The 72,089-nt window shown below is 46.0% G+C and overlaps 1 protein-coding gene across 1 annotated transcript; it reads left to right on the top strand.

Annotated features, from left to right (window-relative positions):
* The first annotated feature begins 19,989 nt into the window (after window positions 1-19,989).
* Window positions 19,990-39,169, top strand: LOC126355329 (polyglutamine-repeat protein pqn-41-like). Its single transcript, XM_050005623.1, has 4 exons — window positions 19,990-20,015; window positions 34,907-37,220; window positions 37,262-37,488; window positions 37,519-39,169. Exons 1-4 carry the CDS (start codon window positions 19,990-19,992, stop codon window positions 39,167-39,169), a joined length of 4,218 nt encoding a protein of 1,405 aa, XP_049861580.1.
* The last annotated feature ends 32,920 nt before the right edge of the window (window positions 39,170-72,089 follow it).

The following is a 72,089-nucleotide window of genomic DNA, read 5'->3' on the forward strand; positions in this document are numbered from 1 at the left end:
ACGTAATGGTGGTAGCTGAAGCAGAGAGAGAAGTGTAGACCACAGAGGTGGTGAGATTGGACATGGTTGAAGAGACTGAAATGACAAAAGACACGAAGGCAAAGATGAAGAGTAACACGAAACGATGACAGTGTCCAGGAGGAGCCCACGTAGGAAGGCTGCTGCTGGGCTGCGATGAAGGGAGGGGCTGGGGCCCCGCCCTGCTGCTGCAGGGGCGGCGGAGGACGGGAGTCAGCTGAGGGCTGGTGGAGGCGGCGACGAATGGCGAAGATGGCGCCCACCAGCCAGAAGGGCGGCTAGCGGGGTGGAGGACCGGATGCTGGAAGGGCTACACCGGCGATAGACGTCGCGCTGCGGAGACGGAGACGGCGACGGCTGTTACTACTGCTGCTGCTGGGACCGTGCCTGCGCTGCCGGAAATGCTGGAGCTGGAACTGGCGCTGAAACCGGAACTTCTGCAACTGCGACAGTAACTGCGATTACGATTGCTGTTACTGCTGCAATGTCTAACGCATCGACAACGAGTTCCGCCGAAGATGAGTTGGCGTCCATTTTTTTCCTTTATTGTGATTCGATTCCCCCTCCCCCCCAGAAGGTTAACTGCTGAGGTCATCAGTCACCTAGAACTGAACTACTTAAACTTAACTAACCTAAGGACATCACACACATCCATGCCTGAGGCAGGACAGAACCTGCAACCATAGCAGTCGCGCGGTTCCAGACTGTAGCGCCTAGAACCGCTTCCCGGTCGGCCCCCAAGAAGGGGGTGGGCTGGCAGCAGCTTAGTACACTGCTTTTCAGCCTACAGAATCTTTTTAAGAAATATCAAGATAATAAATAATAAAAGCAGGCGATAAAATAGGTGACCTAAATGGTAAATTATCGGAAAATTGTAGAACTGAAAACACAAAACAAAGGAATGGCGATGTTAATAAACTCAGCGACAGCATGATTTCTGTTCGCAATACTTTGGAAAAACGCACAACATTGAACACTCACTTGAACACTGCATTAAAAGTTGACACACCACAGTCGAAGGCAGATGGGGGTAACCTGGACAGATGGTGAGAAACAAAAGGGGGGAGAGAGGAAAAACGAAGTTGGGGGGAGGGGGGAAGGAGCTGATGGAGCATGAGGACTGATAAGAGGGGTGAGTGGGCAGAAATGAGAGGAAGTGGAGAAGGCAAAGGAGGGGAATGCAAAAGGACTCGAGGGGGGGGGGGGGGGAAAGGAAGCAGAGAGAGAGTCTAGGTGGGGAAAAAACAGGATGGAAGGGGGAAGAGGGAGCCCGGTGTGGCGATACCTGTAAGACACCGCTAGCCCACGCCTCTCGCGGTGTGCGTTTAACCCCATTTAAATGACGCGCCAAGCGCGCGCCCAGCGGCTGTACGATTAATTAAATAATCGGCGTGCTAATCACAGTTGAAATCTCTGGTCCAGAGGGACGTGAAGAGGCTGTGGTCCAGAGAGAGAGTAGAGTCAGTCGAGTCTTGTTCAGTCTTAAGAGTCAGTCGAGCTAGAAAGTGTCTTGTGAAACGATCATTCTGTGGATAATATTAGTGTGATGATTTCTTTTATATGTGTTGTGTTGTCTTCTTCGATGAGTAAAAAAAAATATAGGTAAAATAAATTTTTGTGATGTCCATTAATAAGTTCATTCCAGTATAAATAGAACCACTTCCCTTCACCTTTATTCACCCTTTTTTCTTTCTTTCCTTACAACAAAACAAAAAACAAAAAATTACCACACTCCCTTTTTTTTTTTAATTCCGGACATGACACTAGCGTCCGTTTACAGAACGTCAATCTTCGTATTTTACTGGAATGAACTTAACAAGGGCAAATTAAAGTAAAATCATACGTGTAGTAATATTTATTGTCTTGTACATTGGCTAAAAAACTGTAATTTTCTCTTTCATGCCCAATATGAAAACGAGAGCTAACGTTGTTTCAAGATTAACAAGATTTCTGCAAGCTTCAACGCAGCGCGGTGAGTAGTGCAAAAGCATTTGTTCTGCTATGCCATTGTCCAGCGTGCGCCTCCCGCCTATGCTAACTTTTATTCCCATTTCCCATGCCTTTCCCTAAACAAGAATCATACCCTTTGTCAATGGAATTTCTATTATTGTAACATTGAAATTCAACAGTAAGATATGCAGAAGTCATTGTTATGAGTCAATCCTGTTTGTTACGTCATGTCACCACTTTCAGATTAGCTACGCGAATACGGTTGCAACCACAATAATAATTCAGACATTTTTGGAAATTCTATCAAGTAATAGTTATTACCGTCTAACTATTTAAATTTTATTTATCTTTTGTACTTTGCAAGCCATCGCCATTCTGGGTGTACTATTTGTATATTTCACGTTTGTTAATTATTGGCAAAAATGGAACAACAGCAACAGCAAACTGATAACGGTGATGCTACTGTATAATCAGCATCCCCTTTCCTAGGCTTTTCCAGCCCAGAATCTATGGAATTTACTGCAGGTGTATCACATCAAATAATACTAAGTAACGAAAGTAATTCATCAGATGACACACCCAATAATCCTGACCCTATGGAAAACGATAGTAGACGTGTCCAACTAGGGATTTCCCACTCCGATCCTAATTTGCACAACTCTAGTGAAAGGAACAATGATCCAAACATTGATCCGAATCAGTACGGAATTTTAATACAACTTCTTACGCGAAGTATGGATAGCATCCTTAATGAAAGGTTTGATAAACTAGACACTAGATTTGATAAACAGGAGCAGAGTACAAAAGAATTAAACAGCAAAATCGATCAATTGTCTTCTGAGGTAACATCTACTCTGGAAAAACAGTCTAACCAAATCTCAGAACTTAATTCAAAAACGACACAATTGACCGAAAGTTTCAACGAATTGTCATGTCGTGTAAACACTCACGAAAATTCCTTTGTTAAATATCAAACAGTGACAAATTCCGAAATGCAGTCATGTAAAACCAAGTTGGATCAGGTCACGAATGCTCAGGCTCAGGTCAATGATCTAGTTCAGAATTTCGTGCAAAATCAAACCACCTCACAAAATAAAATTTCGATGGATATCGAAGGTATTACTCAACAAGTTAGCGTAGTATGCTTACAACAATTAGAAATGAAAGAAAAAATTTCCCATTTGGAGGAAAAAACAGAATCGCTTTCTTTAGAGTGTAACGCAAACATTGCAGAAAAATTAGTGCACGAATGTGGTATTTGCAACAAGCTCATTGAGCAAAGGGTAGAAACCGCTACAAAAGAGATTTTACACCAGGCCATGTCGCAGGTGCAAACCGAGACCTACACTTTAAAAAACCAAATTTCTCAGTTATTAACTCCCGATTCTAACGTAGTTACTGTTCCGCCTACAACCCCACTCACAACGAGTTCACCGCCTACTTTCACCGTGCAGTTTGTTCCACAGTCTAACAGCGAATCACTTGCGAGCGAAAAACATCAAACAGAGCCGCTCTCAGTGATCGCACAAAACAGTAATTCTCAACCGCCCTTGTGCCATGAAGTTTCACCAGGGAACAATAGTTCAGGCCCTATAGTGCCTGCCGGTATTGTTGACGGTAACATGATTAAACATGCCTATTTTCCAACGTTCAGTTCCGATGATACCCAAGCGGTGCACCCGATTGTTTTTATTAGGTCTTTTGACGGAATGTTTCCGCACAACTGGTCAGATGCGGAAAAGATTTTTTTTGTAAGTAATCTGTTGAGGAGGCGAGCATCCAGATGGGGAGCTGAAATAAAAAGGCAAAATTTAACTTTCAAGCAATTTGAAGAGGCTTTTCTGCAGGAATTCTGGTCAGAACATGAGCAAAAACAACTTCGACGTGAAGTTCACAATCCCGAACCATACAACCCTCGTAAAGAAACTTTGCGTCAATATTTTGAAAGATACCTGGACAAAACACTTTATTCGTCAAAACCGGCCGTCCTTGCCGATGTGATTAACACCTTAAAAAGTCATTTACCCCTGCATTACCGGACACAATTAATTGGTGTTCCGGAAACTAACATCAAGAAATTTCTAGATTATTTGAATGAAGTAGACCTTGTGTTTAGAGGAGACTCAGGGAACACTCCACATATTTATAATGCTAATTCCAACTCTCGCCAAAACAATTGCCATAATTTCAATCAAAATAACAACAGCGGCAACATGTGGAATGCAAACCCGCTTCCTCAAAATCAGGGGCAAAAATCACAACAGCCCAACTTCACACAATATTCGCAGCAATCTTGCGATCCCCGATTCCAAAATTCCAACAATTACAACAGTTTTGGTAATGGTCAATTTTACCGAAAAAGTAATAGTAATGGCAACAGACGCAATGGTAGTTTCAACAACAATCAGTAGTCCAGAGGCAACAACAACCGTAACCGAAACAACAACAATCAAAACAGACGTCAGGATGGAAGATACAACCCTGGTTGTTTTGAGAGAAATTCGCCATATCAGCAGAATAATTCAAATTGTCAAAATTCTAGAGTCAGTTATCCACCCCCGCAGTGGGGAAACCCGAACTATACACCACACAACTACAATTATATGTTTCAGAATGCACGACACTTTGTACCAACAAACAATGCTAATGATCAGGACTGCGGTAATCAAACTCCACCGAATACCAAACATGTCCATGAACAAAGGATAAATATTATTGAGGTAAGTGATAACCAAAATGCGTCGCCTAATAACGCGGCGGAAAACATGAGCAGACCGGCGTAAGCGCCCAACCCCCGGTCGAGAACGTGAGCACGGGCGCAAATAATCTTGCAAATTGTTTTTTGAGATTCGAAGACGGACACACTATGGAACATGACCTTCTTGCCGAGAATAATAAGTCTAGTAATAACGACAAAGTAAAGGTAACGGTTCAGGCAACTGCTGTTTTATCGTTAGAGAAATCCATTGTAGAAGTGTTATTCGATACTGGAGCGTCAGCAAGCGTGATTTCTAGTTCCCTGTACTTGGATCTAGATAAAGGTTCTAAACTTCCGACGTTTCCAGTGCAGAACTGCCGAATCATCGGTGCCACTGGAAACAAATCAAAAAATGTCAAATTACAAGCTCTTCTAACTTTTGTTGTTTCCAACGTGCATGTTCGTTATCATTTCCTTGTTGTGGATAATTTAACAGTTCCATGTCTTTTCGGCATCGATTTCTTAAATCAGTATCGAGCAGTGATTGACTTAGGGAATGGTATCTGTCAATTGACGGTTGAAAAGCAAAGAATTTTGATACCTTTATCTAAAACAATTAATAACAGCAATTCTTATCGGGACGTACGTCACTTGAAAGTACAATCTGTGCCCATCACTAATTTTTCTATGACAAACAATTGCAATTCTTCTTACAATGCTGATAGTAAAACTCTGTGGGAAAAGTGTGCCGAAGCCTACCATCTAACTGATTTGCAAAAACAGAATCTGTTTCACCTTCTTCAACAATTTTCAGTAGTCTTTCAAGATAAACCTGGTATCATACGTGGGTATGTGTACAAGATGGATGTCAAACCCCACCTAACATTTTGTCGTACACACTACAATATACCGTGGTCTAAAAAACCAGCGGTTATGCAGGAAATTAACAGAATGCTACTTTGGAAAATCATAGAAAATTCGCACTCGCCGTATTGCAACCCTTTGTTGTCAGTTTCGAAACCCGATGGAAGCGTGCGTCTTGTTCTCGATGCACGCGAAATCAACAAAATTATTATACCGGTAAATACTCGGCCTGTAAATCTGGACGAACAACTCCTGAAATTTCACAACGCCAAATTTCTGACTAATATCGACCTACGATCGTCCTACTACCAGGTTCTTCTACATCCTGAATCACGTAAATATACCGCATTTTGTGCGAAGGACGATCATACCAATTCCGTGTTTTGCCATTCGGGTTATGAATAAGTGCAGGAATCTTTATCGAGGCGCTTGACGACGTCCCCGGGCCAGATTTACTTTCACAAATCACTCCCTATGTGGATGATTTAGTTGTGGCGACTGCCACCTGGGAAGAACATGTCGATCTTCTAAGACAAATTTTGATTAAATTCGCCGATGCAGGCGTGACAATCAATTTGGAAAAAATCAAGGTTCGCCCGACAACAGATTAAGTTCCTTGGCCACATCATCACGCCGGAAGGCATCAGGCCGGACTCTAAAAAGACTGAAACAATTCGCAACTTTCCTGCACCATGAACCAAAAAACAACTTAAACCATTTTTGGGTCTTTCGTCATTTTTCAGAAAGTTCGTGACACAGCAAGCTCTTAACAGCCCACATCTTCTAAATCTTCTAAAGAAAAATTCCCTTTGGCGATGGACTACAGAATGTCAAGCCGATTTTGAAAAAATTAAACAATCATTAATCCACGCACCACTCCTCTGTCATCCGGACGTGTCAAAAGACTTCTGCCTATCGACCGATGCGTCATCTTATGGACTTGGGGCCTTTTTGTTTCAACTGTCTGTTGAACATGATCGAACAACAGTAAAACCTATCAGTTTTGCCAGTTACGAGAGATCGTATTCAGTTACGGAACGCGAGACCCTTGCAATTATTTGGTCTATGCGAAAATTTCAATATTTTCTCTGGGGAAAACATACACGCATCTATACAGACCACCAAGCTTTATCATTTTTACTGTCTTGCAAATTACTTCATTCCCGGCTCACTTGTTGGTGTTTGTCGTTGCAAGAATACGATTTCGAAATTATTTACATCTCCGGCGAAACCAATATTGTTGCGGACGCTCTTTCTCGTCTTCCGCACGATGCGAAAAATCTTTCAGATTTGCATGAGCAAACTTCCGACTTTCAGGTCATGTTAATGTATGACGAATCCTACAACCGCTACTATCACCGAATCTGCAGGGATTTTGCACAGTTACAAGATGCCGATCCTAGGTGGTCTACAGTAAAAACAAAATTATGTCAGAATTCAAATTCTAATCTTCAAAATTACTACAAGATCAACAATGGTGTACTGTTTCATCGTTCCCATCTCGTGTCAGAGCGTTGGTTGGTATGTTTACCGGAAGCTTATGTTGACGACTTCATTTTGTTCACCCACAAAATCTGGGGACATTATGGCATTAATAAATGTGCCGCCAAGATCCTACGCTTCTGCTATTTTCCTAACATGCGACGTAGAGTCCTGCAGGTCATTCGCAAATGTATCATTTGCCAGAAGGCAAAATATTTGAACAAACATACATCAATTGAATTGCATCCCATTCTTCCAAAGCAACCGCTTGATTTGATTTCCGTAGACATTGGCGGACCCTATCCACAATCCCGCGGTGGTGCTAAATACATTTTGGCTATATTGGACGTTTTTACTAAGTATGTGAAATTGTACGCCTTGCGCACAGCCACTGTTGCGGCTATCATTCGACGCTTTTCGGCCGACTACCTAGCCCGCGTCGGAAAACCTGTCGCTGTCCTAACGGACAATGCATCGTACTTTACGAGTGCAAAGTGGAAATCATTTCTGCAAGATTCCGATATTAAACATGTTCTTACTTCCCGATTTCACCCACAGGGTAACCCCGTTGAGCGAATTTTTAAAGAATTTAATCAATTTATGCGCATCCATTCTTCTACAAAACATTCCAAATGGATAGAATACCTCGCTCCGTTCGAGTACATTGTGAACAATTTGCCACATAGTTCAACCGGATTCTCACCTGCCGAGTTATTATCAGACGAACCAGAAAAAAACTCATGGTCGAGTCCCCTGCCTAAGTTGTCTTCGAACGATATTTCTTTGCAGGAAAAGGTAAGGCAAGCTGCCATTACCCCTGGCACACACTGCGGAGCTCCGGAAGAAAAAATTTGATAAACGGGTCAGACCGACACGTGTGTTCGAAATTGATGATTTGGTATTGCTCACAACCCATCCCAAATCTACGAGGCTAAAACGTTTGCTTAAGAAATGGCAATTAGTTTACTCAGGTCCATACCGGATCGTCGATATTCCTCACCCTGGATGTTATTTATTAGCATACCCTACAACACAGAAAGTTAAAGGACTTTACGCCCACCACCACTTAAAGCAGTATGTAAAGTAAGAGAAAGAGAAAGGATGTGCTAGTTACAGCTAAAATGTTAGTGTTAATTGTTAGTCAATGCAAAGAATCATAACGCATTAAACTATAGCAAATCTACGTTAAACATTACATTCAATCCAAGAACTATTTAATCTACGTTATATTTACTATGCTACGAATAATTTGACTACTAGCCAAGGACAACGAAGTTAGCGACCAAACTTACTCCTTAAACAGGCATTTTCTAGAACAGGAAACTATGTACAAGAAAAAAGATTTTATTATGTTAATAACTGTGATGAATTTGAGAGCCACCAGAATGCTATACTATACGCCAGCATGAGTGAATGATTGTGCTGAAATGAGTGTGAAAGAATGAATGTGAATTTTAGTTTATAAGGTAGTTTTTATGATGATGATGAGGATTTCGTTGTGTGTGAGCCAATGATGCCACCACGTAGTATTATTTGATGATTTGCGATTTATATTGAAGCTGTTCTATGAGAAGAAAGGTGAATATTAATTATATGAATCTGTATGAATGAAAACGATACGTGTGTATGAATACTGATAGATGTTAATGAGAAATGATTCGCCGTGTAGGCAATAAAAAAGGAGAAAGAAAAACTTATTTGGTATGTGCCCTATTTAAAAAACCATTATCTCACGCTTGGCATAAAGAGTTTGTGTGCTCTCCATCGTAACAAACGTAAATTTTGTACATAGGTAATTGTGGAGGAAAAATGTTTATCAGCCACAGCGAAATAAATAATCTTCTTACGTAGCGAATAAAAATTGCTGTTGTTATAGAATCTCATTCTTTACACAGGCTAATTGTGTAGTACCATGCATGCAGGCTGCCTTTGTAAGATTCTTATTCTACATTTACGAAGGTCGTGTTTAATGGTTACGAACTTATGAACTCACTAACATTAACACTATTTAAAAAAATGTTTTTATCCTGTGAAGTAATTTAGGTGAAATCTAGCACTCATTACTTGATACTGTGAGGACATGGACATATGTATTTGTGTAAGTGGGATAGTATATAAGTTATGCAATTTTATGTCGTTCTGTCTGGACCAGAGTTAAGAAAATGCGACTCTCATAAAACAATTGCTAGGATACGAAGTCTCCCGGTCTCTGCTCATGTTCTCGACCAGGAAACAAAAACTACACGACTACCGGTACGACGTACAATTCACGATTACAAGAAAACATACTTTAGTGTATGAGATTTTTCTTTCTCTTTCAGCAAAGTGGATAAGTTTTTGAAGATTTGTGTGTGAAGCAGTACGACGCAGCTGTCTTCGTGGACACAGCGATTTTCTTGTCTTTATGGAAACTAAAGCGCATTCATTTTCCTTTACCTACAGGAAATTCATATATTTATTTTACTACGTGATACTCACTAAAGTACACCTCTTATGGAAGGATCCTATAGTCATTTATTAGTACGTTTACTGACCGAATTTTTTTCAGGAATATAAACTACCGTGTCATTAAGCGCGTATTTACCTAAACATGACTCATTCAACGAGTGAATTAAACCATATACGGTACTCACATTGATTCTTGCAAAAATCTTTGACTGATTTACAGGAAGTGATTGACAATGATCATTGAATTTCTTTTTGCTCAAACAGCAATTCGGATCAACTTTAAAGGATGAAACTGAATACAACATGAATTGGCTTAAAGTCAGTGACACTTGCGCAATGGCAAAGTTTATGATGCATACGTTACGCAAACAGATACACTATTCGTCGCACACATGTGTGAAAACACTACTGTATTGATGAAGATTTTGTAAATATGAATATAAACCCAATCCTTCTATCCTGATCCTACTCCCACCTCTTTGCCCACTGCTGGACGATGGATAGTGGGGTAGTGAGGTTTTTGCACTATTCTTTTGTATATTTTGTCCATTCATAATTTGCAGCACTTAGGGTCTCTCGTCGAGTTTTGCAGAATTCTTGATGGCAGATGCCATATATTTCAATATTCTGTAAAGAAGGAGATAGTACTCCGTTAGTGCACATGCACAGCAAGAAATAGATGGCACAACCTGAATTTCGTGTACATAAATATGTCATGTCATGTCTAATTGTAAAATTTTGTAAATGTAAACAACTAGCAATCTCAATATAAATCTGAATTTTGTAAAGTTTCACAGGACACGACTAGCAAAACATGTCTAATTGTAAGTTTTTGAAGATGTAAACAACTAGTATTCTCTATATAAATATGAATTTTGGGAGAGTTTCACAGGTCACGACTAGCAAAGTATTTCAATGGCTATGTAGCAACTTAGCTACGAAGAAGTTCATTTGTATTATGTATATTGAATTTCATGTCTATAGTAGGTAATCATTTTATGTATATGTACATGTCCATTTTTTCTATGTAATTTTGAACTTGCCTATTCAAAACTTAAATGTCCTCTTGTGAAGGCTACACACAAAACAGTCTTACTATGTGCACCTAATATAAAAGGAGAAAAGATGCAAAGTGTAATTTTGCTCAAAAGTGAAGTGTCTGTGAAAATGTGTTCTCAGAAGGAACAGGACGTCGAACCTCCCTTCTGAACAGTGTAAAAAAAAATCAAATAGTGTTGATAAAGAGAAATCAACCAGTCAAGAGTAAAAATATGATAGAAAAGTGTTTTCCGTACAAAGTGATAAATTTAATCTCAAATTCTACGATAAAGTGCAATGATGCGTATCACAGTGATCCCTACCTTGGAAAGTGCTTGGAAGTCTGCGTTGTGCGGTCTTCGGATGCGGCTACCAGTACTGTCGCGTCCGTCGTAAGGGGTGGCGCCGCCAGACGTGTCACCGCCTATTATACCTCAACAGCGGACCCGAGCGCGAGGCTGTACGCAGTGCCGCGGTGCGTGGTGGATGGACCACTTTATCAAAATTACTGCACTCGTGCACGCACAGCCACTCTTAAGCACCAACAATACTGACATGAACTTTGTTGTCATCGACAACTTAAAACCAAATTGTATGACCTTTTGTGTTCTTTTGTCGTAAGCAGATTCATTACCTATTGTCCTGATGTGCAAACTGTAAAGTAAACAAAGTTGTGGTGCTGTGACTTTTACTGTGCTTCGCACGACGCACCACACTGAACTGAGGCAAAGCATAGTGCTCACTGGTCGACACAATAAGAACTGTGAATACAGGGTAGCAGCTATTGTTTTAATAACAGGACTGCCAACGGTGCAGGCATCTCTCTAAAAAAAAATGAATCATCCATTGATCAATTTCAAAGTGGCTATTTTGTAATATGCAACAATTTATGTATATTTACTTAAACTTTGTACTTTAGGCTATAATTCTTTATATATGTATGTACTTGTCATATGTTTGAAAATGTTGTATAATGCTGGTGCAAACACTGCACAACCTTGTTCGTCAACTCAAATCTGGTACTGCCGCGAAGTTTGAAAAACTTACGCACCAGTAGAGGGGGCCGTGTGGCGATACCTGTAAGACACCGCTAGCCCACGCCTCTCGCCGTGTGCGTTTAACCCCATTTAAATGACGCGCCAAGCGCGCGCCCAGCGGCTGTACGATTAATTAAATAATCGGCGTGCTAATCACAGTTGAAATCTCTGGTCCAGAGGGACGTGAAGAGGCTGTGGTCCAGAGAGAGAGTAGAGTCAGTCGAGTCTTGTTCAGTCTTAAGAGTCAGTCGAGCTAGAAAGTGTCTTGTGAAACGATCATTCTGTGGATAATATTAGTGTGATGATTTCTTTTATATGTGTTGTGTTGTCTTCTTCGATGAGTAAAAAAAAATATAGGTAAAATAAATTTTTGTGATGTCCATCAATAAGTTCATTCCAGTAAAAATAGAACCACTTCCCTTCACCTTTCTTCACCCTTTTTTCTTTCTTTCCTTACAACAAAACAAAAAACAAAAAATTACCACACTCCCTTTTTTTTTTAATTCCGGACATCACACCGGGGAAATGACAGAGGAAAGGAGGGAGAGATGAGGATCAGGGTTGATAGGAGGGATAAATGGAGGGAGAGAGGGCATCATCCGGGAGGGGGAGTTGATGGAAGCCACTTTAGGAAAGGAGATGAAGGGTGTAGAGATGGAGGGTAGGGGGGACACAACAGGCGAAGGTAGGTGAGGGTAGGGGAGAGGCAGACAGGACAGGCTCAGATGGTAAGGAAGAAATCCAGGAGCAGGAAGGAGCGAGTGGTACGACCTAAGATGATTGCCTGGGACTTGGAAGGATGCCAAGGTGATTCTGGAGAAGGCAATGGTACTGTTGGGGAGTAGGAGCAAGAGCAAGGAATGCAGTGTCATCGACATACTGCAGGAGGTGTACTGGAGGGGGCAGTTGAGGCATATCTGCTATGTACAGTAGTTAGAGGGGAGGGGAGAGGATAGTGACCTGGGGCACACCTGCGGAGGGGTAGGAAGTGCGGGAATTGGCATAATGTATGGTAACATAGGAGGGGTAGCGGGAGAGGAAGGAGGCAATCAGATAGACATAGCTGACAGGAAGGGCATAGGTCTGGAGTTTAAACAGGAGACCGGGATGCCAGACACGGTCGTAGGCCTTTTCGAGGTCGAAGGAGACAAAAAAAGGTGGAGCGAAGGGAGTTAAGCTGGAGGGAGAGGAGATGAGTGAGGTGTAGGAGTTGGTCATCGGCAGAGAAGGAAGGTCGAAAGCAACATCGGGTAATGGGGAGGAGGTGGTTTTGGTGGAGGTGGTGATGGATGCGCTTGGTAAGGATGGATTCCAAGAGCTTGCTGATCACTAAGGTGAGACATACAGGGTGACAGGAAGACGCATCAGATGGAGGCTTGTAGGGTTTGGAGAACATCAGGATATGGGAGGGTTTCCACAGGTCAGGGTAGAAGCTGGTGGCAAGGATGATGTTGTAGAAGGTGGCAAGGACTACAAGGAGGGAGGGAGGGCACTCTTTGAGATGGCGATAGGTAATGCAGTCGTGGCCAGGAGGAGTGTTGCTTTCAGTGTTGAGTGTGAGGCTCATGTCCTGTCTAGTGATGGGAGTGTTAAGTTCAGATTGTTGTTTATGGCCCAAGTACTGGAAGCTAGGAGCAAGGCGAGGAACAGAGGTATTTGTACGGTCGATGACGTCAGGGAAGAGGAGGTGGCTTTTTTTTTTATTGAATTGCAATTCCCCCCGCCGGGCGCGGGCTGGCAGCAGCTTAGTATGCCGCTCTTCAGCCTACCGACTTTGTTAAAAAGATGAAGAGGATAAATAATAAAAACAGGCGATAAAATCGGAGATTTAAAGAGTAACATGGCGAAAAAAAATCGTGGAACTTAAAACAAAGAACAGAGGGATGATGATGCTAGCAAAATACATATGAAGCAGACAGGTAAAACAATAGACAGACAATTAAAAAAACATGGCGACAGTCTAGTTTCTGTTTGTGAAAGACATAAAATTCACACCTAGCGCAGCATGGTTTCTGTTTGCAACACGAGAAAGTTGAACAACACTGAACAGTCACTGGAGCACCACACTAAAAAGTTGGCAAATGTGACATACCACAGCCGAGAGCAGGTGGGGGGGGGGGGGGGGGTCACTGGACAGATGATAGGAAAATAAAAAAGGGGGAAGGGAGAGGAAAAGCAAGGGGGGAGTGGGAAAGGAGCCAATGGTGGATGAGGACACATAAGAGGGGTGAGGGGTGCTGGGCAGATGCAACAGGGAGTGGGGAAGGCAGTGGAGAGGAATACAAAAGGGCTCAGGGGGAGAAGGGATGTAGGGAGAGGTTTGGTGGGGAGAAAACAGGATGGAAGGGGGGAAGGAAGGAAGGAGGGGAAAGGAGAGGGGGTTGGGGATCAGAGTTGATAGGAGGGATAGATGGAAGGAGAGAAGGCATCATCCAGGAGGGGGACTTGATGGAAGCCACCTTGGGATGGGAGATGAAGGGTATAGAGATGGAGGGTAGGGGAGACACAACAGTGAAGGCGTGGCAGGGGGCGGGGACAGGAGAGGAGAGGAGCAACCAGGGAGTGAGGGGGATCAAGTTGGCGGGAGGTGTAGAGTATGCGGTTATATTCGAGGAACAGGAGCAGATGGGGGAAAGGAATGAGGTCATAGAGGATCCGCGTGGGGGACGGGAGGTGTATACGGAAGTGAAGCGGAGTGCATGACGCTCAAGGGTCTGGAGGAACTTATAGAATTTTTGGGGGGGGGGGGGGGGGGGTCAGATATCCAGGCGGCATTGGCTTAACAGAGGATGGGATTAAGGATTTGTAGGTGTGGAGGATGGTAGAGGGGTGCAACACCCATGTCTGGCCAGAGAGGAGGATGAGGAGTCGGAGACAGTTGTGGGCATTGGATTGGATGGAGCAGAGATGAGGGATCCAGGTGAGGTGACAGTAAATGGTGAGGCCAATGTAGGAGAGGGTGGGGGTGAGGCGGACAGGATGGGCACAGATGGTAAGGGAGAAATCCAGGAGCCGGAAGGAGTGAGTGGTACAACCCTCGATGATTGCCTGGGTCTTGGAAGGATTGATTTTCAGGAGCCACTGGTTACACCATATGGCAAAAAGGTCAAGGTGATTCTGGAGAAGGCATCGGGACCATTGGAGGGTAGGAGCGAGGGTAAGGAATGCGCTGTCATCAACGTATTGCAAGAGGTGTACTGGAGGGGAGAGGGGTTGGGGCATATCTGCCGTGTAGAGGAGGTAGAGGAGAGGGGAGAAGGCAGAGCCCTGCGGCACACCTACAGAGGGATAGAAGGTGTGGGAATTGGCATTATGGATGGTAACATAGGAGGGGCAGCGGGAGAGGAAGGAGGCAATCAGATAGATATACACTCCTGGAAATTGAAATAAGAACACCGTGAATTCATTGTCCCAGGAAGGGGAAACTTTATTGACACATTCCTGGGGTCACTTACATCACATGATCACACTGACAGAACCACAGGCACATAGACACAGGCAACAGAGCATGCACAATATCGGCACTAGTACAGTGTATATCCACCTTTCGCAGCAATGCAGGCTGCTATTCTCCCATGGAGACGATCATAGAGATGCTGGATGTAGTCCTGTGGAACGGCTTGCCATGCCATTTCCACCTGGCGCCTCAGTTGGACCAGCGTTCGTGCTGGACGTGCAGACCGCGTGAGACGACGCTTCATCCAGTCCCAAACATGCTCAATGGAGGACAGATCCGGAGATCTTGCTGGCCAGGGTAGTTGACTTACACCTTCTAGAGCACGTTGGGTGGCACGGGATACATGCGGACGTGCATTGTCCTGTTGGAACAGCAAGTTCCCTTGCCGGTCTAGGCATGGTAGAACGATGGCTTCGATGACGGTTTGGATGTACTGTGCACTATTCAGTGTCCCCTCGACGATCACCGGAGGTGTACAGCCAATGTAGGAGATCGCTCCCCACACCATGATGCCGGGTGTTGGCGCTGTGTACCTCGGTCGTATGCAGTCCTGATTGTGGCGCTCACCTGCACGGTGCCAAACACGCATACGACCATCATTGGCACCAAGGCACAAGCGACTCTCATCGCTGAAGACGACACGTCTCCATTCGTCCCTCTATTCACGCCTGTCGCGACACCACTGGAGGCGGGCTGCACGATGTTGGGGCGTGAGCGGAAGACGGCCTAACGGTGTGCGGGACTGTAGCCCAGCTTCATGGAGACGGTTGCGAATGGTCCTCGCTGATACCCCAGGAGCAACAGTGTCCCTAATTTGCTGGGAAGTGGCGGTGCGGTCCCCTACGGCACTGCGTAGGATCCTACGGTCTTGGCGTGCATCTGTGCGTCGCTGCGGTCCGGTCCCAGGTCGACGGGCACGTGCACCTTCCGCCGACCACTGGCGACAACATCAATGTACTGTGGAGACCTCACGCCCCACGTGTTGAGCAATTCGGCCTCCCGCATGCCCACTATACGCCCTCGCTCAAAGTCCGTCAACTGCACATACGGTTCACGTCCACGCTGTCGCGGCATGCTACCAGTGTTAAAGACTGCGATGGAGCTCCGTATGCCACGGCAAACTGGCTGACACTGACGGCGGCGGTGCACAAATGCTGCGCAGCTAGCGCCATTCGACGGCCTACACCGCGGGTTCTGGTGTGTCCGCTGTGCCGTGCGTGTGATCATTGCTTGTACAGCCCTCTCGCAGTGTCCGGAGCAAGTATGGTGGATCTGACACACCGGTGTCATTGTGTTCTTTTTTACCATTTCCAGGAGTGTAGTTGACAGGAAGGGCGTAGATTTGGAGTTTAAACAGGAGACCGGGATACCAGACATGGTTGTAGGCTTATTCAAGGTCGAAGGAGACAAAAATGGCGAAGCAACGGGAGTTAAGCTGGAAGGCGAAGAGATGAGTGAGATGTAGCAGTTGGTCATCGGCAGAGAAGGAAGGTCGAAAGCCACATTGGGTGTTGGCGAGGAGGTGGTTTTGTCGGAGGTGGTGATGGATGCACCAGGAAAGGATGTATTTGAAGAGCTTGCTGAACACCAATGTGAGACAGATAAGATGATAGGAAGAGGCATTAGATTGGGGCTTAATGAGTATGGGGAATATCAGATATGGGAGGTGTTCCACAGGTCAGGATAGAAGCCAGTGGCAAGGATGACATTGTAGAGGGTGGCAGGGACTGAAAGAAAGGAGGGAGTGCAGCGTTTGAAGTGGCAGTAGGTAATGCAGTCGTGACCGGGAGCAGTTTTGTGTTTAGTGTAAAGTGTGAGGCTGATGTCCTGTGTAGTAATGGGAGTGTTAAGTTCAGATGGTGGTGTGTGGCCCAAGTACTGGAAGCTAGGAGCAAGGGGAGGTATTCGTACGGCCCATGACGTCAGGGAAGAGGGAATAATCAAAGTGGGGATCATCTGGGATGGTAAAAACATCTGAGACGTGACAGGCATAGTGGTTGGCCTTACTGAGGTTGTCAGGAAAGGGACGGTCATCAAGGAGGAGAGGGTACTGTGAGGTGGAGAGGTTCCGAGTAAGGCGGTGGAAAGCAGACTAATACTTGGAAGAGTTTATGGGGAGCGTGGTGTTGAGTTGTGTACACGTCTCACGCCATTCACGGCGTTTCTTCACAGTAAGCAGGTTTCCGATGTGTCGTTGTAATTGCTGGTGGTGGGTAAGTGTATCCCAGTCACGAGTGCGACGAAAAGAGCGGTAGAAGCGGCGGGGCTCTCGAATGGGAAGGATGGCCTATGGAGAAAGGGCAGGGTGGTGAGAGTGGATGGTGTTGGTGGGGATATGGGTGTCGACAGCGTCAGACAATATCTGGTTCAGGAAGGCAGCAGTGCGAGTGATGTCATCAGGAGATTGGAGGGTAAGGTCATGGCCGTCAACCTGGGTGTGAACGGAGTCCCGGTAGGCATCCCAGTTGGTAGGGGAGTAATCATGGACAAGTTTAGGAGGGATGTCGGGGCGAGGAGCGTTGCGGGGATAGCGACCATTGGAGATAGTGAGGAGAACAGGAGCATGGTCACTGCCAATGAGGTCAAGGACATCTGTGGTGATGCGCCCAAGGAGGTTGGGAGAGGCAAGGACCACATCGGGAGTGGTGTTGGATTCATGTTGGGTGTGCTGAGGCAGGGGAACCAGTTCTGCCTGGAGGATGGTGAGAAACTGATGCCACCACTGGACGAAGGTGGCGTCTTTTCTTTTTTTTCTTTATTGATTTTCAATTCCCCCCGAAGGGGGTGGGCTGGCAGCAGCTTAGTATACTGCTCTACAGCCTACAGACTTTTTTTCAAGAATGGAAGAAGGAAAGAAACAAGAAAAACAGGCGATATAATGGTGACTTAAAGTGTAAAATGGCGGAAAAATGCGGAAAGTTAAAACAGAAAGCAAAAGGGGTTGGCAATGTTAATAAAAGACACAGGAATGAGACAAGTAACATAGTACACACACAATTAAAAAACATGGCGACAGTCTGGTTTCTGCTCGCAAGAGATAAAAAGCACACCCAGCAACAGTATGATGGCCGTTCGCAACACTTCCCAAAAAACACAATACGGAACACTCACTGTAAAACACTGCACGAAAATGGCGGCATAAAGATGACACTCCTTAGTCAAAGGCAGATGAGGGAGGGGGGACCTGGAGGAGCGGGAAAATCAAGGAGGGAGAAAGGAAAAAACGAAAAGGGGGGGGGCGGAACCAAGGAGGGAGAGGACTCATGAGGGGGAGAGGGGCAGGGCAGACACGAGAGGGAATGAGAAGAGGCGGAGGAGGGAAATGCAAAAGGACTCGGGGAGAGAAGGGGGCAGAGAGAGGGGAGGATGGGAAAAAAGAGGATGGAAGGGTGGGGGAAAGTGAGCCTGGGAAAAGGACAGAGGGAAGGAGGGGGAGGGAGGACCAGAGTTGATAGAAGGGATAAATGGAGGGAGAGAGGGCATCATCTGGGAGGGGGAGTTGATGGAAGCCACCTTGGGAAAGGAGATGGTGTAGAGACGGAGGGTAGAGGGGACACAACAGTGAAGACGTGGCAGGGGGCAGGGATGGGAGAGGAGCAACCAGGGGGTGAGGGGGATCAAGGCTGCGGGAGGTGTAGAGGATGCGGATATGTTGGAGGAATAGAAGAAAATGCGGGAGGTAGCGTCAGTTTCGACCCCAAGAAATATGGTCACCTTGCATGTAGTCTTACAAATGCTGGTTTGTAAATCTGATTTGAAGACTATCAATGCACATTCGATTTGCAGTATGATGTATCTATTGGTGGTCAATCAACTTAATAAAACGACAGAGCAAACAGATAAGTGCACTATGACTTCTATATGCAAATGATTATGCCATAGTTAGTGTTGCGAACAGCTATCTGTCATACTGCTGACACCGTGTAGACTGCACCAATGCTTTGCCATCTGTTGACCAAGTCGAGAAACTGCTGTATGGCATTCCGCTCGATTGTATCCAAAGGCGGCAGTTAATTGTAGTTTCTATTTTGAAGTTCTTTGCGACCATAGATGAAGTAAGACTCATATCCATAACTACAGGTTACTTGGTCGTGTATGGAGTGGCTATAAGTTAATGTGGATCCCAAATATTGATGGTGAATATATTTCATACTCGCTTGACGTGTATCATAATGATTGGTATATATATACACCTTCGTTTCATTTCTAGTGCGTGCAACGAATCAATTATGAGTAATAATTTTTGCAGGGAGTGTTTGCTGAAATGCAAATTATCTCTCGTGAAATTTTATAAATACATAAGAACTATATAAACAGTAGAAATAGGTTATTATTTTGTGTTACGAAATGTACTAAGTTTGGGTATGTGCAATTTTAACTTGAGGAAGCTTCATTCACTGACGTGAACATGGACCTTCATGAACATCAGCGGGCTAATGGAGGAATTCGTAGATTCGTTGTACTAAGGGGTGGTATGTGTACAGTATACAGAGGCATTGGGAGACACTACAGAAGATGAGATAATACACAATATTGAAAAGCCTGTGTCGTCGTAAGTACTGGGTGGACCGGTAGAGAGCGGAAAGCTGTGCAATAAAAAACGAGCACTGATCTAGAAGCCGGTATATAAAATCCATGCTGCCAATGACAAAGGCGCAGCCAACACCACAGTCGGTGTTAGAGCATTCAGTATGTACGTAGGTGCTGTCTCGAAGTTGCGTGCAAAGTTCGAGAAACTTAAGATCGATAGATCGAATGTAGAGTTGGGTCTTTGGGAAATGAACTAAGTCCAAGATGAATGCAGATCTCTACACGAAGCCAAGGCGGTGAAGGGCTCTCACCAATCGGGAACATGGCATGTAACGTAAGGTTAGGTTTCGAAAGCAGTATACGAAAGCAAACTCTGGGAAGCAACAAACAAGATGCGCTTAATCCGTATAGGTGGTCAAGGGAATTACCAAAAACGGTTGCTTGATTGTGGAGAGTTTGGATTGCCAATGGGTAATCCCACCTTTACAACGTGGTAAGTCTGTGATAAGATAACGATTTTTGGTTATGAGAACCTTTACTCAAAGAAAGGATGAATCATAGAAAGAAGACCTGAAAGAAAACAAGTATCTCCGTGGTAAGAAAATGCTTGGTTAACAATGAACTGCATTTATTATTATACAAGTGGGTTCACAATGGGGAGGGTCCGACTTGAGTAAAAGCACTTTTACGTTTTCAGTTATTTCCTGAACATGATTTGGGGAAGTTTCAGCATCATCAGTGGACTGTCATTATCTCTTTCTATGTGTAACAGGAAATGTAACAACAGACTGTCTCATGTGGAGAGGGTGTGGATCTCATAACGTAGGCACCATTTAAGAAGGGATTGTCGAAATTCCTCTCCTAAGTGTATAAAAGACTTTTTGAAAATATGTCGCTATTAAGGCACTTTTGAAGCTAGACTACAAAATTGGTATTTGCTTTCTCTGTCAGAAATAAAAAAAATACTTCTTCGAGGATTTCTGGAAATTCAATTGCTACAAGGGTAAAATAGTGGGGGAAAAGTTTTTTTTTAGGGAATGAGTATTAAAGAAGTACTAAAGCACTTTTAAAGTTGCATCTATGAAAATTTGTGTTTGACTTTTATGTTAGGAATAAAATAATATGTGTTTCAATGTTTTTGGAAAGTAAACTCCTAAGGGGTTGAATTAGGGTATGAAAATTTTTAGGAAAATATTTTGTTGTATTAAAATAACTTTAATGGTAAATCTATGAAAATTGTTGAGTGTCAGGAGAAGAAATTTTCTATGCAAATATCACCACGAGAACGCAGAAAGGATGATTAACAAAACCTTGGACTCTGGCTACCAGAATCGCTTTTTGGTCAGAAGTACATTCACGAAAGACAATGCTTCTGTGGCCTTAATTAGCCCGAAAAGTTTGTAGAGTTTGTAGTTTGTGAAAAAAAAAACATAAAAATTCGATTACAGAGAAACAAACAAGGTCTGTGCAGACCATGCAGTCTTCGTGAGTGAAGCAGTGGGCGCTAGGCGAGTCTTTCTATAAAACAGGAAAAACAATCTTTACTACTTGCATACATAGAAATTTGAGTTTTTACGTCAGTGTTCACAAATTTGAAAAACAAAGTTTTTTATATGTAGCTCGTTACTACATGAATTTCATGATTTTTTTTTACTACTAACAAGGTACGATCTCTATACAAAAGTTTGATTGTTTTTCAAATGTGTAAATACTTTCTCAAAAATTTAAATTTACGTGTTTGAAAGTAGTACAGGGCATTCTTCCTGATTTATAGAAAGATAATGTGAGCCCACTACTGATGCCGAAACATCAGCGAATCATGTCTGGAAAATAAAAGAAACCTAAAAAGATGCATTTTGATCAACGCAGCCCGTCTCCAAAAACAAATCTTACTAGAGATTGGTGATTTGTAAGTGATATGACCTCCTTCCTTTTCTCAAATACTTTGATTAGCGGAAAAATTCACAGTTATACACTGTAAATATAACATTTCTATTTTTCTGTGGTAGTTGGAAGGTAATTTGCCGGATGCTGCTCCCACTCTGCAAGTAAAATGTTTGAGACATAGCAAAAGTGTTTTTAGATGTCGATTAAAATGTTTCTCCTTGAGAATCCCCTATACCATAGAAGAATTGTGTGTAGAGAGAGTTACTCGTTTTTAAAGAAAATAATTCCTGTACACGGACGGCATGTAGCTATATAAGTATCACTATTTTTTATTTTAGTTGTATGCAGGTATTCCATGTTTGTTCTGTTGACACATTCCTGATCGTAAACGAGCAAATATGTTTGTCAAATTCGGCCTTACCAGCTGCGGATCTGTCAAACACGTTGCACTCGTTCAAATAGGGTTTGTCAGTTTAACTTCACTCTGAAGCAGACGCTGCTCGTTTTCTGTGTACTTTGTCAGTAGTGAGAATGGCACTGTCTTTAAAGAAGAAGAAGAAGAAGAAGAAGAAGAAGAAGAAACAATACGCTGGTCCAGGGACTGGCTTAAAATAAGAGATTTACTCATGAAGTTTAAATATCTAAAGAGAATTCTGTACGCAACATCTTCAGCAGCTCGAGTCACGTTATTTTGAAACAGCGCATTTTAGCCCATAGAATGCTCAGCGTATTTTGGTGTTATTACTTCGCTGATGGATATACACTACCTTCAGAAGTATCGTGAACTTTTTATATGTGTGTTTTATAAACATAATAACACTTTGATACCTGGAACTGAACTTAGCTTGAAGCGGTGAACAGCTGTGGTGGTATTGTGCTTTTTCGCCAGAGTATCACTGTTCAGATTTCGCTTTATTTACGTTTTTTTTTGGCTACTGGGATAGATGTGACAATCAACAATATCTTTTTACGGTTTCTCTTACACTTTTTCATACTGCAGAATCTTTGTTCTATTTAATCAGGTTAAAATGACAGTGCATAAGTTGCAATCGTGTCACGAAGAAACAACACATTTGGAGTATGAAACTGTTACAGTAAATAAGCGGTTCACATTACCTAACATGTCAAGAGAATCTTCGGCGAAGTGTTTAGAGCACAGCTTTGAGTATGTTTGTTGGGATGAAATTCATCCTTTTTTTGTGGAGCAGTATATTAACTTTCTGTTCGTCTTTTAGGAAACTAGAATACAATTACCACGTAATGTAGGGAACTGTCTCATTGTAGAAGTACTGAAATACACAGAACGGTTTGAGAACCCGCATAAACTGGAGGAAATTAATGAGACTATCAAGTATAAATTTTATCTGCATATGAACGTAAATCGAATATGCATACGCTGACTGCCAGTTTATTCAAATACACTTGCAAATTTAAAAAGCACTTGTCTCCTAAACACAAGGCCTAAAAATCGCAGTATTGGCTCTATAATACAAGGCTTTATAATACCGTGTCTGGATATTTTTCAACATATTAAGTGCCTCATATCATTGTGACATTTACAATTATATATTTGTTGTACATACCTATGAAAAGCAACTGGTCCTCTTTTCACAAAATTCTCTTTACACCAGTAGCAACAACAACGATACACAGTAGCTGTCACTGATTCTCAAACGTGCAGAAACGTAATATAATACAACGCAGATACGCGTAATGTTCAAGTTTTGCTGTTAGCGCAAATTGAAGACAAGCAGAATCATTCCAAAAGAACGTGACTAGCCCGGTTTGATGCCTAGAACATGCGCAGTAGGCTATGTTCACTCCGTAGATGTATATACTCTGTGGATTTACCCAGTGACCTCTGTACTATTTGGATGTCGAACTCCAGCTGTCTGAACATGACGGCCAAAGAAGCACGTAATACGTTTCTAGCCCAATTACAACATGGCTGCCACGAAATGTCACGAGAGCGCAAAATCAAAATATTTTTCGATTCTGTTTCCACACCAGTCTATTACATTGCATGTTGGCATAAAGTTCAAAGCCAGAAATAAGTAAAGAATTCTCTATCACACACACAGACCGATGGAATTTTTTTGGTCTAACTACAACATGGTGGGCTAAGCAAACGCAAGTTTCTGCTAGCACGCCAAAGTTCCATGCTCTATGATCAGAGTTCTAAATCCAGGTAGTATAGAATCAGTGGATTTACCCACGAAAATCTAAAGGAATCATTACTTCCAGAAACCATTATTTGTATCAGCCTCCTTCGTATGGGCAACAAAACTTTTAATAATGTGTTGAAACCCTCGCAAAATAGGAAACTTGTCTGTCAAGTTCGATCCTATGCAGCCACGGGTGTGTCAAATTAGATCGCATACATACCAGCAAAGCTTTCAATTTAACATTAAATTTGAAGCAGATTCTTTTCGTGTATTCTATATTTTGGCACTAGTAGGAAAGGCTACAAATGCAGATAAAGCACTCTGGCACTGCGATTAAAGAAAAAAAGAAAACAAGGCGCTACTCCAGGGAATGGTTTAAAATGGCACCTGTCAATGGTATCATTGTGTGCGTAACATGAGTTGACCGACCTTTGAAACAGCGAATTACGTCTGAGACTAAGAACTGAACCTGAGGTCGTGACGTGGGGCAATGACCGCTAAGGCAATGGTGGGTCCAGGTCCATTGGGTTGGTGAGTGGGAACGGCGGTGGCGAAGGCGCATTGTCCAATCGCTCCTCCTGGGGTGCCTGGTGGCACCAGTGAGTGGGCTGCGAAAGCTGCTCGGTCCTGTGAAGCCATGAATCTGGGGGAAGAAAAGCAGCAGGATCATGGGGCAAATGACACACACAAATTTGCTTCTGGTGTTGGTGCTGAAAACCATTGGGACTGAAATCAAATACATAGAAGAGCCAATGAATTCCTGGATCAAACCTCTTTCCCAGCGCCCACGGTTGCTATAAAACCTGGAAAGAACAAGATTGCGTGACACAAAACCATACCTGCGGACCATGGGTGACGCCAGATGGTGCAATGGGTGTAACAAATGGAGGAGTGTCTGCTGGCGGCGGCCATGCAGGAGTTCCTCGAGTGACGGTCCATCTTGTAGGTGGGAGCGATAGGAGGCGAGAAAGAGTTGCATCGCCTGTTCCCGTGTGTGGGTGGTGCAAAGCTTGGCCATCTTTTATTTGAAAGTGCATACGAAACGTTCTGCTTCTCCACTGGACTGGAGGTGAAATGGAGCCCTTGTGAGATGACAATGACATTTCATTCACAAAACTGGGCCAATCTGAAGGCGAGATAGGGCGTCTCTATTACCATGATTTGTCGTAGGTCTCCACACAACTTCATACTGATACTGCTAAAGCAACAAAGCCCAGCGTTGCAATTTTTGAGCTGTGCGTGTAGGAACTGGCTGCGACGGATGAAACAAGGACTGCAAAGCCTTGTGATCTGTCACTAAATTGTATATGCGACCATACAAATAGTCATGGAATTTGGTCACAACACACACACAAACGAGGGCCTTTTTTTCTATTTGAGAATAATTGCACTGATTTTGCGTTAACAACTTAGAGGCAAAAGCAATAGGTCTGTCTCGCGCAGCCGATTCCGTAGGACAAAGCGTCGACTTGCAAAACCAGCGGCGTGTCAGGGTCAAAGTGAAATAAACATCTGTCAGTAACCAAAGAATTTTCGGATTTCTGAAATGCGTCTTGACAGTCGTTAATTCACACAAAAGGTACGTTTTCGCGACCCAAGCGATGCAATGGAGCCGTGATCTGAGCGGCATTCGGTATGAACCGATTCTAGTATGATATCTTGCTGAGTACTGACTGCAGGACAAGACAGGTCACGGATTGCAAGCAAATGAGATTGGATGAGGTGCACACCCCGAATGTCCACCGCATGACCTGAGTACTGTAATTCAGTGTGAAAAAAGTCACGCTTTTCGAGACGACACTTGGCGCCTGTTTCTGACAGCGTTCGAAAAAGAGTACGCTAATTGGCAATATGTTCCTCTGGTGTAATACCTGAATCGACAACATCGTCAAAGTGGTTTGAACAAAATGCTACTCTTGCAGTCAGCTGTTCCAAGTAAAGTCGAAAAATGGTGGCCGCGGAAAATCAGCGGAAGGGCAAACACAAATGCTTGAACAATTGTAAGTGTATATTTACAACAATCACTTTCTGTGATTCCTCATCGAATGAAATTTTGAAAGAGAGATTACGCAAATCTATTTTAGAAAAGTAAGGTCCTGCTCCAAGCCTGTCCATGAGTTCCTCCGGGCGAGGTAACGGATAAGTGGCGACTAATGCTACCAGAAGGCTTGGTCAACAAATCAAGCTTGAATTGGAGCAATTACACTATTATCTTGCCATTCTATCAATTCACTGGCTACTTTGTCTCTTAAAGCAATTGGAGCGGGACAGATCTGGAAAAACTTACACTGTGCATTGTCTTTCAATGTTACATGCGGTACAAAAGTATTAGCTTTTCACATTCCTTCTGAAAATAGTTCAGGAAATTCTTTAAGCAAGCTAGAGACACTTCCTCTTGGTGCAAATGTATAGACTGACAGTACATTGTCATGGATGCTAAGGCCGAACAAATCAAAGGCATCTAAACCGAATGTTAACATTAAATGAAACAAAGTTTACTGTTACCAGTCACCGATTTATTTATTTCCACGACGCGTTTCGAAGGTTTAAACCTCCATCATCGGGCGGATTTACATTAGTTAGTGTTACATTTGTGTGTGTGTTGTGTTACGACTTTTGGAGGAACTTGTGCCACTGCCTAGTGGAGAAACAAGACACTATTTCAGAATATGGTTTAGGATTACTTTGGACAAAAAATGAAACTGATATCTAATGGTAAACAATAAATAAGTAAACTAGAGTACCTCCAGTGGTCACAGGTTCCTTTTGCTATCGTAACCTATCACATGTATACTGCCACATTTGTAGACAAATATGGCGTCTGGAATCAGCTGTATGCAAGGTTTGTATAGCAGAAGTGAAGACATAATCGCAAAGTGCAAAGAATACACACTCCTGGAAATGGAAAAAAGAACAAATTGACACCGGTGTGTCAGACCCACCATACTTGCTCCGGACACTGCGAGAGGGCTGTACAAGCAATGATCACACGCACGGCACAGCGGACACACCAGGAACCGCGGTGTTGGCCGTCGAATGGCGCTAGCTGCGCAACATTTGTGCACCGCCGCCGTCAGTGTGAGCCAGTTTGCCGTAGCATACGGAGCTCCATCGCAGTCTTTAACACTGGTAGCATGCCGCGACAGCGAGGACGTGAACCGTATGTGCAGTTAACGGACTTTGAGCGAGGGCGTATAGAGGGCATGCGGGAGGCCGGGTGGACGTACCGCCGAATTGCTCAACACGTGGGGCGTGAGGTCTCCACAGTACATCGATGTTGTCGCCAGTGGTCGGCGGAAGGTGCACGTGCCCGTCGACCTGGGACCGGACCGCAGCGACGCACGGATGCACGCCAAGACCGTAGGATCCTACGCAGTGCCGTAGGGGACCGCACCGCCACTTCCCAGCAAATTAGGGACACTGTTGCTCCTGGGGTATCGGCGAGGACCATTCGCAACCGTCTCCATGAAGCTGGGCTACGGTCCTGCACACCGTTAGGCCGTCTTCCGCTCACGCCCCAACATCGTGCAGCCCGCCTCCAGTGGTGTCGCGACAGGCGTGAATGGAGGGACGAATGGAGACGTGTCGTCTTCAGCGATGAGAGTCGCTTGTGCCTTGGTGCCAATGATGGTCGTATGCGTGTTTGGCGCCGTGCAGGTGAGCGCCACAATCAGGACTGCATACGACCGAGGTACACAGGGCCAACACCCCGCATCATAGTGTGGGGAGCGATCTCCTACACTGGCCGTACACCTCTGGTGATCGTCGAGGGGACACTGAATAGTGCGCGGTACATCCAAACCGTCATCGAACCCATCGTTCTGCCATTCCTAGCCCGACAAGGGAACTTGCTGTTCCAACAGGACAGTGCACGTCCGCATGTATCCCGTGCCACCCAACGTGCTCTAGAAGGTGTAAGTCAACTACCCTGGCCAGCAAGATCTCCGGATCTGTCCTCCATTGAGCATGTTTGGGACTGGATGAAGCGTCGTCTCACGCGGTCTGCACGTCCAGCACGAACGCTGGTCCAACTGAGGCGCCAGGTGGAAATGGCATGGCCAGCCGTTCCACAGGACTACATCTCTACGATCGTCTCTATGGGAGAATAGCAGCCTGCATTGCTGCGAAAGGTGGATATACACTGTACTAGTGCCGACATTGTGCATGCTCTATTGCCTGTGTCTATGTGCCTGTGGTTCTGTCAGTGTGATCATGTGATGTATCTGACCCCAGGAATGTATCAATAAAATTTCCCCTTCCTGGGACAATGAATTCACGGTGTTCTTATTTCAATTTCCAGGAGTGTACATCGGAACAACATTATTACAGAATAATTGTTTTAAGCATTTGGAGGTGTTTGTTTTGAGGTGTCGAATACAGTTTAGTACACCTTCTTCCTGTTTTCGTGCTTGTTCTGTGTTCCGTTTTTGACAGACTATCTCCTGGACCATCTCAGCACTAGACCTCAAGGGGTTGCGATGGGGAGTTTCCCTTGTCAGTTACCAACAGAGGTAAGGCAGATGTGAGGCATCATATTTCTACAAAGAATCATACAAACAGAGTCACGGTAGCATCGATCTCAAAATCTGTTTCTGAATTCATGATTCAACTGCTAAAATGATGGGAGTATTTATTTCCTGTTCCTGCACGCAATGTTACTGTGGAAAGAGTATTTTCGTTGATATCGCTCCAGTGTACTGATGAAAGAAATCGACTGCTGGCACGGACTGTGGAATAAATCTTACAGTGACAGTTTAGCTACAAGTTAATTTGCATGGAGTTTTATAAATATGTAAAGGGAAAAAAATACTTCCTGAGAAAGGTGAAATCTTCCGAAAAATTTGGTATTCCAACTTCTTCTGCTGTAACGAGCTCCATATATTAAATAAAAATTAATATATAAATAAATAAAGTTTTTAAATTATTTCTGCATCTCTATCTCAGAGTGTCCGACGAGGTCCCAGCTAAATAGTGTGACCCTGCACTTGGCACATTTGTTCGGCACCTGTCTAAACGGCATCGCATACACTAGATGCAGCCATGGCGGTTTCACATTTTTTATGGGACAGCAGCACGGCAGCTCCTCCCCGTTTCTCACTACAGTCCCAGTGAAATTAAACGTGTACAAATGCCTCCATGAGTTTAAACTTAACGTCGTTTAAAAGAAGGAGAACACAGTCTATTCATCCACTTCATGTAGATTATGGCAAAAACCTGTGTTGTTTTGCATACCTTTATGCTTAAGAGAGACAGCTAGGAAACTGAAGATACATTATCGATAAGTAGGCTAGAACAATTGCAGGCAGCTGGACGGATACGCCGAGAAATTTCAGCAAATAGTGTGAAGAACATAATGATGGATTAATTTTTGACTTCAGCGGGGCCATCAACTGGCAGTTTTCTAGAATATAATCGGATAACGGAAAATACAGGAGGAAAGAGTTTAATAAGGCGAGGTGACAAACAAGAGTGTACTTCACAGTCTGCAAGATTTAATATTTATATAGGCAACGCAATCTGAAAATGGAAAAAAGAGCGCCAAAAGGGATCTATATTAACAGGTATAAATATATTAATATACTATTGCATCCAGATGCAGCATTCGTGGCAAATTCTGAAGACAAATTACAAAAATCAAACCATCTTCTATACTTCATTTACTTGTGATCTGTATCACTGTTAACGATGATAAGCAGCTATATGTTAAATTACAGCAATATTAGACTGAATGCGGCACTATAAGCAGGACGTTACAATACTACACGAAGAATCAGAAAAATGAAACTCTGTAAGCTGATGGTCGTACCTGTTTTGCTGTACAGCAGTAAAACCTGGGTTACCCACGTTCAGGCGGCTGAAACGAAGTTTTCATGAGCAGTCAAAGGTTGCACTAAACTGGACACGATTCCTAATGAAAACATAAGACAAAAAACATATATTTTTGCAATAAATGACACAATTGGGGAACACAAAAAAACTGGAAGGGATATATGGAACGAATGCAAGAAAATACATTTATGAAGACGGCATTACGGTAGAAACCCAGAGGAAAGAGTGACATAGGACGGCCACATAAAAAATGGAACTAATGCTTCCATCGCCTTCTCTTTTGATCGTCCTGCACCGACTTCCTGCTGTTGTTCAATCATCTCGTGACTAAATCGGGCAAAGGAACTAATGACACTCGTTATAGTCGATAAAGTTAGCGGCACTGATCGGAAAGAAGTAGGAAGCATAAGCGCGCGTTATGCTGCCACGTTGCTGCTCGCAGGTGTGCACGACGATGATGAACCAAACCCACTGTGGTGCCCATTTCAACTGCAGCGTCGGTGCTGTTTTCTTTTCTTTATGATTTCATTCCCCTGCTCCATATGGACAGGGGAGGGCTGTCAGCCGCACAATCCGCCGCTCTTCAGCCAAGTGACACGACAGCTAATACAAAGGAGAAAATGGTACATATAAGGCGATAAAAAAGGGGGACATAAAACAGAGTAAGGAGAAATAATTGAGGTAAACATACATCGACATGGAGACGTTCATGGGGGGGGAGGGGGCAATTAAAAAAGTCGACATAAAGTTAAAAAAAACACAGCTGGCGATTCGTAGAACACAAGAAAGACACTGAAGTCACAGGCACAGGTTAGAAGTTGGCCACAGTATTAAAAACACTCCAGAACAACACACTTTAAACCCACGTGGAGCACACGTGATGAAGAATAAAACTGCCAGGTGCGACCTGGCGAGGGAGAGGCCGGAGAGGATGGAAAAGGAGGGGAGGGGGCGGAATGAAAAGAGTAGGGGTGTCAGCAGGTGCACCAAGAGGCAGGAGACAGTTAGGGCAGGAGAGGAAGAGGGAAGGCGAGGTAGGAAGGAGTGCAGAGACACTGAAGGGGAGCACTGGAGAGGGAGGGGGAGTAGAAGGGGAAAGCCGCTAAGGAGAAGGGAGGGGGAGGAGAGGGAGTCCTTAGGAGAAGGTAGGAGCTAGGTGGGGTTAGAGTTGGTAGCAAGGGTAGATGTCAGGGTGAAGCTTGTCATCCGGGAGGGGTAGATGTTGGAAGTTGCGTTGGGAAAGGAGGTAGAGGGTGTGGAGATGAAGAGAGGGTGGGACTCAACGGTAAAGGCGTGGCAATGGGTGGGGGTGGAGGGGAATGGAGACACCAGGGTGTGAGGGGCATCAAGGTGGCGGATGTGTTCAAGGAAAAGGAGAAAGAGGGAAGGAAAAGGTGGGGGAAGGGGATGAGGTCATAGAGGATGCACATGGGGGACGGAAGGCGGATGCAGAAGGCGAGGTGGAGTGCATGGCGTTCAAGGATTTGGAGGGATTTATAGAACCTGGGAGGGGCGGAAATCCAAGAAATGCTGGCATAACAAAGGACAGGGCGGATCAAGGGTGTGTAGGTGTGAGAAATGCTGGAAAGATGCAGACCCCATGCCTGGCCAGATAGGGGTTTCAGGAAGTGGAGTCTGTTGTGAGCTTTGTGTTGGATGGTAAGGAGATGGGGAGTCCAGGTGAGGTGGCAGTCGAGGGTGAGATCCAGGTAGGTGGGAGGGTAGGGGGGAGGTGGATAGGACGACCATAAATGGTGAGGTAGAAATCATGGAGATGGAAAGAGCGGCTGGTGCGGTCTATGATGATCTCCTGTCTCTTCTAGGGGTTGATTTGGAGGAATCACTGGTTTCACAAGCGATAAATTGGTCAAGGTGAGTTAGGAGAGTACGTTGGGACCATTGAAGGGTAGGATAAAGGGCTAGGAAGGCATCGTCATCACCAAATTGGAAGAGATGAAGAGGCAGGGGAGGTTTGGGCATATAAGCAGTGTACAGGAGATAGAGGAGAGGGGAAAGGACAGAGGCTTGGGGCATGTCAGCAGAGGTATAGAAAGCACGGGAGTTGGAATTGTGGATAGTCGGATGGGAGAGGAAGGTGGCAACAAGACAGACAAAGTTGATAGGGAGTGCATAGCTTTGGAGTTTGAAGAGGAGCCCAGGATGCCAGACATGGTTGTAGGCATTCTGGAGGTCAAGGGAAACAAAGATAGTGGAGCGACAGGAGTTAAGTTGGAGGGAAAGAAGATTGGTAAGGTTAAGGAGCTGGTCGCCAGCTGAGAAGGAAGGCCAGAAGCCGCACTGGGTAAGGGGAAGGAGGTGGTGCTGGTTAAGGTGGCAGTGAATATGGGGAGAGAGGATGGTCTCGAAGACTTTACTGAACACAGGGGTGAGGCAGATGGGATGATAGGAAGAGGTATAAGAGGGGGGCTTGTTGGGTTAAGGGAACAGCAGAATACGAGAAGTCTTCCATAGGTCAGGGTAAAATCCACTGGAGAAGAGGACATGGTACAGGGTAGCAAGAACAACCAGGAAGGATGGGGGGATTCCTTGAGGTGGGGGTAGGTGACGCCATCATGACCAGGGACAGTGTTTCGTTTGGAGCAGAAGACGAGTGTGATGTCATGTGCGGTAATGGGAGCGTTGATGTCTGAGGGGGTAACTCATTCAAGTACTGGAAGCTAGGGGCGAGTGGTGTGACAGAGGTATCAGTGCAGTCAAGGACAGTGGGGGAAAGGGAGTTATCAACATGGGGATCGTCAGGAATGAAGAAGATCTCAGAGAGGTGGGAAGCAAAATGGTTAGCCGTACTGAGGTTGTCAGGAAAGGGTCGGTCGTCATGGAGGATAAGGTAATGCAGGGTGGGATGGCTACCAGTAAGATGGTGGAAGGCTGACCAGTACTTGGAGGAGCTGACGAGGAGGGTGGAGTTGAAGCATGTGCATGTCTGGCGCCAGTCCTTTGCTGTAAGGAGGTTCCGGATGCATCGCTGTAATTGCCAGTGGCGGATGAGTGTATCCCAGTCACAGGTGTGGAGGAAGGAGCGGTAGAGCCTGCAGGATTCATGCAGACGAGGGATGACCTGTGGAGGAAGCATAGGGCAGCGAGGGTAGGTGAGTTTGGTAGGGGCATGGGCCTGCACAGAATCAGTGATGGTCTTCTGAAGGAAGGAAGAGGCATGGGCGATGTCATCAGGATGGTGAAAGGTGAGGGGGTGGCTTCCGACAAGGCGATGGATTCCCAGTTGGCATCCCAGTCGGCATGGTGGTAGTCATGGTCAAACTTTGGAGGAGCAGCTGGGCAGGCGGCTGCAGGGATGTCATGGGCAGAGGAGACAGTGAGAAGAACAGGGAGATGGTCACTACCAAAGGAAGTGAGGACATCCATGGCAATGCGACCAAGGAGGTTGGGGAAAGCGAGGATAACATTGGGGTGGAGTTACTTCCAGGACTGGTCTGTTGTGGGAGAGGAACAAGGTCACCATGGAGGGTGGCAAGGAACTGATGCCACCGCTGAGGGGTGGCATGGTCATGGCTGTGGATGCTGAAGTCGGCGGCGGTCGCATAGGTAGAGAAGGTACGGCCAACATGGGAAAAGAAGTCGTAGGGGAGAGGAGCTGCGGGGCGGATATAGATAATGGCACAGGTGATGGTGAGGGAGGGAAAAAAGATACTGAGGAGAAAGTGTTCAGTTGTGTCATTGAGGAGGGCTTGTGGTCGTACTGCGAGATGCTTGAGGTGGCCTATAGTGATCCCGCCTTGGGTGAGAGGAAGAGGATTGTCAGTGTGGTGAAGGAGATAGGGGGAGGTGCAGACAACATGGTGAGTTTGGAGGAAGTTTCTTTAAGGATGAGGGAGTCAACCTGGTGCTGGGATAGGGTATGCATGAAGAGGTATTTGTTGGCAGGGAGGGAGCGAATGTTGAGGTAGAGGAGATGAAACTGGTGATGCTCCTGGAGGTGGGAGGTGGGAAGGAAGTGGGGTGAGGATAGAGGGGCTTAAATGAGGGTGTCAAGGTGGGTGGAGGTAAAGTGGGCCTGGTTGTGGGAGTAGGCGGCATAGGTGTTTGAGTGGAAAATAGAGCCAGCAGCAAGGGAAATCTGCTGGAGTGTGTGGGGGCGCTGGAAGGGGTGGATGTTCTGCAGGATGATGGTGAGGAACCAGATGATGTCTTCTGCTGTAGTGAGAGGGCGGAGGGAATTTTTGGGGTGTATGGGTGGATTGATGGGGCGAATGGGGACAGTGAGCTCAGGGTTGATAGGAGGGGGTTTCACATTGCATTTGGAGGAGTAGGTGGGGTGGGGTTCAGTGCAGGCGTTGCAGGAAGGGGGGAGGCGAGGTTAGGCCACTGTTTAAGGAAGTGGGAGGCTTTACAATTGGGGCACGTGGATGGATTCTTGCAGTTTTAGGTGAGGTGGTCGTTGTACAGGAGACAGTGCAAGGCAGGGTTGAGGAGGGGAATGGGACTGGTCAACAGGGCAGTTGAAAATCAGGGCTCCCTGTGTGAGGAGTTGGTCAATGGAGGAGGCAGACTCTGTAAATATACGCATGAGGAAGGTAGGGTCAGAGGAGTTGTAAATATGGTGGGCTGAACAGATTTCCAGGATGGGGTGAGCGTTCAGTTTCGCCAACACCTCAGCCTCCTTTACCACAGGGTTGAGTTTTGTGATCATGGCAGTGAGGGTTGGCGGATGACAAGGGGGTTGGGGCTGATAGGGAGAGGAGGATGTAAGGAATGGGGTGAGGGATGCATGGGGGCCAAAGGTGATGCAGGGAAGGTGCTGGAGGAGATCAGTATGGAAAGAGGGAGAGGAGGACTTGATGAGAAAAGAGTCTCTGTGAGGGATGTACTTCCAGATTTCATGGGTGAGGGTGCAGGCATTGAGGAATTTTGTATTAGGGTTGGCAAGGACGAAGGTATACAGGGACGCGGCTGGGACGAGGGAGGTGGGGTGGTATCCATGGTGGGGTCAGAGGGAAGTGGGGTAGGTACTGTTTTTTTGGAGGAGGGGGTGGAGGAGAGGTCACCACTGGGTCATCTGGAAGATTTTTTGGCAGTTGTAGCCTGGGAGGAGGGATGAGAGACTGGATGGATGGGCAAGTGGTGGGAGGCACAGCCCTCCTTCACAAGAGGCACCGGTTAAGAGGGTGAGGTGCTCTGTGGTAGCGACTGCGGTGTTTACTTGGGCAGGGGAAGCAGGTGTAGTTGTATGGGGGAGGGTGGGGAGGGGGAAAGTAGTCTCGGTGGGTGAAAGGATGGGAAGGGGGTTGGAGCAGGGGCAAGGGCAGGAGAAGAAGCAGGAGCAGGGCCAGGGGCACAGGAAGGAGTGACATACAGGTGGGGATAGAAGGGGAGGGGACTGTGAGTAGGGGAGGTGGATGAGGCGGGTTACAGTGGGGACAGGTGAAGGGGAGATGTAGATGATGGTGGTAGTGGGGGTGTCCCAGATCGCAGGCAGTGCCCACAGGCGACAGGAGTCGCTGAAGTACGAAATTAACTAAAACAGGGGGTGGCGGCGAGCACGGGGCGGCGGCGAGCACCGGGAGACGGCGACCAGGCGGCGGCAGCAGCAGGAGCAGCAGCAGCGAGTACCAGGAGACGGCGACCAGGCGGCGGCAGCAGCAGGAGCAGCAGCAGCGAGTACCAGGAGACGGCGACCAGGCGGCGGCAGCAGCAGGAGCAGCAGCAGCGAGTACCAGGAGACGGCGACCAGGCGGCGGCAGCAGCAGGAGCAGCAGCAGCGAGTACCAGGTGACGGCGACCAGGCGGCAGCAGCAGCAGGAGCAGCAGCAGCGAGTACCAGGAGACGGCGACCAGGCGGCGGCAGCAGCAGGAGCAGCAGCAGCGAGTACCAGGAGACGGCGACCAGGCGGCAGCAGCAGCAGGAGCAGCAGCAGCGAATACCAGGTGACGGCGACCAGGCGGCAGCAGCAGCAGGAGCAGCAGCAGCGAGTACCAGGAGACGGCGACCAGGCGGCGGCGGCAGCAGGAGCAGCAGCAGCGAGTACCAGGAGACGGCGACCAGGCGGCGGCAGCAGCAGGAGCAGCAGCAGCGAGTACCAGGTGACGGCGACCAGGCGGCAGCAGCAGCAGGAGCAGCAGCAGCGAGTACCAGATGGCGGCGACCAGGCGGCGGCAGCAGCAGGAGCAGCAGCAGCGAGTACCAGGTGACGGCGACCAGGCGGCAGCAGCAGCAGGAGCAGCAGCAGCGAGTACCAGATGGCGGCGACCAGGCGGCGGCAGCAGCAGGAGCAGCAGCAGCGAGTACCAGGAGACGGCGACCAGGCGGCGGCGGCAGCAGGAGCAGCAGCAGCGAGTACCAGGAGACGGCGACCAGGCGGCGGCAGCAGCAGGAGCAGCAGCAGCGAGTACCAGGAGACGGCGACCAGGCGGCGGCGGCAGCAGGAGCAGCAGCAGCGAGTACCAGGAGACGGCGACCAGGCGGCGGCAGCAGCAGGAGCAGCAGCAGCGAGTACCAGGAGACGGCGACCAGGCGGCGGCAGCAGCAGGAGCAGCAGCAGCGAGTACCAGGTGACGGCGACCAGGCGGCAGCAGCAGCAGGAGCAGCAGCAGCGAGTACCAGGAGACGGCGACCAGGCGGCGGCAGCAGCAGGAGCAGCAGCAGCGAGTACCAGGAGACGGCGACCAGGCGGCGGCGGCAGCAGGAGCAGCAGCAGCGAGTACCAGGAGACGGCGACCAGGCGGCGGCGGCAGCAGGAGCAGCAGCAGCGAGTACCAGGAGACGGCGACCAGGCGGCAGCAGCAGCAGGAGCAGCAGCGGCGAGTACCAGGAGACGGCGACCAGGCGGCGGCAGCAGCAGGAGCAGCAGCAGCGAGTACCAGGTGACGGCGACCAGGCGGCAGCAGCAGCAGGAGCAGCAGCAGCGAGTACCAGGAGACGGCGACCAGGCGGCGGCAGCAGCAGGAGCAGCAGCAGCGAGTACCAGGAGACGGCGACCAGGCGGCGGCAGCAGCAGGAGCAGCAGCAGCGAGTACCAGGAGACGGCGACCAGGCGGCGGCAGCAGCAGGAGCAGCAGCAGCGAGTACCAGGAGACGGCGACCAGGCGGCGGCGGCAGCAGGAGCAGCAGCAGCGAGTACCAGGAGACGGCGACCAGGCGGCGGCAGCAGCAGGAGCAGCAGCAGCGAGTACCAGGAGACGGCGACCAGGCGGCGGCAGCAGCAGGAGCAGCAGCAGCGAGTACCAGGAGACGGCGACCAGGCGGCGGCAGCAGCAGGAGCAGCAGCAGCGAGTACCAGGAGACGGCGACCAGGTGGCGGCAGCAGCAGGAGCAGCAGCAGCGAGTACCAGGAGACGGCGACCAGGCGGCGGCAGCAGCAGGAGCAGCAGCAGCGAGTACCAGGAGACGGCGACCAGGCGGCGGCAGCAGCAGGAGCAGCAGCAGCGAGTACCAGGAGACGGCGACCAGGCGGCAGCAGCAGCAGGAGCAGCAGCAGCGAGTACCAGGAGACGGCGACCAGGCGGCGGCAGCAGCAGGAGCAGCAGCAGCGAGTACCAGGAGACGGCGACCAGGCGGCGGCAGCAGCAGGAGCAGCAGCAGCGAGTACCAGGTGACGGCGACCAGGCGGCGGCAGCAGCAGGAGCAGCAGCAGCGAGTACCAGGAGACGGCGACCAGGCGGCGGCGGCAGCAGGAGCAGCAGCAGCGAGTTCCAGGAGACGGCGACCAGGCGGCGGCAGCAGCAGGAGCAGCAGCAGCGAGTACCAGGAGACGGCGACCAGGCGGTGGCGGCAGCAGGAGCAGCAGCAGCGAGTACCAGGAGACGGCGACCAGGCGGCGGCGGCAGCAGGAGCACCAGCAGCGAGTACCAGGTGACGGCGACCAGGCGGCGGCGTCAGCAGGAGCAGCAGCAGCGAGTACCAGGAGACGGCGACCAGGCGGCGGCAGCAGCAGGAGCAGCAGCAGCGAGTACCAGGAGACGGCGACCAGGCGGCGGCAGCAGCAGGAGCAGCAGCAGCGAGTACCAGGAGACGGCGACCAGGCGGCGGCAGCAGCAGGAGCAGCAGCAGCGAGTACCAGGTGACGGCGACCAGGCGGCGGCAGCAGGAGCAGCAGCAGCGAGTACCAGGTGACGGCGACCAGGCGGCGGCAGCAGCAGGAGCAGCAGCAGCGAGTACCAGGTGACGGCGACCAGGCGGCGGCGGCAGCAGGAGGACCAGCAGCGAGTACCAGGAGACGGCGACCAGGCGGCGGCAGCAGCAGGAGCAGCAGCAGCGAGTACCAGGAGACGGCGACCAGGCGGCGGCAGCAGCAGGAGCAGCAGCAGCGAGTACCAGGTGACGGCGACCAGGCGGCGGCAGCAGCAGGAGCAGCAGCAGCGAGTACCAGGTGACGGCGACCAGGCGGCGGCGGCAGCAGGAGCACCAGCAGCGAGTACCAGGAGACGGCGACCAGGCGGCGGCGGCAGCAGGAGCAGCAGCAGCGAGTACCAGGAGACGGCGACCAGGCGGCGGCAGCAGCAGGAGCAGCAGCAGCGAGTACCAGGAGACGGCGACCAGGCGGCGGCAGCAGCAGGAGCAGCAGCAGCGAGTACCAGGAGACGGCGACCAGGCGGCGGCAGCAGCAGGAGCAGCAGCAGCGAGTACCAGGTGACGGCGACCAGGCGGCGGCAGCAGCAGGAGCAGCAGCAGCGAGTACCAGGTGACGGCGACCAGGCGGCGGCGGCAGCAGGAGCACCAGCAGCGAGTACCAGGAGATGGCGACCAGGCGGCGGCGGCAGCAGGAGCAGCAGCAGCGAGTACCAGGAGACGGCGACCAGGCGGCAGCAGCAGCAGGAGCAGCAGCAGCGAGTACCAGGAGACGGCGACCAGGCGGCGGCAGCAGCAGGAGCAGCAGCAGCGAGTACCAGGAGACGGCGACCAGGCGGCGGCGGCAGCAGGAGCAGCAGCAGCGAGTACCAGGAGACGGCGACCAGGCGGCGGCAGCAGCAGGAGCAGCAGCAGCGAGTACCAGGAGACGGCGACCAGGCGGCAGCAGCAACAGGAGCAGCAGCAGCGAGTACCAGGAGATGGCGACCAGGCGGCGGCAGCAGCAGGAGCAGCAGCAGCGAGTACCAGGTGACGGCGACCAGGCGGCAGCAGCAGCAGGAGCAGCAGCAGCGAGTACCAGGAGACGGCGACCAGGCGGCGGCAGCAGCAGGAGCAGCAGCAGCGAGTACCAGGAGACGGCGACCAGGCGGCGGCAGCAGCAGGAGCAGCAGCAGCGAGTACCAGGAGACGGCGACCAGGCGGCGGCAGCAGCAGGAGCATCAGCAGCGAGTACCAGGAGACGGCGACCAGGCGGCGGCGGCAGCAGGAGCAGCAGCAGCGAGTACCAGGAGACGGCGACCAGGCGGCGGCGGCAGCAGGAGCAGCAGCAGCGAGTACCAGGAGACGGCGACCAGGCGGCGGCAGCAGCAGGAGCAGCAGCAGCGAGTACCAGGAGACGGCGACCAGGCGGCGGCGGCAGCAGGAGCAGCAGCAGCGAGTACCAGGAGACGGCGACCAGGCGGCGGCGGCAGCAGGAGCAGCAGCAGCGAGTACCAGGAGACGGCGACCAGGCGGCGGCGGCTGTGGCGGCGAAGGCCACGACGGCGGCGGCGGCGGCGGCGGCGAACTCCGGGCGGCGAGGGCCGGGCGGCGGGCAGATGGACGAAAAGACGAGAGCAATGGCTGCGGCTCTTCCAAACCCAAGATACACCCTGTGTAATTCCTCGACTCGGAGCTGCGGGGATCCAAGCCTCGAATGTCGGTGCTGTCTACAGGCCATAATATCAAACTGATTCGCGTTTCGCGTTGCGAGCATGCGCCATATGTTCCGTAACTTCAGCTGTGATTGGCTGCTTCAAGGTCACGCCAGCAGTGTCGTGTTAGATTGCTGCTCATTACACGCGGTTTCTTGGGGCCTATGTACAGACAGTTTTGTTGGTTGTAGGCTATGGGGTCAATTCAGTAACGACAATTATGATTAGCGATTTTGAACAGACACTTAATTTCAATTGTTTTTACTGTTATGATAAAAAATGCAGTTCCACTTCGTCTTGGTTTCACTGAATTAATTTCCTAAGGTAAATGCTTTTACTAAGAGCTGTGCACAGTTCTTTGAAAATTATTTACACGTTGTGATACTACACTTTCCCAGCTTGACAAAAGCGTATTAGTCAAACTTAGACACGGAAACGCAATTATACTTCTTAGCATCTGCCGTTCTCCATCTCCAACTAGAAAGGAATTAAGTACTTGTACAATGTTGTAAGTTTTAGTTATATCCTGAGCAAAGTCTAATCTTAGATTAATTTATTGATTTAGTTCCAAATATCAAATGTACATTCTACTAAATATAGGATGTGGACAACTAATAACTGTCGTTTTACAATGTAAAGTGTGGCTCCTTGTAAAACCATTGCAGGAGATTGTCGTGTATAATCGGACGCGGCCGAGGTAAGAACTGGTATATATTTGGATTTTTCCAAACATGGATCATTGAAATAACACGAGAGCAGACACTAGACCTGCACTGATGGCCAATAACTCGTTTCCTCCATCTTACAATGTTTGACATTATGCTAAACCAGCGCAAGCTCCATACACTTGCTTTTGCAGCTCTGATTTCTATCAATAATTCGCATTTACTTGTGGATGGTGACGTTTCAAAAACTCTTTTGTGCTTTTAGCTTTATTTCACAAGCATTAATGTATGGTATAAAACTACCCGCCAACAAACTTTTTCACTACAAGATTTGTAAATGAAGTGCATGTGGTTGGCAAATAGCATCATTTCCTGATGACTATTATTAATTATGGAAAGGTAATCGGTTTATTAAGAAGCTAAGATGCTACACAACTGTGTATACAAAAATCAGGTATTTTAACCGCTTATATTTTTCAAAGTCCTCTGAGAAACCTTACGGAACTAAAAAAATTACGCGAAACCGAAAGTAGCTGTTTTCGTTTTTTTACAAAGAAACTAAAGCTCTTGATGAAAAAATAAGTTCCTAAAAACAATATGCCATAGTTTTATACACCGCCAAGAGTTTTAACAACGTGAAAATCAGAGCAGGGGATCTTTCCCTTTTCGCCATTCCAGCCAGGCGCGCAGTGTGGATGTAGCGTAAAAATGATCAAGGCACTGGGCGAGCACCAGCATGTGATGTTCCAGGTGTCAGCAATGCGGCTGCAGCATAAACATACGCTAAAGTAGTAAACTTAGCACTTCACTCACGCGCACACTGCAAATTCGCAGCCAATATGCGAGCGAGTGCAAACACACTTCATCCGCTTGGTGGTAGATAAGCGCATGACTTAATGCGTGGCTGCCACGCGGACCGGCCGCGTGGTTTGAAGCGCCACGTCACGGATTGAGTGGCCCCTCCCATCTGAGGTTTGAGTGTGTGTGTTGTTCTTAGCATAAGTTAGTTTGAGTTAGTTTCAGCAGTGTTTAAGTGTAGGGGCTGACGACCTCAGCAGTTTGGTGCCCTAGGAATTCACACATATTTGAACAATTTATGCATGGCTGTCAAGGAGTGCTCATGCATCTGCTTTATCAAGCGAGAGTGCATCAGTTATTTTTGGCAAGTTCCGCCAACGTTTGTGACTGATTTTCACCCTCCCTCTTGTACACTGCAAGCATGTGCAGGCCATGTGGACAGAGGTCTTATTGTGTATCGTACATACCGATCGGTGCGGTACGTTAGCATCAGTTGTGACGTCATTTTTGGTTCTTTATCGGAAGGTGCTATTCTGTAATCTTCTGAGACCTGTTACCGATCGGTACTCCCAACAATTTTCCGACAAATGTACCGAGAGGTGGTTACGTTTTGGTATGGCCACTCGTTCAATTCAGTGTGATTTGTTTACAGCTAGAACGTGTTATATTGGAAATACTGGGTTGTTTTGATTTCGGTTTGAGTGGTAATATTTTACTGAACAATCACCAGGGTGCATCCGAGTGGAAAGTGAGTTCATAAGAGACTGTTTTCAACTGTTAGAAATATGGTTTGTATTGTTGTCACTGTTAATGATTGTAACACCGAAAAACATTTTCGGTCAATATTCTCACAAGATACCTCATACTTTTATGTAATTAAGAGTTTAAAAATCACTAAATTTCAGAAGGTCAGCTCTGCTTACAATATTACATGAGAGTTAGCTGAAATTACTAGTGACTTCACATACTTTTTCCCACAAATGGTTTACTTAATAACTATCGAAAAGTGTTCAAAACTTTTAAGTAACAATGGAAAGGACTTTTGTGAGGCCTGATACTGGGAACCTTCCAAATTATATGCATTTATGGCTTACGCCCGTATCACTTCGCAACAAAGTCAGACCGCATCTCTCTCGCCTAGAATTAGGAGGAATGAAGTGTTCATTAATTACGAGTTGTAGTAACCAAGCGATGTTGCTGTTCGGGACAGCTCTTCTGTCCACATGGTTTACCCTGGAGAGGACTTAGGAGCATACATCAAGGATACGCTGGATGATTACATTGGCTCTGGAAAGTGATGAAGAGAGACCTTAAGCTGCAGAAGAAGAAAATATGCATGCTGCACTGCCACGAGTTGAAGATAACAGTGGAGATGCTAAATGCGTGCTACTGATAAAGACTGAATACCTTTCCTTGTTCTACGAATGCTGTAATTTATGACTGCAATTAGCTCTCACTTTATTTATGTCGTTTCATTGTAAGCTAATCATTTATTTTTTATTTTTGGGGAATAAAAAGAAGTGGTTAAAAAAAGTGTTTAAGGCACCAAAGTGCAATGCCGAAGGTCGTAGGATCGCATTCCACTTGGTATGAATTTTTGTTTCTTCCTCGTGTTTGTAACACTTCTAAGACGTCGTTACTAATGAAAGTTAAGTATTTCTCTGAAATATTCGTTGTTATTTACATGTAACACAGAGCTTGCTCAGTAATGAGTATCTTCAGTTTCGTGGCTTCCATATGTTTAAGAAATGAAAGATAAAATTGCTACAGATGAAAGTGCGCGTGAAACAACTGACATTTATATTTATTTTTTTCTTGTCAAAAATAATTCACCATTTTTTCTGAATGCTTAGCGATATCCGAGTGTGTGGTTAGACAGGAATCCAAGAGCACAAATTACATTACTACAAATCATACTCTTGCTTGTCATAACAATTTATCTGCGATCGAAACATTAATAACCTTAGACAGAGATGAAAAAACCCAGCCATAATATTTTTAGACTATACCATTATATACGAAACATTTTCATTCATCAGATTCTTCAGTAGCTGCACTCCCCAGACCCTTTCGAAAATCCTTTTTTTAAATTTTGCTTTTAATACCCAAATGATTGATGTATCATATAGGGAAGTAGACTACATCATCATTTGAATCTCTAGGAGCCAGTTACAAGCACATTATACACTCCTGGAAATGGAAAAAAGAACACATTGACACCGGTGTGTCAGACCCACCATACTTGCTCCGGACACTGCGAGAGGGCTGTACAAGCAATGATCACACGCACGGCACAGCGGACACACCAGGAACCGCGGTGTTGGCCGTCGAATGGCGCTAGCTGCGCAGCATTTGTGCACCGCCGCCGTCAGTGTGAGCCAGTTTGCCGTGGCATACGGAGCTCCATCGTAGTCTTTAACACTGGTAGCATGCCGCGACAGCGTGGACGTGAACCGTATGTGCAGTTGACGGACTTTGAGCGAGGGCGTATAGTGGGAATGCGGGAGGCCGGGTGGACGTACCGCCGAATTGCTCAACACGTGGGGCGTGAGGTCTCCACAGTACATCGATGTTGTCGCCAGTGGTCGGCGGAAGGTGCACGTGCCCGTCGACCTGGGACCGGACCGCAGCGACGCACGGATGCACGCCAAGACCGTAGGATCCTACGCAGTGCCGCAAGGGACCGCACCGCCACTTCCCAGCAAATTAGGGACACTGTTGCTCCTGGGGTATCGGCGAGGACCATTCGCAACCGTCTCCATGAAGCTGGGCTACGGTCCTGCACACCGTTAGGCCGTCTTCCGCTCACGCCCCAACATCTTGCAGCCCGCCTCCAGTGGTGTCGCGACAGGCGTGAATGGAGGGACGAATGGAGACGTGTCGTCTTCAGCGATGAGAGTCGCTTGTGCCTTGGTGCCAATGATGGTCGTATGCGTGTTTGGCGCCGTGCAGTTAAGCGCCACAATCAGGACTGCATACGACCGAGGTACACAGGGCCAACACCCGGCATCATGGTGTGGGGAGCGATCTCCTACACTGGCCGTACACCTCTAGTGATCGTCGAGGGGACACTGAATAGTGCGCGGTACATCCAAACCGTCATCGAACCCATCGTTCTACCATTCCTAGACCGGCAAGGGAACATGCTGTTCCAACAGGACAATGCACGTCCGCATGTATCCCGTGCCAACCAACGTGCTCTAGAAGGTGTAAGTCAACTACCCTGGCCAGCAAGATCTCCGGATCTGTCCTCCATTGAGCATGTTTGGGACTGGATGAAGCGTCGTCTCACGCGGTCTGCACGTCCAGCACGAACGCTGGTCCAACTGAGGCGCCAGGTGGAAATGGCATGGCAAGCCGTTCCACAGGACTACATCCAGCATCTCTACGATCGTCTCCATGGGAGAATAGCAGCCTGCATTGCTGCGAAAGGTGGATATACACTGTACTAGTGCCGACATTGTGCATGCTCTGTTGCCTGTGTCTATGTGCCTGTGGTTATGTCAATGTGATCATGTGATGTATCTGACCCCAGGAATGTGTCAATAAAGTTCCCCATTCCTGGGACAATGAATTCACAGTGTTCTTATTTCAATTTGCAGGAGTGTATGTATCTTCTCATTTTTAACACTCTCTTGAACAATTTTTTGGATGTTTTCATTGATGCATTTGTACAATGTGGTACTACGTACCATTCCTAACTCATATCTGAAACCTAAAATCCAAAACAAGACGAGGATGTGAATAAGAATAAAATAACACATATGGCATTTATGTTAGTTTCGAGAATACAGTCAAATATCCTGTCATTATTATGTGCGTATGGAAACGTGTGGTCAGTGAAATTTGAACAGCACTACATACGCTAAATACACTTTCAGTACTGCAAAGTACTTCTACTCGCTTCTGGTTCGTTCTTCTGTGTGCCCCGCAATGCGCATGCACGGATCTACAGCCACTTGTTTTTGATTGGTTGGCGCTTGGAGAACCGACAACGGCGCCTCGGTTCAAGAGAACCGTGCGGCATCGCTTTCGAAATGCTTACAAAATGACATGGAGGCTCTCCTTCGAAAACAAGGCCACTCGGTGCGTTCTTCCCTGGTAGAGTGGCCGAAAGATCCAGAAAAGTTCTCCAGGCCACACTTCTGTAAGGCTTCCATTCACACATTGGGAAGCCTAATCGGCCGAGCAGTTCTAGGCGCTACAGTCTAGAGCCGCACGACCGCTACGGTCGCAGGTTGGAACCCTGCCTCGGGCATGGATGTGTGTGACGTCCTTAGGTTAGTTAGGTTTAAGTAGTACTAAGTTCTAGGGGACTGATGACCTCAGAAGTTAAGTCACGTAGCGCTCAGAGCCATTTGAACCATTTTTTTGAAGCCTAATCAACATTTCGTCCTTCGTGGTGAAGGATGGTCACCAAAAGGCAGTCATTGTCTAAATCGATTCGTTCCAGCATGTTCCTAGCAAACTCAGCACATCTGGGTTCTATGATCTTGCTGTAAAGATTGTGGGTGTTGCACCCATTTTGTGTAAAATCTTCAGCACAGTTCTCTGAGCTATGTGTGTTTCTCTGGAAGCATATCACATCGATTTCTGCACACTGTGTTGAAATACTGTATGCACTATATCAACAGCGTCCACCGCTTCTTGCCTTGTCATCAAGACTGCTACTCACTCTAAGCTTCCCATGCTCTACAATCTGGCGGATCTAGACGATAGGCACTAAGACACTGTCGCTGGAGGAAATGGGTGACCATACTTCGTGAAACTACAAAACACATTGCGTTTTCTCCTGCATAGGCGCCATTGTAACAGTAGCACTCGTAAATTACACTATCTGTAACATAGGGGGAGAGCCAAGAAGTAAGAAGTCGTCAGAGCAGATATACATGCGTATCTATAAAAACTTCATGAGTTAAGCTCAGTTTGTAAAAAACGGCGTAGACACGTGTGGAAGTGAATCCATAATAAGCTTTGAGTTAAGTTAACATTTGCAAAAAACCACAAAGCTGTATCAACCATACGAGGTCTGTTAAAAAATTCCATAACTTGGTCCACAAAATTTTTCTACGCTTATCTTTTATTGATTGACCATGGTCTCCCTCGAAGTACACGACTGATACACCACTCCAACACCGTTTCCACTTCTGGAAGCAGTCTTGGTATGCCTCTTGCTGGATTGTGCGAATTGGCGTCTGGGCATTTTCTTTTACACTCCTGCAAATGGAAAAAAGAACACATTAACACCGATGTGTCAGACCCACCATACTTGCTCCAGACACTGCGAGAGGGCTGTACAAGCAATGATCACACGCACGGCACAGCGGACACACCAGGAACCGCGGTGTTGGCCATTTGTGCACCGCCGCCGTCAGTGTCAGCCAGTTTGCCGTGGTATACGGAGCTCCATCGCAGTCTTTAACACTGGTAGCATGCCGCGACAGCGTGGACGTGAACCGTATGTGCAGTTGACGGACTTTGAGCGAGGGCGTATAGTGGGCATGCGGGAGGCCGGGTGGACGTACCGCCGAATTGCTCAACACGTGGGGCGTGAGGTCTCCACAGTACATCGATGTTGTCGCCAGTGGTCGGTGGAAGGTGCACGTGCCCGTCGACCTGCGACCGGACTGCAGCGACGCACGGATGCACGCCAAGACCGTAGGATCCTACGCAGTACCGTAGGGGACCACACCGCCACTTCCCACACTGTTGCTCCTGGGGTATCGGCGAGGACCATTCGCAACCGTCTCCATGAAGCTGGGCTACGGTCCCGCACACCGTTAGGCCGTCTTCCGCTCACGCCCCAACATCGTGCAGCCCGCCTCCAGTGGTGTCGCGACAGGCGAGAATGGAGGGACGAATGGAGACGTATCGTCTTCAGTGATGAGAGTCGCTTGTGCCTTGGTGCCAATGATGGTCGTATGTGTGTTTGGCGCCGTGCAGGTGAGCGCCACAATCAGGACTGCATACGACCGAGGCACACAGGGCCAACACCCGGCATCATGGTGTGGGGAGCGATCTCCTACACTGGCCATACACCTCTGGTGATCGTCGAGGGGACACTGAATAGTTCACGGTACATCCAAACCGTCATCGAACCCATCGTTCTACCATTCCTAGACCGGCAAGGGAACTTGCTGTTCCAACAGGACAATGCACGTCCGCATGTATCCGTGCCACCCAACCTGCTCTAGAAGGTGTAAGGCAACTACCCTGACCAGCAAGATCTCCGGATCTGTCCCCCATTGAGCATGTTTGGGACTGGATGAAGCGTCGTCTCACGCGGTCTGCACGTCCAGCACGAACGCTGGTCCAACTGAGGCGCCAGGTGGAAATGGCATGGCCAGCCGTTCCACAGGACTACATCTCTACGATCGTCTCTATGGGAGAATAGCAGCCTGCATTGCTGCGAAAGGTGGATATACACTGTACTAGTGCCGACATTGTGCATGCTCTGTTGCCTGTGTCTATGTGCCTGTGGTTGTGTCAGTGTGATCATGTGATGTATGTGACCCCAGGAATGTGTCAATAAAGTTTCCCCTTCCTGGGACAATGAATTCACGGTGTTCTTATTTCAATTTCCAGGAGTGTATTTCGCTTATCGATGCAAATCTTCGTCCTTTCAATGGGATTTTCAACTTTGAAAATAAAAAAGAATCCGAAGGAACTAGGTCTGGAGAATATTCAGGATTAGGCAGCACAGTGATTTCGTTTTTTGTGTAATAGTCACACACCAACAGGAATGAATGTGAAGGTGCGTTATCGTGACGCAAGAGTCAGCAACTGTCTCGCCACATTTGAGGTCTTTTCTTTCTTACATTTTCTCGCAGGCGTCGCAACAAGTCGTTGTAGAACCGATTTAACAGTTTTTCCCTGTGGCACGAGCTAGTCCTTCAGAGTCAAAGAAAACTAGCAGCATAGCTTTGACATCTGACCTGACCTGACGAGCGTATTTTGATATTGGAGAAGATTTCCCTTCCCATTGCGACGATAGAAGGTAGGTCTCAACATCAAAACCGTAGCCCCACTTCTCATCACAATTTGTGGTTTTCTTTAGGAACATCTCATTCTCATTTGCGCGGTACAAACGCTCTTCGTAGACAGCGAGGCGAAATCCTTTCTGGTCTTGACTCATTAGCTGTGGACCAACTTGGCGGCAACACGATGCATTCCAATATGCTGTGTCAGGAATTCATGACATGATCCAACTGAGGTGTTACATTCTTCTGCAGTCTCAATGACAGCTAGTCGTCGATTGGCATTCACAATGTGGTTGACGTTCCTTACGTGAGCGTCATCTTCAACTTGGGCTACATGTGCAACATGGATAAGCAGCCTGTGAATCTGGACGTGTGGTACACTATACTCTGTTCAACATCAGACTAAACCTGATGTAAACATTACGCCACGTATTCTTCCGCGTTTGCTCGAATCTCATTGAATTTCGTTTCAAGTGGAGCGGAAACCAAACTGTGACCAGTCCAGTCTAGTACGATCATAAGGATACGTTTTATGCTGTGTTACACGCACATAGACTGAGCGATAATGCGAGACAACAGCTTTGCCGGCGCATTAAACGTGAATAGCACTGGCCAGCCAGTGGTCCAACCAACCTGAAATGATGTGAGCAGTTGCAGTTCAGACGTGAAAAGAGATGAACAAAGGAACAATATAACTTCGAACGTCATTTAATTTTTAAAGAGAATGAAATAATATTCGGAGAAACTAGAGCACTAGGCGACCAGACGGAAAGCATAAAATGCACTCGTTCTCACCTGGCATAGTATTCTGTTTACAAACAAGAGTGATGAAAATTTTTAACTCAACATAGGGTAATTTTTTTAAACGAGTAGAAGCATGACTGGGAAACCTTCAAAACCGATTATCTCCTTAAATTTATGAAAACCTTTAAGAACGGTCTATTTCTCGGCACTTCTTAACTGTATTCCACACGCGTGTTTCACTACGGAACAGAAAGCAGCCAGAGCCATTTTCATACTGTGCATTAACATCGCGACAATCAGAGCACAACGCTTCAGAGGCTGTGACTGTACACGATTTTTGAAATAAAAACTACGTAGCTAAAGGGTGATTAAGAAAAACATTGATGGCTGTTAATACATTTGAATATGTTAAAGTTTCATTTAACGGAACTTAGTACTAATATATGTAATACATAAGTAAGACCTACTGCCAAAACAACGCCAGTGGATGTGTGCTACGGCTTCTGACCAATCACCAGGTTTGTGTTTGTTTACATCAGGTTTATTCTTATGATGAGCGGCTTTTTAGCAGCCGACTGGGTAAACACTGGCCCTTTTCTCGAATCTGTAGAGTTTTCTAAGAAATAATCAGAGGTCTACAGGTCTCAAGACAAGTGGAGTTGGTGGTGTAAAACTCGGCTGCTGACCCCTGTCTAGTAAACCAGTAGAGAAGTGTGGGAGGTTAATCAGTTTGCAACTAATAATGTTTCTTTCACCTACTGCGGCGTAGTCACGTCGCAAGAGAGCTCGTTTACATCACATCACGGCCAGAGCACATGGACTGTGGTAGCGGATGTTTCACCCGCGACCCAGAGGTGGAAAGTAATTTTTCAGGCTGTTGTCTCGTGTCTATGCATTCGGGTTTTTCCACAGTCATTATCTCCCTGTTGGGATCGTCTAGCAACAGCCAACACCACTGCCTAAAGTTGAGAAGTGCTTCGTCGAAATATATCAAAATTTTAGTGAGGCCATTCGACGCTAGCACCAACAGCGTCAGCGTAAATTATTACGTTGGAGATACTCGAGACTGCACAAAGTCTGAAAATATTTGATGGTGTTCTTTTTTCCTACTTGTTGCGTCTCATGTGTCTGATGCTACCAACAATGTCAGTAGCGATTAAGCTGAGCCCGCATCTCGTGATCGTGCAGTAGCGTTCTCGCTTCCCACGCCAGGGTTCCCGGGTTCTATTCCCGGCGGGGTCAGGGATTTTCTCTGCCTCGTGATGGCTGGGTGTTGTGTGATGTCCTTAGGTTAGTTAGGTTTAAGTAGTTCTAAGTTCTAACGGACTGATGACCTAAGATGTTAAGTCCCATAGTGCTCAGAGCCATTTGAACCATTTTGATTAGGCTGACGATTACCAACAGAACGCAGTATGTCATTTGCGATGGGGGGTAATCATTAGAGCCAGGAAAAGCATCCTCGCCATATGAAACGTCCCCTTAGAAAAATTAGTGAATTACTGTGCTGGTAAACCCCTTACGTTATTTTATTTTCCAACAGCTGAGTAAAACTGAATGTACTCAGACATTTCTCTCTTTACTTATTCTGATCATCACTGAACTGACACACAATATTTTTAGCGCAACCCAATCTGACTTTTAATAATCCCTACAAAAGAATGGCCCTGACTAACATTAACCTATAGCTTTCACAAATCACTTACCTCACAAAAATCTTCATTGCTCGAACTACTGCAATACAGCGAGCGCCACTACTGCCAACTAAATAAAAGATTCTAACTACTGAATTCACTAACTACGGATAGGCATAGTTAACAAATGAAAGATTTTGATAGAGAACAAACAATGTATTTACCTTAATAGTGTTCAAAAGTCATAATATACAGGGTGAGTCACCTAACATTACCGCTGGATATATTTCGTAAACCACATCAAATACTGACGAATCGATTCCACAGACCGAACGTGAGGAGAGGGGATAGTGTAATGGCGTAATGAATGTCGTACACGCCGCAGTACATCTGGTGTAATGTCGCCGCAGGCTGCCACAATACGTTGTTTCATATCCTCTGGGGTTGTAGGCACATCACGGTACACATTCTCCTTTAACGTACCCCACAGAAAGAAGTCCAGAGGTGTAAGATCAGGAGAACGAGCTGGCCAATTTATGCGTCTTCCACGTCCTATGAAATGCCCGTCGAACATCATGTCAAGGGTCAGCCTAGTGTTAATTGCGGAATGTGCAGGTGCACCATCATGCTGATACCACATACGTCGACGCGTTTCCAGTGGGACATTTTCGAGCAACGTTGGCAAATCATTCTGTAGAAACGCGATGTATGTTGCAGCTGTTTGGGCCTCTGCAATGAAGTGAGGACCAATGAGGTGGTAGCCAATGATTCCGCACCATACATTTACAGTCCACGGTCGCTGTCGCTCTACCTGTCTGAGCCAGCGAGGATTGTCCACGGACCAGTAACGCATGTTCCGTAGATTCACTGCCCCGTGGTTTGTGAAACCCGCTTCATCGGTAAACAGGTAGAACTGCAACGCATTCTCTGTTAATGCCCATTGACAGAATTGCACTCGATGATTACAGTCATCACCATGTAATTGCTGAAAGCGGTGACGATGCAGTATGCGCATGACACTACTTTGACTCGCAATGTCTCGCGTACTCATTTGTGGATTCATGGCAACAGCAGATAACACACCAACTGCACCCGCTTCTCCTGCGACGGGCCTGTTAAGGACCCGTTTGCGTGCTACGACCATACCTGTTGCATACAGTTGGCGGTAGATGTTTTGCAACGTGCGGCACGTTGGATGCTCTATGTCCGGGTACCGTTCTGCATACACTCTGCAGTCTTCAATTGCATTTTGTGGACACTCGCCATAGATGAGTATCATCTCCTCCTTTTCAGAGTTCGAATACACCATGGTCACAGTTCATACAACACTGCACTATCACAGTCGGCTGCGGTGGTCTAGCGGTTCTAGGCGCCCAGTCCGGAGCCGCGCGACTGCTACGTCGCAGGTTCGAATCCTGCCTCGGGCATGGATGTGTGTGATGTCCTTAGGTTAGTTAGGTTTAAGTAGTTCTAAGTTATAGGGGACTTATGACCTCAGCAGTTGAGTCCCATAATGTTCAGAGCCATTTGAACCATTTTGAACACTATTACTTCCTGTTAGGAAGGTCGCAGTTCGTAGTAATAGACGGCAAATCATCGAGTAAAACTGAAGTGATATCAGGTGTTCCCCAGGGAAGCGTCCTGGGACGTCTGCTGTTCCTGATCTATATAAATGACCTGGGTGACAATCTGAGCAGTTCTCTTAGATTGTTCGCAGATGATGCTGTAATTTACCGTCTAGTAAGGTCATCCGAAGACCAGTATCAGTTGCAAAGCGATTTAGAAAAGATTGCTGTATGGTGTGTCAGGTGGCAGTTGACGCTAAATAACGAAAAGTGTGAGATGATCCACATGAGTTCCAAAAGAAATCCGTTGGAATTCGATTACTCGATAAATAGTACGATTCTCAAGGCTGTCAATTCAACTAAGTACCTGGGTGTTAAAATTACGAACAACTTCAGTTGGAAGGACCACATAGATAATATTGTCGGGAAGGAGAGCCAAAGGTTACGTTTCATTGGCAGGACACTTAGAAGATGCAACAAGTCCACTAAAGAGACAGCTTACACTACACTCGTTCGCCCTCTGTTAGAATATTGCTGCGCGGTGTGGGATCCTTACCAGGTGGGATTGACGGAGGACATCGAAAGGGTGCAAAAAAGGGCAGCTCGTTTTGTATTATCACGTTATAGGGGAGAGAGTGTGGCAGATATGATACACCAGTTGGGATGGAAGTCATTACAGCATAGACGTTTTTCGTCGCGGCGAGACTTTTTTACGAAATTTCAGTCACCAACTTTCTCTTCCGAATGCGAAAATATTTTGTTGAGCCCAACCTACATAGGTAGGAATGATCATCAAAATAAAGTAAGAGAAATCAGAGCTCGAACAGAAAGGTTTAGGTGTTCGTTTTCCCGCTCGCTGTTCGGGAGTGGAATAGTAGAGAGATAGTATGATTGTGGTTCGATGAACCCTCTGCCAAGCACTTAAATGTGAATTGCAGAGTAGTCATGTAGATGTAGATACAGACGTTTGGTAACACGGTGTACTACAGTTGGTCTGCGTGCGGAGACGAATGCAGAATAACAATAGCAGCAAGCGCTACATGCGGACACTGCGACAGCTAGACCAAACCACAACAGTGCACTACAGCCACACTCGTAAACACGGTCGTCATCGTAAACATGTCCCTGCAGATGCTGCTCGCCGACCATGGCCCGTGTTTGTTACAACACGCAACTGAACGTGGGAGGTTTCAAGCGTCAAATTTAGGTTACAATATCTCCGGATGTAATTAACATTTTACACTGCAACAAACGGCACTGATTAAGTATTTGTTTCTATGTTCAGATGTGCTAACAAAACAAACGTGGATCCATTTAAAAAAGCGTAGATTTGTGTTAAAAACATACTTCCGTGCATTTTTGTATGGTTTGTATTAAACAATTACACTATCCCCTCTCCTCACCTTCAGTCTGCAGAATCGGTTCGTCAGTATTTGATGTGGTTTACGAAATATATACAGCTGTAACGTTAGGTGACTCACCCTGTATATGTCAGTCCATGATATCAAATATTACAAATTTACTCTTTTGATGGACACACGTCCAGATCGTCCGCTCTGAAAATTCCGCCATCTCTCTCCCCACATCCACCACTGCTGGCGGCTCACCTCCAACTACGCAACGCTACGCGCTGATAACAGCCAACTGCCCAACTCTACAATAGCATATACTCCAACGATGCAAACCAACCACAGCCTTCACACAGCACAGTCAGTGATTTTCATATAAAGCGCTACGTGGCGTTACCAACATAAAAACCTAAACAGCCTACTTGTACATACTGTCATATGATCGTTACTGTTCAAGTGTATACAAGGTGATTCTTATTGATATTACAAAAAAAAAAAAAAAAAAAAACGAAGTAGATGACGCTGAGCCAAGTAAATTAATGTAAGACACATGTGGCCGCAAACGTCGGGAGATACCCCAAGTGTGTTGACAAATGTTGAACATGTGACATCACCAAACCTCGTCGCACGTGAAACATTTGGGCTTGTCTATCCTACCCTCGCTGGTAGGGAGCAATGCTGCATATTGCGCCGCTACCCTACTCGTTTTTCGAACACCTTTTGTAAAAGTGGTCTGTTGAAGAAGTTGAAGTTACAAAATTATTGTACGCGCTATAACGAAGTGGAGCTGTTGATAAAATATCGACTTAACGATTTTTTTTCCAAAAAATATCGATATATATCGGCGATATTGTTCCCTGTTTATTGATATCAAAATGGCAATATCCAATGCCGATATTTTTTATTTTATACTATATTTTTTCACAATTTTCGGTACATATTTTAAGTTGTCCTTTTGAGTGTAGTAGAACATAATTTTACTTTCACTGTGTGAAGGAGTCTTACTATTTTATGTGCTTTCATCACGTCCAATCCCCCTCTTTGACTGTGTGAAGCAAGTATATGTAGCACAAAAAAAGCAGTCCGATTTCACTGCAGGGTGGCGGTGTGAATAGAGTAACGAGTTTTTTGATATGAAGAAATAGCACGCCAGTCGCGTTGAAAAACAAAATTTTAATGCAACTGGTGTGCTATATCGTCACATCAGCATTCTTCAAAAACAGTTGCTGAAATGATCAATAAAAGCATAAATGACAGGCTTGGTCTGTGCGGCGGGCCGAGATGTGTGAGGCGAAATACTGACGTAATCAGGGCTTGGCGTTACCAACAGATACTTCAACGCAAATTTGACACTACAACTGCTAGGTCGCTGGCGTTTGTAGAAATGAAAAAACAGGGAGGTCAACATGGAGTGTTTTGGACAAATCCTACATGTGCCGAAACGGAGTGACGGAACCATCGGTCACCTTCTATTGTGCCACTTACCTTGCACTTACCACAGTGGCGGATACATAGGAGGCGCGCGGAATGTCCAAGTTATTAGACAGTATTCCATTATAAAACTCTTGATTGTTGAAATATCGTTGAGTCAGCACATTTACCATACGATCCCACAGCTACAGCGACAAATTTATAGTTTGCATCACAAACAGCCAGTAATACAATGGAGAAATATTTCTTGTGGTTGAAGGACATTGATGCACAGTTTGCTGGTTTCACCAGTCGCACATGCTTTCCAACAACGGCGCCGAAACAGTTAGGGAAATTGGCCTTAGTTTCAAAATCTTTTGCTATTTGCAGCCAGTCGTTTTTGGTCGGTACTGACAAACATTCACCTCTTAAGATAATCCAGGTTGATGAACATAATCTTATTACAATTTCTCTGATTGTTGTTACTCCAAGTCAGAAAGCATGATGCAAATCAACGAACGAATTTACAGTTCCCAGGTATCGGAAAGGGAGAAGTTACTAAATTATTTCATACTTTTGCGAGACAGGTTAGTTTTAAGGCAACCTTTTTCTGGACAAAATGTCTTGAAATATTTTTCTAACATAATCTTATAAACAGCAGAATTATTGAAGTGGTCAGAACCAAAAATCATAAAGGACCTACGACTGCTTCATGAGAATATTTGGAAAAGTTGAATGAACTACAGGACTAATCCACCCGCTACGAAAAAAGGGAAACAAACAAAATGTAAATAATTACAGACGAGTGTCACTTCTGCCAGTGGCATACAAAATACAGAAATTTCCTAAGCAGAGTGGTAGAAATTTTAGACAAGCAACTAGGAGAATATTAGGGTGGTTTTCGAAAGGGAAGATCCTGTGCAGAACAAATTTTTAACTTAAAGTCAATAATTCGCCATAGAATGTTAACCATCAAACCTATAAAAGTGTCATTTATTGATTTCAAGAAAGCATTTGATTGTATAGACAGAGAAACAATAGATAAGGTCATTAGAGTGTTAAATCAAAATTAGCAAATATACACTCCTGGAAATTGAAATAAGAACACCGTGAATTCATTGTCCCAGGAAGGGGAAACTTTATTGACACATTCCTGGGGTCAGGTACATCACATGATCACACTGACAGAACCACAGGCACATAGACACAGGCAACAGAGCATGCACAATGTCGGCACTAGTACAGTCTATATCCACCTTTCGCAGGAATGCAGGCTGCTATTCTCCAATGGAGACGATCGTAGAGGTGCTGGATGTAGTCCTCTGGAACGGCTTGCCATGCCATTTCCACCTGGCGCCTCAGTTGGACCAGCGTTCGTGCTGGACGTGCAGACCGCGTGAGACGACGCTTCATCCAGTCCCAAACATGCTCAATGGGGGACAGATCCGGAGATCTTGCTGGCCAGGGTAGTTGACTTACACCTTCTAGAGCACGTTGGGTGGCACGGGATACATGCGGACGTGCATTGTCCTGTTGGAACAGCAAGTTCCCTTGCCGGTCTAGGAATGGTAGAACGATGGGTTCGATGACGGTTTGGATGTACCGTGGACTATTCAGTGTCCCCTCGACGATCACCAGAGGTGTACGGCCAGTGTAGGAGATCGCTCCCCACACCATGATGCCGGGTGTTGGCCCTGTGTGCCTCAGTCGTATGCAGTCCTGATTGTGGCGCTCACCTGCACGGCGCCAAACACGCATACGACTATCATTGGCACCAAGGCAGAAGCGACTCTCATCGCTGAAGACGACACGTCTCCATTCGTCCCTCCATTCACGTCTGTCGCGACACCACTGGAGGCGGGCTGCAAGATGTTGGGGCGTGAGCGGAAGACGGCCTAACGGTGTGCGGGACCGTAGCCCAGCTTCATGGAGACGGTTGCGAATGGTCCTCGCCGATACCCCAGGAGCAACAGTGTTCCTAATTTGCTGGGAAGTGGCGGTGCGGTCCCCTACGGCACTGCGTAGGATCCTACGGTCTTGGCGTGCATCCGTGCGTCGCTGCGGTCCGGTCCCAGGTCGACGGGCACGTGCACCTTCCGCCGACCACTGGCGACAACATCGATGTACTGTGGAGACCTCACGCCCCACGTGTTGAGCAATTCGGCGGTACGTCCACCCGGCCTCCCGCATGCCCACTATACGCCCTCGCTCAAAGTTCGTCAACTGCACATACGGTTCACGTCCACGCTGTCGCGGCATGCTACCAGTGTTAAAGACTGCGATGGAGCTCCGTATGCCAAACGGCCGTACGGCAAACTGGCTGACACTGACGGCGGCGGTGCACAAATGCTGCGCAGCTAGCGCCATTCGACGGCCAACACCGCGGTTCCTGGTGTGTCCGTTGTGCCGTGCGTGTGATCATTGCTTGTAGAGCCCTCTCGCAGTGTCCGGAGCAAGTATGGTGGATCTGACGCACCGGTGTCAATGTGTTCTTTTTTCCATTTCCAGGAGTGTAATTCGTGAAACACTAACAGGTGCAATATCTAAAGTCAAATTTACTGGAGAAGTGCCTGAGCTATTTGAAAAAAAAACTGGTGTTAGACAAGGTGATGGTTTATAACCTTTACTGATTAATTCTGTTCTAGAAAAAATTGTAAGGCTCTGAAATTCTGAGTTAAAAAATTACAAAATTGAACCAATGACTCTGGGAAGGAAATCAATTGGAATCAAGGTAAACTGCTTGGTTTTTGCGGATAATTTTGCAATACATTCAGAAAACTTGACAGAAGCAGTTATTCAGATAAACCTTCTGCGTCGGTCGTTGTGGCCGAGCGTTTCTAGGCGCTTCAGTCCGGAACCGCGCTGCTGCTACTGTCCCAGGTTCGAATCCTGCCTCGGGCATGGATGTGTATCATGTCCTTAGGTTAGTTAGGTTTAAGTAGTTCTAAGTTCCAGGGGACTGATGACCTCAGATGTTAAGTCCCATAATGCTCAGAACCAAACGTACCTTTTGAGGACAAAAGAATTTTTTTTTATTCGTTCATCTATATTTAAACTGGATGTAGGTGGGACACAGCTGGTATAATTTTTATTAAAAATGAAATTTCTCTAGCTGTGTTTACTGTATGTTTTATTTACTTCGCTACTAATTTCGGCGGTGCGTCAACGCCATCTTCAGGCCCGTACACTTTGATGACATCAGTTGTTGGTGGCTCAGTCTTGAAGTCCGGGGTGAGATGTGGAGCACGTGTTGATCTCACCGCGGACTGAGTCACACACAACTTATTTCATCAAAGTGTACGAGCCTGAACATGGCGTTGACGCAACGCCGAAACTAGTAGTGAAGTAAATAAAAGATCTTAAGTACAGCTGAAGGAATTTCGTTTTTAATAAAAAGGTGAAAATCAGTGAGATGTAATACGTTTAGCAGACGCTGTTTTTCGGGGAAACCAGTTATTTGAAGTACTTGGTAGTGGATTAAAACTGCAGTAAAATACATCACTAATGGAGAAAGAAAAGTTTTGTTAACTACCTACACCTAAAGGATTCTTCCCTGTTAGGAAAGCATAAGTCAATTACATTTTGATCGCATTGAATTAAATTCTATGTTTACTAAAAGAGTATCATTTCCTCTTGTTTAGGAAATACAAGCGCAGACCAGGAAAATGTCGACGTAAGGTACGGGCTGAGTTCGTCACGAATAATGGGGATCCGGCTTCCATTGAGTGGCTGAGATAATGCACAGCTGCGTTAAAACTGCGTTCGTGTTTATTGGAAAACTTGCGTGCGGAGGGCTGTGACGTCAACTCGAATCTCGCTCACTACTTCACACAGCCTGGACTGCTCGTGACGTCACGTTGAGGAGCGAGTGCATCGATCGCCCGCTGAAGATAACCAACCACTGCCCCGTATCCCACCGAGACAAAAATGTGCCATATATTTAAACAGCCTGTTTACCATTGGCGGAACGTCAGCCTAGCTCTGCAGCACATCGACATCTCCCGTGTCCATTACTTTCGCCGACTAAATAGCTGAAGTCCTTTTTAATTATTGCTTAGATCACATAATATTGATTATATTCCGCTAACAGCTTAGTGAGTACCCTCTGGTAAATGGAAAGAAGTTCAAACTGTAGCACTTATTTGAGCGTTATATCACAGAATAATATAACCTTACAGACTAATTTAACATAAGAGTACTTATATGAATTTTTTAGATTCAGAAGCATGTTTTAAAAATTTCCGTGAAGGTACTGTTTAATAGTATTTGTGAACAGACCATTCTTTTATTCACTCTTAAATTTCTTTATAATTAGCAAAAATCTCTTAACACATTCTATTAACTTGTTGCATACATGTCTCCTTATATCTAACTCCTTCTGTAATAATTCTTGAGGATTTCTAGTGACTGCTTTTATTTCTAGTGTTTTAATGAGAAAGAGGTATGTTAGTGACAACAAGGCACATCAAATAGTATTTTTATTGTGACATAGTTCTGAATATACCAAGCAGTATGTAGGGACCGCAGTTCTGACGCCAGAAAAAATGTTCTTAGACAACGCTTCTGCGTTTTAAACATGATTTTTCAGTAAGTCGCACTTTCCTCGAAGTAGTTGCGTAATTAATTAGTGAATGAAAATACACAGAGTGAAATACATTTTTTTCTATTCTTAAATCCTTTATAATTAACTATGTGTACTGCAAATGTAGCTGAATTAAGATATTTCATTAAGTCAAGTGTATGGAATCTTCAATTCAACTAGTTATCTATCGTAAAAAATGACGCTATTTACTTCTTCCAGGAACGAAGGAAGGAGTATTAGGACTCTTCCGTCGGCGATTAGGTCACTAGAGACAGAGCAGAAATTCGTACGAGGAAAGGATCGAGAAAGGAAATCGGCCGAAACCTCTTCAAAAGAACATCACAGCACTTGCTTTAATGGTTTAAGGAGGTCAAGGAGGACATAAATTTGGAATTTGAACATTGATGCCTCATAATACGTGTCCAGTGTCTTATTACTGCGTCATTTCGCTCCGTCTGCGACTTCACTGCCACAAAAAATTATATGTGACGCTTCTTGCGTTCTGCGAGACGTGCAGTCTTGTTCACATTTAACAGAAATCCATTTTCATGCCCATTTACGCTATTTGTACCATCTGTGGGCATTTGTCTATTTTGGTGTTCTGATATTGTCCATGTTCAGAACAACAGGCGTGTGTTAATGTCGAGAGGGAAGAAAATTAAGCATATCGCAAAAATGAATTTTATTTTAATGGAAAAACAAATGTAAGACAATTGAGAGAAATTTGAAAAAAAGGTTTATGCGGTTCAATATTCCTGAAACACAGAGTACTTACTTGAAACTGATGAGTGCTTGCGAGAAACTGCGCTCTTGTAATGTTTGTGAATAATAGGCCCGTCGGCTCATTACAATACGGAGATGGTATGAGCAGGCGGGCAACATACGCCATAAAATTCACTATTTTGCAAAAACAAAATATTTTTCTCACAATAATCTCCACTGAATGTCAAATGTCAATAGCAACGAAATTGATCCGACTATAATGTATATCGCAAAGATAGGTCGAACGCTCGTGGCAGAAGCGTGTTTATGGCGATAAAAAATACGATAATATCTGGGGAGATTATCTGAGATTCAGAATACGAAATAATCTGGCTGAAGATAAGTGTTACAGGCAGATCAAACATGATCACTGGATGATTTTATAGATACGCTGTCGCAGCAGCAGTAGTGGCGGAACGTCTGAGGGAAACTTGAAGAATATTTCTCGTAAATCTGCAGGTCATGTTATAATTTTAGGTGGAAATTTGATCTTACCAGCTATAGACTGGGAGACTCAAATGATTAGGACGGGCAGTAGGGACTGAGAATCGAGTGGAATTGTTTATCCGAAAATTACCTCGAGCAGTTAATTAGAGAACCGACTCGTGAAGATAACAGACCTGTTGCTGACAAACAGACCCGAAACTTTCGACTCGGCTTAGAATAGGGAATCGGCGATCATAAGGTTGCTACAATATCACTGAATACTGCTGTGAGTAGTAATACAAAGAAAGGTAGAAAGAATTTTCTGTTTACCAAGAGTGACATGAGATGTATTTCAGATTATCTGACAGGTCAACACTAAAATTTCATCTTGAACAATATTGAGCATCAACGGACAAAATTCAAGACAATGGTACAATACGCTTTAGTCAGGTATGCGCCAAGCACAATTGGGAAGGACCCACTGTGGTTCAACAACCGTGTTAAAAAGCTGCTAGGAAAGCAAAGAGTGCTTAAACGTAGACAAATCCTGACGGACAAACTAAACGAAGCCCAAATTAGTGTAAGAGGGCTAAGTGTGAAGCGTTCAGCGGATTCGAAAGTAAAATTATACCTACGGACTTTATAGAAAATGCCAAGAACTAGCGGTTAGATGTTAGATCAATAAACGGATAGTAGGCAGCTATTCAGAGGCTTCGTGATCATAATGGCATTGAAACAAAGGATGACAAAGAAAAGGCCGAACCACTAAACGTCTTTTTTCAAAACTGTTTCACTGAGAAAGATCGCGTTGTGTTTCCTTCTTCAATTGTCGCACTAACAACGAAATGATGGATATCAAAATAAGTGCCCAAGGGATAGAAAAACAACTCATATCACTCAACAGAGCAAAGGCCACTGCACCTGACGGACTATCAGTTCGATCTTATACGGAGTATGGGACAAAAGTCGCCACTTTTCTAGTGCTAGTACATTGTAGGTCTCGAGAGGAGCGAAGCCTCCATAATGATTGGAGAAAAACTGCAAGTAATTCCCCTTTTCAAGAACGGTCGTCGAAAAGAAGCACTAAATTGTAGATCCACATCTCTAACTTCAGTCTGTTTTATAAGGGACGAACAAAAAAAGCTTCCGTTGGTGGGCGTCGCTGCAGCATATAAAATGCAACGCAGGCCGACTCCGATGCGGGTGTGTCAGCTCCGACACGTGGGGAAGACATTAGTGTAGCATTCATGTCCTTCTGTAAATGAACTGTGGTGCCGTTATTAACAAATGAGTCCAAACAGGACCAACATGGTGTTATCCTTTCCTTGGCTGTCGAGGGCAAACACCAGTAAACATCCATCGGAGATTGAAGAACGTGGATTTGACAGCATGTCTGTCGTAAGGTGCTGTTATGGAATGGCACGCCAAGTTCCGTGCTAGTCGCGATTCGGCACAAGAGAGTGGTCGGTCTGGGAGGCAAGGGTGTACGATTCCTGTCGGACAGGGATGTATGGCAGGCAGTTACGGACTTCTTCACGCAGGACACTATGTTTCATCAAATGGGTATTTTCAACCTGGTGCGTCATTGAGATCATTGCCTCAGTGCTCACGGAAATTTTGTCTGATTGGCATACCGATTCTGGACCGTACGGAACCTCGAAAGGAAGCTATAGTGTATTTGAAAAAGGACTCCCTAGTTTTAATGTGTTCTTGAATCTGTTGAAAGTGACACACACTATTCTAGTGTTTGATTGATCAACTCTTCAAGTTTGGCCCCCCTGCAGTTGGCAGGTCTGCGTGTCCTTGAGATGGTACCAGTGCTGTTTCTTTCCTCTGTTCCCTCAGTTCAGTCCAGGCGTGCGTGCAGAGCAACTCAGCGACAATGAGTACTCCGCAACACAAAGCGCAGTATGTTATTTGGCTTGTGAAAACTGAGAGGCGGAAAACGGGATTGTGGTTCGAATTGCTCTGAGCACTATGCGACTTAACTTCTGAGGTCATCAGTCCCCTAGAACTTAGAACTACTTAAACCTAACTAACCTAAGGTCGTCACACACATTCATGCCCGAGGCAAGATTCCAAACTGCGACCGTAGCTGTCCCGCGGTAAAAGAGGTTTGTGTTTTTCCAACAAGATGGCGCCCCACCTCATTACAGTAATCATGTGCCTGCAGCTCTTGACTCTCGTTTTCCAGGAAGGTGGACAGGGAGCGCTGGCCCACTACATTGGCCACCAGACTTAACCCCAATGGACTTTTTCTTTTGGGGCCACATAAAAAATGTTGTGTAGAGTGAAAAGATCAATCATTTTGGGGAAGGAATTATTGCGGGTGCGGGGTCAGGGATTTTCTCTGCCTCGTGGTGGCTGGACGTTGTGTGTTGTCAAAAATGGCTCTGAGCACTATGGAACTCAACATCTTAAGTCATAAGTCCCCTAGAACTTAGAACTACTTAAACCTAACTAACCTAAGGACATCACAAACATCCATGCCCGAGGCAGGATTCGAACCTGCGACTGTAGCAGTCCCGCGGTTCCGGACTGCAGCGCCAGAACCGTACGGCCACCGCGGCCGGCTGTTGTGTGTTGTCCTTAGGTTAGTTAGGTTGAAGTAGTTCTAAGTTATAGGAGACTGATGACCATAGATGTTAAGTCCAATAGTGCTCAGAGCCATTTGAATCATTTTGTTGCGGCGGTTGGGACAGTTACACCTGAAATGTTGGTAAATACGTGGCGAGAAGCGGAATACGTCTCGACGTGTGCAGGGACAACAAATGGATCCCCCGTTGAAGTTTACTAATATCAAACAAAACTTGAAGGAGTTCTCTTAAATGATATGTGCTCATTTATGTAATTTTTCATTAATTTCCCCATTAAATTTGTACTTGATACTGGGGAGTTCTTTTTAAAATACCCTTTATTTGATCGTCCCTTATAGAATTTTGGAACACGTTTTACTCTCGCGTGTTATGACATTTCTGCAGACCGAAGATTTTTTGAATCAATATGGGTTCCAAAAACAACGATAGTATAAAATGCAGCTCTCTGTGTTGGCTCGCGAGACGCAGAAGGCGATAGATACCGAAGCCCAGGTAGCTGCGTGTTCCTTGACTTCCGCAAGGCATCCGTTACAGTTCCGCAAATGTGTGTGAATTCCTATAGGACCAAACTGCTGATATCATCGGTCCCTAGACTTACACACTACTTAAGCTACCTTATACTAAGAACAACACACACCCCCATGGCCGGGGGAGGACTCGAACCTCCAGCGGGAGCGGCCACTCACTCCGTGACATGGCGCCCCCAACCGCGCGAACAGTCCGCGCGGTTACAGTTTCGCATTGCTACCTAGTGAACAAAATACGAGCTTGCGGAATATCAGACAAACCGTGTGCCTGAACTCAAGAGTTTCTAGCAAACAGAATTTAACACGTCATTCTTAACAGAGAGAAGTCTTCAGACGCAAAAGTAACCTCTGGATTGCCCCAAGGGAGTGTTATAGACCATTAACTTTAGTATTACATATATAAATTACCGAGTAGATGAGATCGAAAATTCCATGGGGATTTTTGGGGATGACGCCTTTGTGTACAGAGAAATCGCAAACTAGAAAATTTGTAGTGAAGTGCAAAAGTCCTGTTGTGGATCGACGCTTGGTGAAGAGAGTGGAAATTGACTCTCATCATAAACAAAGTAACGTAATGCGAATACATAAAGACTCTTTATTGTAAAATGGCATGACTGGAGAACATTGGCTAGGAGTTACTTCCATAAAATAAAGCGGGACAACTACATAAAATTAATTACAGGTAAGGCAGAAGCCAGACTGAGATTCACTGGAAGAATTTTCAGGAAATGTAGTCCGTCAGCAAAGGAAGTAGCTTACAAAACAATCATTAGCCAAATACTTGAATTCTGCTCGGCAGTCTGGGATCCGCACCAGATGGGACTGATAGAGGAAATAGAGAATATACAAAGAAGGGCAGCACGTTTCATTACAGGTTCATTTAGTATACGTGATAGCGTCACGGAGATGCTCAGTAAACTCTGGCGACAGACATTGCAAGAAAGGCGTTCTGTATCACGGTGCGTTCTACTGGAAGAAGAGTGTAGAGAGTGTACTTCCGTAGAAGAGTCGGCTAATAGATTGCATCCTGCAGCGGTATATCCCGCGAAAAGGCCATGAGGATAAAATTGCAGAGGTTGGAGCGTATACGTGGCCTTACCAGCACTCGTTCTCCCTGTGAATCATACGCGACTGGAAAAAGAAAACGGCGAAGCGCCGACTGTGTCCAAAGTACACACCGTAAGGAGGCTCATAAAATAAATTTGTTGCGACCTCTACCTAGTATTGGTATGCATAAGTAAAAGTAACGCCTTCCTTTAAAAAAAAAAAGACTATGAAGGCCCAACGGCACCGACCGACCGCCGTGTCATCCTCATACCACAGGCGTCACTGAATGCGGATATGGAGCTGTATATGGTCAGCACACCGCACTCCCTGCCGTATGTCAGTATTCGTGGGCAGAGCCGCTACATCTCATTCAAGTAGCTCCTCATTTTGCCTTGCAAGGGCTGAGTGTACCCCGCTTGCAAAGACGCTAGGCAGACTGGTAAGAACAACTCTAGCTCGTGCGTATTTCAAAATTTCCTGTCAGGAAGCATCAATGAAGTTTCCAGACCATGCCAAAACAGTGTTCGACCATTTGTGAACGCACTGATGAACGGGCTTGATTGCTGGTCCAGGATGTATATGTTTTTTCCTGGACTCAGATTTTATCCGGCTCGTAGTTCATTTCTTCTTTTTAAAAACAAGGTTTTATCGCATCGCAACACTCTACCCAGTTTTTACGAAAGTTGTGGAACAGATCAATTGTGGAAAGACAACTGCGTGTTGAACACATTTGAACGACTAAGTTAACAACAGATACGTCGTTTAACAAAATTTGCCATAATTTGGTACAAACTGACCACACTTATTAATTCGTCCTTTCCTGCACAGAAATGTCACGCCGTTGAAAAACTAATGCAATATCCTGAGGTCCGAAACACTGAGAAAAATATCGAACTGTGTAATACAGTGGTCATGAAAGAAAAGTGAAAATTCTAAACAGGAGAAACGTTAAAGGCAATATATGAAGGACACTTCATCCCACGTAGAAAGAAACTGCATGCAAACAATTAGCTGTAGAGGTCAAGCAAGTGGTCAACAACCATTCTGTCTTTGTATTCGAAAATAATGCCTTAGGTGCTCCTTAAATTCTTACGGATGTATGGCTGCATTGTGTTTGCTTCCCTCATCCTTATCCACATAAGAACTTTTCCACCTCTAACGATGTCACTGTTGATGGGCAGTTAAACTCTTTTCTCTGTAACATTTCAACTCGGTCAAAGGTCCGCACTGAAGACGGTTTTACGTTTTTAAATTACTACTGTCACTGAGTTGCTGCTTTGCCTGACCGTGACCGGCGTTAGCAGCGCATATCGATGTATCCCCTCTCGTAGTATCTTTGCTCGACTGCTAATACTTCCTGGTCGTTGTCTGTCGTAAGGGAGTTCGGGCGGCCAGTCAGTTGGAACGAGCCTGGAGCACAGTCCGCACCTGCCAGTCGGGGAGTTGCAATGCGGCACTAGTGCAGTCGGGTTGGAGCAGCAGTGAGGTCTGCGTCGACATGGCTCGCCCGACCACTGCCGCCGCCACGCATCACTTGACCTGGGCCACGGTCTTGGTGGATCGTGGGTCCCCGCGCGAGCACCTACTCCCGATTTGTCTTCACGCGTGCTTAGTTAGTGTCGGGTGTCGTTCAGACCTTCGCGGAAGTGTTTCTCAGGTTGTGTGTATAGTTGGGGTTATTTCCACTGACAGCTATTTTAGATGTTGTCGGCATTCTGAGAGGAGTCGTTCGGTTGCTGCGGACCAGCGAAGTTGGCTATGTCCGCTGGCAGTCCCTGCGCAGTGTCGTATCGTGTGTGGAGCTGTCCGATCGTTACGAGCTTCGTGGTTCAGCGACCGAGGACGTCAAAGTTTAGTAGTGGTTTCAAGTACCCAAGCCACGTCCATTAATGTTGTGTGGTTAGTTTCGGTGGTTCGCTGTTTGGGAGGTTTACCTGTGAGCAACACTCTTTGTGTTGCTGAAATTTAGCCGCCGTGCGGTGAAATTAACTACAATAGTTGATTACACTTCAAGTGAACCAGCGGAATTTTCTGCCTTGTGGCCGTTAGTGTTCCGGTGTCCTGCCCTGGCCACTAACGTAATTCCAGGCAGTGTCCTTTCCTCACCTGTTGTCGCTGTAAAGCACGGTGTGTTGTTTTGACAGCTTAATACATATACATATTTGATTCTGGATAATCATTCCCGTAACATTTTGTTTGAATTCTCATGTGCAGATTGGTGACAAGAAAGTCGTTTGTCGGTCGGCCCGTCGCTGTCTGTTGGTTGGGTTTCGACGGATCAAGTGTAGTTGGGCTCATCACCTATCTCACCTAAGTGAACGAGGGCAGACCGACCTCCTGGAGGCTTCTGAATGCTGTAGTCTTTGTTTTGTAGTCTTTGTTTTGTAGTCTTTGTTTTGTAGTCTTTGTTTTGTAGTCTTTGTTTTGTAGTCTTTGTTTTGTAGTCTTTGTTTTGTAGTCTTTGTTTTGTAGTCTTTGTTTTGTAGTCTTTGTTTTGTAGTCTTTGTTTTGTAGTCTTTGTTTTGTAGTCTTTGTTTTGTAGTCTTTGTTTTGTAGTCTTTGTTTTGTAGTCTTTGTTTTGTAGTCTTTGTTTTGTAGTCTTTGTTTTGTAGTCTTTGTTTTGTAGTCTTTGTTTTGTAGTCTTTGTTTTGTAGTCTTTGTTTTGTAGTCTTTGTTTTGTAGTCTTTGTTTTGTAGTCTTTGTTTTGTAGTCTTTGTTTTGTAGTCTTTGTTTTGTAGTCTTTGTTTTGTAGTCTTTGTTTTGTAGTCTTTGTTTTGTAGTCTTTGTTTTGTAGTCTTTGTTTTGTAGTCTTTGTTTTGTAGTCTTTGTTTTGTAGTCTTTGTTTTGTTGTCTTTGTTTTGTTGTCTTTGTTTTGTTGTCTTTGTTTTGTTGTCTTTGTTTTGTTGTCTTTGTTTTGTTGTCTTTGTTTTGTTGTCTTTGTTTTGTTGTCTTTGTATCTATCATAGCCAATGATAAAATAAAAATTCTTGGTTTTTCTGTGTTTTATGTAAGTGGATATGTGCCGAAAGGTTGTTGCTATTGTGCTGTCTTTAATTTTAGTCCGGTTTCAGCTACTTAAAACTTAAGGCTAATGGTGATATTTTTTTGATTTTGGAAAATTAATTCTGGGCCTTCAGCCTTACAACCTTATTCTTAAAATTACCTTTCAAGCTTAGATTGTAGCCTTCTACCTTCGAAAGGTTATAGTAATTTATTTTAAAATCTTGAAAATTTTATTGTCGGTCTTCAGCCATTTGTATCGCATCTTATTTGTTTGTCTACACACTGTTGCCTTGAGACTTTCAGCGTAGCTGTCATTATATATATAATCTCAATAAATTGTAATTTTAAACTGACCCCAACCTTATCTGGCCCTTTCCAAAATCCTAATAACCTGTTCTGCCCGAAACCAAACGGAGTACATAAAGAACATCAGGTCTGCAATATCGAGAAGAATCCCAGTCCACTTTGGTCGGTGTTGCGTTCTAAGTGAGGTTAAGAACAGTAGCCTGCGCGATAGACGATCGTGACCACTAGCCTACGAGATCTGGCTGGGAGTCTCTTTCCCGATCTTGTATGAAGGCTTAGCCCTTTATGTTGTTGCTTCAGATGTTCCCGTGAACCAATTACTGGTGGATTTTCCGTTTACCATCTTCTATGGCGTCGATCTGAAACATACAAAGGAAATTATCGTAGAATGCTTGCCCAAACTTAGGTTCATAACAGTTTTTATTTATTTTCGCCTTACCAGTACTATGGTACGATTTGCGTAGAACCCATCCACAGTATTAGAATCCGGCTATTGCCTTTTAGCGGTGCTTTGTTCTGACGGACAACATATATCGGCTAAAATGGTTTCCAGTTTTCCGCTGTAGTGGTTTAGTCATGGGAGTACCAACATTTTGATGTCCTCGCGTAAAATTTTTTAATATTTTTAAATCTTAAAATAATTTGCCCTAACAGGGTAAATCTTAGGGTTGTTATTCTTTCTAGATTTGTTATACAGATTTTCACCTGAAGAAACGGGATTTAGTGCCATGAAACCGGTAGTGATCCAGTAGTACAGGACTAAATAAGGCTGAAGCAGTTATTAATATCCAAGACTACAACTCATAGCTTTTGTTGCCCTACCTACAAGGCTGTCTGCTTATTTGTAACATTTCCATTGTTCGGTGGGAGAGTTGATGTCGAAGTTACTCTGGCGTGCAAAACTTGTGGAAGAAAGTAACTTTCACATGACATGCTACTGCCGAGTAATGTAGCTCATTGAAACTTGGACCATGCATAGAAATAGCTTAATGGTTCAAATGGCTCTGAGCACTATGCGACTTAACTTCTGAGGTCATCAGTCGCCTAAAACCTAGAACTAATTAAACCTAACATCCATGCCCGAGGCAGGATTCGAACCTGCGACGGTAGCGGTCGCTCGGATCCAGACTGTAGCGCTTAGAACCACACGGCCTAGAAATGACTACTACAGTATAGCACATGAGATAATTGAAAGAAATACGCATCAAGACGAACAGAACTGACACCAATTACACTGTAGTCATTGCCATATGTGATGGTCCCTTGGACATTACAAATGCCTGGACGTACCGGTAGTTCTTAGGGGACCACCACAGACAGCAATGCATGCTCTGCAAGTACCCCTATACTGACAATAGTGAAATAATTTTCGTAGCAGGGCGTTCCATCCCTTCACTAGCGCGGTTGATTGTCGTTGATGCGTGTGGATGTGCTGCAGTACTTCTTCCCGACACATTCCTCATGTGATATATGGAGTAGAAGTCGGGGCAAGAGGCAGGCCAATCCATTCGCCGAATATCCTCTCGCTTTGAAAGCGCCTCCACTTGCGCAGCTGGATGCTATGGGGCAGTGTCACATATAAAACTAAGTCAAGGCCCAATGCTCTCTGAAAAACCGCATGCGAGGAAGGAGTAGTGTTATAGTAATGCTGACAAGTGAGTGAACCTTGCTGAAAGTTGTGGAAATCACTACGCCCATGCAACATTGTCTCCCCGCGCCGTAACATCTGGACAACAAAGCTTATTTTGTTAGACATGTTCCTGCGTGCTTTACATGTTCCCACCTCTCGCCATATTAGGGTAAGTCCAGCAGTGTCGAACACGAGCCCTTCGGTGGTCCTGGTGTTATTCTGGAGAGGCATAATGTTGCTGGTGCGTACTGCTTCCATATCTTTGAATACGGTACACTTACTTAACATCATTATTGCGACACTTGCTCCTTCCTCAGGTACGTCTTTCCAGGGGTGCATCCCGCCCTGATTTCATTGTTATGGATGACAATCTCCGACCGCATCGAACGGTGCAGGTAGAGGAGCTCTTGGAACGAGAGGATATTCCACGAATGGAATGCCTGTACATTTCCAAATTAAAACGCACCGAGTACGTCTGGGACGCGTTGGGGAATGAACTGCAGCTCACCAGTGAACATCCAACAGTTGTCAGCTGCGCTGGTGGACGAGTGGAGGGTCTTACCACAAGAATTCCTTACCATTCTTGTGGCTAGCATGGGATCACGTTGCAGAGCACGGCACGGCCGTCCGTGGTGATACCACACTCTATTAAGAAACAACGTCATGTCTTCTGTAGTTCAAGTGGACCATCATATTTCGTGCTGACTGCAGTGTAATTATTACCTTGCTGAAAACATTCAGCAGCCTAGATAGCACAAATATTTCCTTATTTAAGACAGCCGGTTGCGACAGACTTTGCTGTCATCTTCAGGTCTTAAAAATATTTTTTTTGCGAAACGTGTTTATTTAAGTTGGAACTCGCGCCAAATTGTCACGCGGATGAAATTCAGCACATTATAAAAGATTTGCTGATTTTTTTTTTTTTTAACCTACAAGTTGTCATATGAATAAGAATCAGCACATCATAGAAGGTCCAACGTTTCGCAACAAAGATTTTTAAGAACTGAAGATGGCAGCAAAGTCTGTCGACATCGGTTGTCTTAAATAGAGAAATATTTATGCAATCTAGGTTGTTGAATGTTTTTAGCAAGTAAAACAGATCGCTCCTTCGGTCTTCTCTAATTGGGAAAATTCAGCGTGATTATTTTCTTTGAACAGAAGTATAATTTCTCTACGTTTTGTTGCATATTTCTTTTAGTTGCCTTCTGCACTATACTGTAGCAGTTCTTTCTACGTATGGTCCAAGTTTCATCGAGCTATGTTACTTAACAGTGACACTTCATGCGAAGTTTAATTTCGTCCTTAAGGGGAGTTAGAATGGAAAAAAAATTTTCGCGGATCCCATACACTAGCGCAGTACTGAAGAACAGGCGTCCTGTATGCGGTCTCTTTTACGAATGAACCACACTTTCCCAAAAGTCTCCCAATAAACCGAAGACGACGAAAAGCCTTCCCTACCACAAACGTCATATGCTCGTTCCGTTTCATATCGCTTTGAAACTTTACGAGCAGATATTTTTTTAAAAAATAAGGTACTGTGTGAATGAAGACACTAGTAATGCTGTATCCGAACACAGCTGCCATTCATCACACCAACTAGAAATTTTATCTTCGACTCCTTCCTGTGCACCACAGCACCAACAGCGGACAACCACAGATTGTTGCCCACTTTATCCACCTGTCATTTATGTATACAGAACCCCGTAAAGAGCATGACGAGTCGCATTCATCCTGCCAGAATCCTCAAGTGATTGGTTTCTTCTCGTGGTAGCAGTTTTATTAATTTTAAAACGATTATCTTCGGTTTTACATTTTTCCTAATTACATGTCGCAGTGTCGCAGGACAAATTTCTCGTGATAGAACCTCAATGTGTCATGTAACACTACGGATATTCTGCTTAGTAAGCATAACCTCTGTCCTTGATTATGCTTACGTTTTGGATTGAAAACTATATAAATTTAAAGTGTGTCGGCTTCGTTCTAGTATAACCAATGTTAATCACATTCATGAAACAATAAATTCAGTAACTGTTCTAAGCTGAAGGAGCAATGTGACTCTTCCAAAATTATTTCTTTCAGGACATGGCAAAAATAAGTAATAAATGGTTTTTCAGGATTTAAGACTTTTGAGCATATCGCAGCCCCGTCAGGAACTGTGATAGACTAATGTTTTGAAGAATCAGCCTCAGTTGCGCATAGTTTTCGGTCTTTACCAGGTTTCGGCTAAATTAATCTAGCCTTCTTCAGAAGCATAAAATTACTATAACATGCCAGAATAAGGCACAGTCAACATTAAAATTAAAACCTATAGTATCGTGGTACCATGTCGAATTAAAACGGCTTAACTGAAGTCCAGCCCCGCGGCAACTGCGTTGGCGCTGACCGTTGCACGCCAGGCTCAGTGCAATTCCGTTGCCGCTGCCAACCGACCGCGTGGTGAAGAGATGCCGGCGCTGGACTTCAGTTAAGTAGTTTTAATTCGACGTGGTACCACGGTACTATAGGTTTTAATTTTAATGTTGGCTGTACTTTACTCAGGCATGTTAGTAATTTTGTGCTTCTGAAGAAGGCTAGATTAATGTAGCCGAAACTTGGTAAAGTCCAGAAGAAATGCGCAACTGAGGCGGATTTTTCAAAATATTTTTCAGGATTGTCCATAACGTGAGTCTGTATTAATGCTGACCTTTTCCCTTATGTGGGAAAGATTACCTATCAGAACGATAGATAAAGATAAGAAGTGAAATGCATTGCTTAGTTTCACAACGACACCGTAGTTTGTCCGTTAAACGCTTTGGATGAAATTAAATTGGCTGGTTAATTCCAAAAGACCTGCTAAAGCCTTTATGAGTGTGCAGGTTACAAAAAAGCAGTGTTCAAAGTTTTCGTTTTGTTGATTTGATTGCGAGTCTAAAGTGTAGTATCGAAA

This window comes from Schistocerca gregaria, chromosome 3 (assembly GCF_023897955.1).
Source record: "Schistocerca gregaria isolate iqSchGreg1 chromosome 3, iqSchGreg1.2, whole genome shotgun sequence".
Lineage (NCBI taxonomy): Eukaryota > Metazoa > Arthropoda > Insecta > Orthoptera > Acrididae > Schistocerca > Schistocerca gregaria.

What these genes read in the sequence shown, in the direction of transcription:
- LOC126355329 (XM_050005623.1), top strand. Translation starts at nt 19,990, where the DNA reads ATGGGTAATCCCACCTTTACAACGTG. An exon ending in CGGCAGCAGGAGCACCAGCA is followed by an intron (nt 37,221 to 37,261) that starts GCGAGTACCAGG and finishes CGGCGTCAGCAG; the next exon opens with GAGCAGCAGCAGCGAGTACC. An exon ending in GCAGCAGCAGCGAGTACCAG is followed by an intron (nt 37,489 to 37,518) that starts GTGACGGCGACC and finishes CGGCAGCAGCAG; the next exon opens with GAGCAGCAGCAGCGAGTACC.